Source organism: Narcine bancroftii, unplaced genomic scaffold (genome assembly GCF_036971445.1).
Source record: "Narcine bancroftii isolate sNarBan1 unplaced genomic scaffold, sNarBan1.hap1 Scaffold_290, whole genome shotgun sequence".
NCBI lineage: Eukaryota > Metazoa > Chordata > Chondrichthyes > Torpediniformes > Narcinidae > Narcine > Narcine bancroftii.
Window position 1 is genome coordinate 76,844 of NW_027212026.1, and position 72,089 is coordinate 148,932.

A 72,089-nucleotide genomic window follows, 5' to 3' on the forward strand; every position below is an offset into this window, starting at 1 on the left:
TCACCATGTTCCTCGCATTGAAATATATACACTTTTTTTTTGTAATTATTTATCGCACTATGAACCATATCAACCAATATATTTACAGATGCATCTCTTTAAATATTCACAGTGACATTCTCTTTTTTTCCTCATCCCTCCCTTCCCCCTTCCAACCCCCTCCAAAAACAGTAAATATTGAACATATAAAATACAATAAAACAATATCTTTATACAAAAGGAATACAAACAAAAAAAAACATATAATCTACTTATTCGCATTAAATCTGATCGTGTTTATCTTCTTATCATTTTAGGTGGTGGTGGTCTGAGGCCTTCTCTTTCTGTTATGTTCCATATTTGGTTCCCAGGTTTTTTCAAACATTGTAATTTTGTCTTTTAAATTATATGTGATTTTTTTTCTTCAATGGGATACACTTAAACTTGGTTATATATTCCGTTAATGTTTATAGTCATATAGTCCAACGTGGCCATCTTATATCTTTATTTTCACTTCTTTTCTGCCTCTTCACCACCTCCATCCCGTTTTTTCTATTACTGTTTTTTAAGTTTTCCTTTTTAATCTCAATATATGACAACGCACAACAATCCCCACAACCAATAACCCTTTAACCCCAAATGAACCTCCCCTCCTTGGATTGCCCCTTGTCCCTTGACGACAACCACAACTCCCCTTTCCATTCAGTTTGCGAACTTACTCGCAAGCGTCAACTGATTTTGCAGAGACCATTATTCTCCCTCCCCAAGCCCCTCCAGAGAACACTATTTTCCTATACTTATAACAAAGCTCTCTCTTTTTTTTCCTTCTTCCCCTTCCCTTATCTATCTTTAAATCTTTATATATACATTATCTTTACTTTATATTTTTACATGTTTTTGTATATTTTCTTGTCATCCTTCTTGTCACTCCTCCTCCTCTCTTCTCCAGTCCTGCAAATATTCAGCAAATTCTTGGGCTTTCTTTGGGTTCTAGAACAGTCTATTCCATTCACCAGGAATAAATACTTTGAGTACTGCTGGATGTCTTAATATAAAGTTATACTCGTTCTTCCATAAGATTGTTTTCGCCATGTTGAATTCCTTCTTATTCTTTAAAAGTTTGAAGCTTATGTCCGGGTAAAAAAAATATTTTTTGTCCCTTGTATTCCATATAACCATATAACAACTTACAGCACAGAACAGGCCAGTTTGGCCCTACTCGTCCATGCCGTAACAAATCCCCACCCTCCTAGTCCCACTGACCAGCACCCGGTCCATACCCCTCCAGTCCTCTCCTATCCATGTAACTATCCAGTCTTTCCTAAAATGTAACCAATGATCCCGCCTTGACCATGTCTGTCGGAAGCTCATTCCACATCCCTACTACCCTTTGCGTAAAGAAATTTCCCCTCATGTTCCTCTTATAATTTTCCGCCTTCAATCTTAAACCATGCCCTCTAGTTTGAATCTCCCCCACTCTTAATTGAAAAGCCTATCCACGTTTACTCTGTCTGTCCCTTTTAAAATCTTAAACATCTCTATCAATTCCCCTCTCAATCTTCTACGCTCCAGAGAAAAAAGCCACAGTCTGCACAACCTTTCCCTGTAACTCAAACCTTGAAATTCTGTCAACATTCTCGTGAACCTTCCCTGCACTCTCTCTATTTTGTTTATATCTTTCCTATAATTTGGTGACCAACAGCTTATTGTCTTCTCTAACCTTCTTTCTTGCCTGCTCCAGTATGTTTTCTCTTGTCGTATATCTTAGAAATTTTACCAATATGGATCTTGGTTTTTGATGTGGTGGCAGTTTCGGTACTAGCGCTCTATGCACCCTTTCGATTTCTATTTCTTCATGTGAATCTATCATTCCCAACACCTTTGGGATCCATCCTTTTATAAATTCTTTCATATCGGACCCTTCTTTGCCTTCTTTCAGGCCCACTATTTTTATGTTGTTTCACCTACTGTAGTTTTCCAATAAGTCAATTTTTTGTGACAATAAATCTGGTGTCTCTTTAATTTTTTTTTTCCACTCTCTTCCAACTTCCCTCTTAAATCATTTATCTCCATTTCTACAGCAGCTCTCGTTCCTCCACATTTTCTACTCTTTTCCCTATTTCAGTCATGACCAGCTGTAAGCTTTGCATTCTGTCTTCAGCTCTTTTCATTTTTCTTTTGATTGAACTAAATTCTAATGATAGCCATTCTTTTAGTGACCTCATTTGTTCTTCGAATAAGGCTTTATCTAGACTTTGTCCTTCCATTTTACCTTCTTCTTTCCTTTGAAATTCTTGGTCTTCTTCCTCCTCTTCTTCTGTATCTGTATCTATGTCCGTGTCATCTTCTTCTCTTCTCTGTATCTGTGTATCTTTATCCTTTTCTGGTGAGCTGCTTCTGTATCCTTGCTGGGCCTCTAGCCACTGCATCTCCTGTTGTTGGGCCTTCTGCTGCAGGTCAACCCGTTGTTGGGCCTCCCACTGCAGGTCGACCCGCCGCTGTGCCCCCTGCTGCAGGCCGCCCCACTGCTGGCCCTCCTGCTCCAGGTCGTTGCCCTGCCAGTCGCCCCATTGCTGCTCACCCTCTTCTAGCCCTTCATTCTCTTTCTCACCACTCTTCTTTTCTTCTTTCTTGCTTACTTCCCCCAGCCGAACACCCTGATACTGGGCGTCTCTCAGGTGGCCGCTCCCCAGCTGAGTCCCCCTCCCACCGGCGTTAACCTTTTCTTTTACTTGCGCACTACGCACCTCTTCTTGGCTCTGAGAGCCATTTTTGAAGTCCGCCGGTCGGGAGGACACCGCTCCTCTGGGGAATCACCAACACCAGAGATCAGCTGCTCCTCTCCACGGTGGCTCTCTGCTCCAATGTGCAGGTAAGGCCTTTTTCTTTCTTCTCCAGTGATTTTCCTTCTTCCCTTTTCTCTGTTATTCTTACTTTTTCTCTTTTGGATGCCATCTTCTGTAATTTTATCTTTCTCTTCCTGTATTTATCTTTATTAAGCTCTGTTTTTTCACACTTTTTTTTCTTTTCTCTGGAGAGGGCTGGTTCCACTCGACCAGCCACTGCTCCATCACATGGCTTCCCTGAAATATATAAACTTGACAGAATATCCCCACTTCACTCCTTTAATTACCATCTACTTTTACTACTCCCTCTCCATCATTAATTTTAACACTCAGATTCCACTCACCCTTCAAATCTAGTTGTCCTTCTACCTTAATCTCTGCACTCAGTAATTCTCACTAGTTTAAACCCTCCCCAACAAATCTGGCAATCCTGCCTACCAAGATATCCAGTCCCCCTCCAGTTCAGATGCAGCCTGTCATTTTTGTACAAGTCAGACCTTCCCCAGAAGAGGTCATAAATCTGAACCCCTGCACCAACTCTTTATCCACACATTCATCTGCCACAACTTTGCGTTCCTACCACCTCTAGTGCGTGGCACAGGCAGCAATCCCAAGATTACCACCCTTGAAGTCCTGCTTTTTAACTTCTTCCCTAACTCCCTATATTCTGCCTTCAGGACCTCATCCCCACTTCTATCTCTGTCATTGTTCCCCACGTGGACCACGACATCTGGCTGCTTGCCCTCCCCCTCCAGAATGCTGTGTACTTGATCAGAGAAGTCCCTGATCCTGACACCAGGGAGGCAACATACCATTCTGAAGCCTCAAACTCATCCAGCAAACCTCCTATCCACTCGTCTAACTAATGAGTCTCCAATCACTATCACTCTCCTCCCCCACCTTCCTTTCTGAGCCGGGGGTCAACCTCTGCACTGGAGACATAACCACCTTGACTTGTCCCTTCAAGGCCTCCACTAACAGTATCCTGTTGTTGATGGGGATGGCCACAGATGTACCCTGCATTGACTATCTTCTTCCCACTCCTGACAGTGACAATGACTGTCTCCCTGAAGCTCCTCTCAGTGCCTCTACCTCCCGAATGATCCAGCTTCAGTTCCCTAACCCAGTCTCCAAAAGCTGCAGCTGGATGCACCTTATAATCATAATTTCTCATAATTTAGACATACAGCCGGACACAAGCCATTTTGGTCCAAGTCCATGTCGCCCAATTTACACCCCATTAATCTACAACTCTGGCACATTTTTGAATGGTGGGAGGAAAATGGAGACCCCAGAAAAAACCACGCAGAGACAGGAGAACGTACAACTTTCTTGCAGACAGCTTGGGATTGGAACAATGGACTGGTCCTGATCACTGGTGCTTTAAAGGTGCTGCGCTAACTGCTACACCAACCCAGGGACAATTGTGCTGTCCCAGATTTCCCACCTGCTGCATTTGGAGTATTCCACTGCCCCAGCTGCTGCCCCAGGTCTTACCTGGCCTAACCTCACTGGAAACAAGCTCATCCTCAGCCTCTGCTCACCAAAGCTTTGTGCCTCTCAACCCTGAACCGCTCTACACTTGCCGCCTTGCTTGAGCTTCCCCTCTTTTTATTTGTCACTGCCCCTTTCTTACTCCTCCCACCAATCACCATTCTGTTTAACCCTTATCTTGCCCTCTGCACTCTTTTTTTTATACTGTGCTCATCTGCTCTCTTTTTTATACGGCGCTCACCTCCAGCTGGTTCCTGACACTCACAGCTCACCTAAGTCTCTCAGTCCTCCTCTAACAGTGACAGTTCCCTGCTATGCTCCCTTTATAAACACACTCACCAAAAGCTGGTTCCCAACACTCACAGCTCTCCTAAGTCTGAAGCTCCTCCTCTCCCACGACGGACCTGAAATTACCATGACCTGAGTCCCTGCTTTTTAAATAGACTCACCAAAGCTGGTTCCTGACACTCACATAAAGGACTCAAGACCAGTCCTGAAACAATTACCCTCAATAGCTGGGGAGCTGATGACTGCAGGAACCATTAGTAAACCACATGGCAGCATGGTTGGCATAGAGGGGGTGCGGTTAGTGTAGAGGGGGACACAGTTAGCATGGTTGATGTAACGGTTAGCACAACACCTTCACAGCACCTGCGATGAGGACTGCAGTTCTGTAAGTAGTTTGTACATTCTCCCCGTGGTTTATCGCCCAGGGGCTCTGATTTCCTCCCAAGGTTCAAACCATACTGGGGGTGTGGGCCGATGGATGTAAATTGGGTCTTGTGGCCTGTTATCACACTGTATGTCTAAATTAAAGATTAAAAGGAATCACTCCAAATAGGTTGGGTCCCAGGATCACTATAGCTGACCAGGGACTAGCCATGGAGCCTGTAAATTACTGGGAGGAATGAAATCTCAGCAGATGCTGAGATCACAGTAAAGACACATCAAAATGCTCGACACAGACTGGGAGATTGCTTTGTTCAGCACTTCGGCTCTGTCCACCGCAATAGCGTGGATCTTCCAGTGACACACATTTCAAATCCTCGACCCATTCCCTTCTTGATATGCCTGTCCTTGGTCTACCCGCAAATTGGAGGAACAACACCTCATCTTCTTTCTGGACACTGTCAAACCGGATGGCATTAGCATCAACTTCTCTGGTGTCCGTTAAAATCCTCATCTTCTCCCTCCTCCCACCCTGTTTCTTATCTTCTTGCTCTCTCTCCCTTTTTCCCTTGTCTCTTTTCACAGAGTCAAAATCAATTCTCTTATCATTCCCAATTAACACCTTTTATGTCTTGGTCTGAATTCCACCCCCTCCCATTCTTCCGCATTATATCCAGTCTCTAATTAAGATGCTTGCCTGATATTTGCTTCTACCTTGAGGAAGAGCTCAGACCCAAGTGTTACGAGCCCAGAGGACCCCAAAACCCAGCAGCAATAGATATTCACCAAGACAAATGGTTACTTAAACAAAAGTTGCCTTTAATTATCTTGAAACATGAAAATAGAATCACACTTTAACTTATCACTATTATCTTAGTTTACCTAACTTAACTCCCTTCTAATTCTAAGCACACATGTATGTAATGCACGTGTAAGTTCAGAAAAATTCTTTGATTCACTGTCTAATCTCACTTCTCACTCATTCAAGTTCACTGGTTGCAGGCAATTCTTATACTGTGCATAGAATTTAACATTTATCAAGTTCACCAGGCTTTGGTGCCTGAAAGGTAAATGGTTACCGCTCAGGAAGGTTCTTGTCAGTTTTCAGAGAGAGACTTGTTGTACGATGACATCCACAATGGATTTCTTTTTAATCAGCCACTCCAGTGTCTTGCTGACAAAACCTACCCCTTCAGGGTTCTCCAGATGATAACCTCTTTCTTTCAGATCATCACAGAGTTCCTTTCTGTTTCACTTATTCCAAGTGAAACATTAGACAGCCAGTCCTCTCCTCTTGCATGAACCACAAGGGCTTTGACCAGGCCATCTTCCAAAATGGGGCTTTCCATAAGCTTGCCACCTTGTCCTGTTCCAGTCCCAGCTACTTCTGCTTGCTGTAACACTGTAGAAGTGATATCCATCTCTCTTTCTCTCTCTCTCTCTGAGAGAAAGCCTGTTTGACTCTCTCTGCTTGCAAAACCACATCACCCTCTTAGAACAACAAGTTCTCTTCCAGACAATCTACAGCTCCAACAAGATCCTTCATCTGTTGCCTTTTGTAAACAACAATCCATTAGAGAAGTCACTTGAGCACTCTTCAAAGCTCTTGCAAAAGCTGTGGAGCTGATATGTCTATCATGGAGTAGAGCTCCAGTATTTCAAATAAGATGTGTTTGATTGTGATCTACTCTACTCCCTGTTTATCTCCTCAAAACACATCTATATACTCTGTCATACAAGACATCGGTGATACATTTTTACCTCCTATGGATGCTGCGAGACCGGCTGAGTTCCTCCAGCATTTCTGAGTGTTTTTACTCTAAGGTACTGAGCCAAGGGTCTTAATACATCTCATACATGGGTCCTCAACTTTACACCACTCTAGCATGGTATGAAATGAGGTCACCAAACTTCCGCAAAAATGAATGTTGAGCCAAGGTTTTTGTTTCTTTGTTTAAATTCACTGAATATTGTATTTACATTTTCAATTCATTAACAACAGTTCAATGTGGATTTAACTATATTTTTATAGTTTTAAAACATTTGCTGCCACAAATCTTCCATTCATTCAATTTTCTTTAGGTTTATCTGTTTCCATGAACAGATTCACTGCCGCCCTTCCTGTAGTGACAACCTTCAGAAGGATTTTATGAGCTGCAAAGTGTATTGGATGTCATAAGGTTGTAAAATTATCTTCAGAAAGACAAAACCTTCATGGTTTCCAACAGTGAGGATCACCACCACCGTGTCACTCCGAGGATCTGTCCTGGAGCCTCCCTGTTGATGCAATTATGAAGAAGGCTTGCCAGCAGCTACACTTAGTGAGAAATTTGAGGAGATTTGGTACATTACCAAATACTCTCGAAAATTTCTACAGATGTATCGTGGTGGCATTCTGGCTGGTTGCATCACTGGTATGGAGGTGCCAACACTCAGGAAAAGAGAGAACTCCAGAGGGTTGTTAACTTGGCCTATGACATCACGGGCACCAGACTTCATTCCATCAAGGACATCTACAAATGATGGTGTCTTAAGAAATCAGCCTCTAACCTCAAGGACTCCCACCACCCAGGCCACACCCTCTTCACTCTGCTACCATTGGGAAAAAGGTACAGGAGTCTGAAGACAAGAACTCAGCAGCACAAGAACAGATTCTTCCCCATGGCCATCACATTCAATCAATGAACCAAAGACACTGCCTCACTTTGACTTTTCATGCACTATTTTTATTTATTGTTGTCAGGTGATTTATATGAATGTTTGCTCTGTGATTCTGCCACAAAACAATGAATTTCATGACTTCATGACAATAAATTGTGATGCTGATTCTGATGAGGTACTCCGTCTATTCTCAGACCACATCCTCTGATTAGAGTCCTACAGCAATAAAACAGACCCTTTGGCCCAACTTGCTCACACTGTTCAAAATCCTCTTGCACCAGTCTCACCTGCACCAGTCTCACCTGCCTGCACAGGGCCCAGTCCCCTCTAAACCTGTGCGATCCATCAATCCAACCAATCCTTTTTTGAATCATTGCAATAGTGCTTGCCTCAACCCCCTCCTCCAGCACCCGTTCCATACACCCACCACCCTCTGTTACATCTCTCTTCCTCCCATCCATCTTAATCCTATGTCCCCTGGCTACTGATTCCCCTACTTTGGGCAAATTACACCACATTAAAGGCCCTTCAGCCCACAATGTTGTTCTGACCTATAAATATTCACGCAAAGAAATGAAACCTTTCTGACCTCATAACCCTCTATTTATTCCATCCATGTGGTTGCTAAAAGTTCCTTAACTGCCCCTATTGTTCCAGCCTACACCACTATCCTTGGCAACATTATGTTTAAAAAAATGTACCCCTGATGTCTCCCCTAAACTTCCCTCCCTTCACTCTGTACACACGTCCTGAGGTCATTCCGGTCTTTTCCTCCCATGATTTGTCGACCTCCATGAGAGGTCCTGCCATCTCCAGTTAGAGCAGGGGAGGCCAAACTGTGGCTCACAATCCACACACGGCCCTTTTAAGTATAATGTGCAGTTTGTGGAAATATCATATATGCTGTACAGGACAATCTGAAATGTAAAATTTTCACCTTAAAGCCATAGTCATCCTGACATTGACAACAAAATCCCAACACCGTCCCCAGCTTCCTGCCGGCTCTGACGCAATCTCTTGCATATCCCGTTAGTTAGTTATTTGCAAAGTCTCAGTGCTTCCCTGTGGGGTCCATCCACCCGGTCCATCCACCCGGTCGCACCACTGTATAGGCTTAAATAGCTTATTTTAAAATATCCAAATTTAAGCTTTTAAATCAATGGTTTTCAAATGTTTACTTTCCACTCACATCCCACCTTAAGAAATTCCTATACCATAGGTGATCTGTAATTTGTAAGAGATTACTTAAGGTGATATGTGAGTGGGGGAAAAAAAGGTTGCAAACCACAGTTCTAGACCCAATTACTGAAATATTTTGCTTGAGAAAAATTGTCATTGGCCCATTCCACTTGGAGTTATGAAACCATGCACATAAGTCGATGAGGTACGATTCAAACAGTGGTATTCAAACATTTACTTTCCACTCACATCCCACCTTGTAATCCATTACTAATCACAGAGCACGCATGGAATCAATCTTGTACGGATTTTGCTCTGTATGTTTTGACCGGTGGTGAGCCTAAAAAAGGAATAAACAATGACTAACAGATTGAGAGAATTGATATTAATAGAGGAAATTAAAAGGTGTTTCCTAAAGGAGATTAAATTATACCTGGATGAGAGAGACGTGGGGACATGGCAACAGGCAGCTAGATAAGCGGACGAATTTGCTCTAATTCACAAAAATACATTCCAGAATAGTAGTCATTTTCAGAGAGTTAATGTGGAACAGATTAATAAACTTTTTCATGAGGTAAATGTGGAGCAGGATAGTAAGACTGAAATTAAGTCTGGAAAAATGTTAAGAGAAAAGATGAAGGTAAGGTGGGAAAGGACAGAACCTTTGCATTTGTATGCCATTTGTGTAAGAAACCTGGTCAAATGATTGCAAATCGTCTAATGTTGAAAAAGAAATGAGAAAAGGAGGTTTTACCAGAAGCATGTATTCAAACAATGGAATTTAAGGAGAGCAAATGTTCCAAACCTGCTAAGGAGGTCATGAATATTTTCAAACCTTTTGTGTCAGAGGGTTTTGTTTCAGTAAAGGAGGGAGAACCACAGGTTCCAGTTAAAATTCTTAGAGATACTAGGGCTGCTCAGTCATTGTTGTTGGAAAGTATTTTAACTCTGGATCAAATGACTGACACGGATATTTGATTAAAGGTGTTGGAGGTGAGGTAGAGTCAATATCACTTCACACCATTGTGCTAAATTCAGAATTAGTAAAAACACCTGTTATAGAAGGAGTGATTTCAAAGTTACCCATGCAGGGGGTCTTGTTTGTATTAGGGAATGATTTGGCAGAGGATAAAGTTGGGTCAGTTTTTAGATTAACAAATCAGCCTATGAGGTTAGAGGTTAGAGAGGATTATGAGATATATCCTGCATGTGCTGTAACGAGGTCTATGATGAAAAAAATAATGAGAGCTGAAGAAGATCCAGTTGATAAAGACTTTCCCAGTATTTCTGAAGTGCTTTTGAAAGAGCAGGGTCATTGTGAGAGTACAGATTTCTCCTTGTCAAGGAAAGAGTTAATTCATATAACCATATAACAATTTACAGTACGGAAACAGGCCATATCGGCCTTTCTTGTCCGCACTGATTTATGTGAAACTCCACTAGTTCCACCTACCCACTCCCATGCCTATAACCCTCCAACCCCCTATCATCCATGTACTCATCTAGCCTCCTCTTAAATGACAGAATTGACCCTGCCGCAACCACTTCTTCCGGTAAATCATTCCGCTCAGCCACCACTCTCTCAGTGAAGAAGCATCCTCTGAAATTACTCCTAAAATGTTGCCCCCTAACCCTTGACTTATGACTCCTTGTTCCAATCTCCCCTACCCTCAGGGGAAAGGGCCTATTCACATCTACTCTATCTATTCCCTTTATAATTTTAAATACCTCTATCAAATCCCCTTTCAACCTTCTACGCTCCAATTAATAAAGTCACAGTCTACTCAATCTTTCTTGTATTCAAGATACTGCAATCCAGGCAACATTTTTGTAAACCTTCTTTGCACCCTCTCTACTTTATTTATATCCTTCCTATAATTTGGAGACCAGAATGTGAGAAATGAGTAAAACTGATATAAAAATATGGAGATGAGGAAACTAGTATGGATATATGTGTAATGAATAAAGCCAGTATGAATAGGATAAGGATAGATAATAGAATGTAGGAATTAAAGATAGTTTGAATAAGATAAGGGTCTTCTAGCCTTATTAGCAAGTTCTGCATACAAGAAGGTTGTAGCCCTGAGAGTCGGGAAGGTGTGAATTAGAACAAAGCAGGTTTGTCAATAAGGACAATAACATGATGGGACACCAACAGGATACCCCCTGGTCCTCCAAGTTCACTGTTCAACAGAAACAGCACGTAGGCAGACAGGATTGCCTAATGCCAAACTCATCCAGGAGGCAGAAGAATGTAAGGGGGAGGGTACTTCTATACTGAAATAAACTGTATAAAAGTTGGGTGAGCCGCAGTGTATGTGTGTATTCCCAGGGTAAGGGGAGCAACCTAACTTTGCATTGTTGTATAATAAATGTTCTTTGTTCTCAATTTTTGTCTCGAGCAAATTCTGTGAAGGTACTTCTGTTTCTCACAAATTGGGGCTCGTCCGGGATCCCACTCCCTCCACTGACAGAGTGCCCGACGACGGGGGTAGGTGCACCCTAGCTGATTCAGCTGGACTCACGGACGGCGGGTGACTGGTCAGTGGATGAAGCGAGTGATATCCAAGAAGAGGCATTGAGAACAAATGATGGGAGGTCGTTAAGGAAGCGCGTTAGGAATAGCTACTGGATCCCGGTGTTAGAAATTAAAGTACCTTTAAAGAAATTTCTTTAAAAAGAGACAAAAATTGAGAACAAAGAACATTTATTACTACAACAATGCAAAGTTGGGTGCTTCCCCTTACCCTGGGAATACACACACATACTGGGGCTCACCCAACTTTTATACAGTCAATTTCAGTATCAGAGTGCCCTCCCCCTTACATTCTTCTGCCCCCTGGATGGGTTTGGCATAGGTAATCCTTCCTGCCTACGTGCAGTTTCAGTACACTTGGAGGACCAGGGGGTATCCTGTGGGTGTCCCATCATGTCATTGTCCTTATTCACACCTTCCTGATTCTCGGGGTATGCGGAGTTGACTCATTCTATCTAGGGTTGGCTAATTTCATATGTATAAATCTGTGTATGGATAGCTAATTAGATATGTAGGACTTGGTACTTCTATCCAGGGCTAGGAGACCTTTATCTGATCCAGACTACCTCAACTTCCTACATTCTATTGTACCTTACCATTCCTTTTCTTAGTCTTATGGTGGCTCTTGTCACACAGAAGATTCTTATGTTAATCGTGCTGACTCTGCTTTCCTGCATCCTATTCCCCAAGCTTATCCTGTTTGTACTGGTTACAGCCATTAACTGATGAATTTTAGTTTCTTCCATGTTCATAATTTTAGATCAATTTTCCCATCTCTCACAATCCTCACTTTTCTTTTAGATCAGTAATACTGATCTTTCACCATGATCAGTGTTACTGATCTTTGGTTACTAGTGTCAGTGTGACTGATCCCCCCCCACCCCCCCTTCCTCACTTTTCTTTTAGATCAGTAATACTGATCTTTCAAGTGTAAGGTGTTGTTTTACCCAGCTGGTCAATAACCGAATTGTAATACCTGTGTAAAGTCTTTAGGTAGGGGAGCACCATGAAGGTCAGAGTAGCGAGTCCAGCTGCTTATTAGGGTTGCGAGTATCAGGCTCCAGTTCTCAGTAAAGAGTCTAGTCCATCCCACATCAGTCCGAAGTTGCCACGTCTCAACATGGGCATGGGCAGATTCACGTTGAAACATTGAAGCAGTGTCTTTTAACCACCCGACTTTTGTAAGCATTGTCCTGACGAAGTCTGTGAGAGACGCTGCCTTCAGCAGCGAACAAGTAGCAGTAGTCAGGCGGTTCCGTTGAATTGTGGCTAGTATCTGATGTCCTCTTCAGCCCCGAACCCTAGGGCCACCGATCTCCGAAGGCTGTCTGGAGTCTGATATTAAAGTGTCAAGCAGCTCACGTTGTTGGTAACTGGTGCTCCCCTTCACAGGGTGATGAAAAGAGACCAAGCTGGGGGGGGGGGTTGTTTCTCGTGAATTTCAGGTTGCCTGTGAGTTTCTCCCTGTGTGTGGAATGTAAATTGATTAATCACTATGTAGGCTGTTAACTGACTATCGCAACTGTGTTCCCCTGGTCCGTATTAAAATTGTCCTAAATCTATGCCCTGTCTACACTGTAAAGTATCACAATTGTAACCTCTGCTGCCCCTATTCCAGGAGGACTTAAAACATAGCGAGTACTGAAGTGACATATCCATTTAACGAACAATATTCCAATAAATGAATAAACAGTTAAAATACAACAATAAATGTAAAAACCATTAAAATACGGCAATAAAAAATACAACAATAAATGTATAAACCGTTAAAATACGACAATAAATGTAACATTACGGCACTCTGTCACGGCGCAGTGTAAGTTTCAGGTCTGAAGGATAAGGAACTGCATGCCAGGTTGAGGGTTGAATCTGTGTGTCGTGATGTTGTGGTTCAGAAGCTGGTTTAATTCTTTGAATGTGGGTCCAGCCTTTCTCTCTTGTTCTTACTGAGGTGTCTGTAATTAAAAGTACACAGAAGGGACCATCCCAGGCAGGTTTTAGTTGATCCTCTTGCCATGCTTTTACATAAACCCAATCACCAGGTTTAATAGAATGTATAGGAAAGTCTAAGGGTGGTGTTTGGGCTAATAGTCCCTTTTGTTTCAAATCTTGGATGGAAGTAGAAAGCCCTCGTAAAAATTTGGAAATGTATTGGTCATTAGCCTCAGGAATGGGAGAATCAGTGTGGAACCCCATAAATGGGAGCCCAAACATCATCTCATACGGTGAGACTGCAAGATCTTTATGCTGTCCGAATTCTAATCAAGGCTTATGGTAACGATTTAATCCAGGAAAGACCAGTCTCTTCATTAAGTCGAGTGAGTTGGAGTTTCAATGTTTGATTCATACGTTCGACTCGACCCGAACTTTGGGGATGCCATGGGGTATGTAGTTGCCATTCTATTCCTAGGTTCTTGCAGACACCCTGTAGAATCTGAGAGGTGAAATGCGTACCTCTATCTGAATCAATGGTCTGCATCATACCGTATCGTGGAATGACACATTCAATGAGTATTCTGATGACAGTGCTGGCACGATCATTCGGGGTAGGAAAAGCTTCAACCCATCTTGTAAAATGATCGACCATGACAAGGAGAAATTTGTAAATACCAATCTTAGGAAGTTCAGTAAAGTCTATTTGTATGCGCTGGAACGGGCGAACGGCAATGTCGCGACCGCCAGGTATTACTTGGCGCATCGATTTCTTATTAACCCTTTGACAAATGGGACAAGATCTAGTAGCAAGTTTAGTAATATTGTATATGCCAGGGCAGTGAAGGAAACGTCCAAAGGTATCAACAAGGGACTGGGTTCCCCAATGCGTTTGTTGATGTAACTGATCTATGACTTGGCGGGCTATGGCTTTGTTAAGGACTTGCCGTCCGTCTACTGTCCACCACAACCCGTCGCCAGTCTGGCAAAATCCCTTATCTCTCATTGAGACCTCCTCTTCCCATGAAAAGATGGGGTTCTTTTTAATCTCTATCGGCGTGGGCAGTAGCTGATACATGTGAATCTTTTCTGCTAATGCTGCTTGTTTGGCAGCTGCATCAGCCTGCCTGTTTCCTCTAGCTTCAGGACTGTTACCAGTCTGGTGTCCCCGCACATGTACAATGGCAATTTCGGACGGGAGTGTTAAAGCCTCTAGGGATTGGGTAATTAACTGTTCATGGGCTAACTTTTGTCCTTTGCCAGTTATCATCCCTCTTTCTTTCCATATCTTACCGAACGTATGGACTACACCAAAAGCATATTTAGAATCAGTGTAGATCGTTCCTACCTTGTTCTCTAGTTCGTGGAGTGCTCTACAGAGGGCATATAGCTCACAGGATTGTGCTGACCAATGACCAGGGAGGCGACCAGCTTCGATCACCAGTTCCTGTTTACCGTCCACTATACTATACCCACTATAGCGGGTTCCTGCAATACAACGTGAAGAACCGTCAATAAACAATCTTTCTCCTTCAGTTAAAGGGACATCGGTTAGGTCTTCCCTAATTTTTGTTTGTAAGTCGATAACCTCTGAGCACACATGTTCTAAATTGTTTGAGGGCTGGTCATTAGTTGGAGAGATGAGGAAGGCTGCTGGGTTGAGAGTTTTGGTCGTGAGTAAGGTCAAATCATTGCTGTCCATTAGTATCGTTTCATATTTTAAGATTCTCGAATCCGTGAGCCACCTTCCAGCCCGCTGCAATAGAATATTGCGGACTGTATGAGGGGTATGAACTATCATAGGGGCGCCGAAAGTAATCTTTCGTCCTTCTTCAACCAAAATTGCAGTGGCTGCTATGGCTTGTATACACTCTGGCCAGCCGCGACAAACGGGGTCTAAAAGCTTTGACAGGAAAGCCACTGGTTGTCTATAGCCAGCCCTGCTTTGGGTGAGCACTCCGGTGGCTGCCCCAGCTTTGGTATTAGTGTATAAATCAAAAGGTTTGTTTAGGTCGGATAGCGCTAAAACTGGGGCACGCGTAAGGCACTGTTTAACAAAGTTAAAATTTTCAATCTCTTCATCCGTCCAGTCAAGGGTTTCGGTTCCTATACTGGGAATCTTATCATAAAGGAATTTGACCAGGTTCGAATAATTTTCTATCCATATTCTACAGAATCTCACTAACCCAAGGAATTTCCTGAGTTCCTGAATTTTTGGGAGGGGGGATCTGTATAATACCAGTTATTCTCTCAGGGCTAATTTTCCTGGTTCCTTGACTAACTAGATGTCCTAAGTATTTGACCTCGGATTGCACAAATTGTAGTTTGGACTCACTGACTCTCAGACCTTTCTTCTCCAAAAAATTTAAAAGTGCTACCGTAAAATCTTTAGCTAATTCATAAGTTCTTGCTGTAATTAGCAAGTCATCCACGTACTGTATGAGTTGGCAATTTTCTCTCCGAGGAGCTTCATCTAATACCCGCTCTAGGACTTGACCAAATAAATTGGGCGATTCTGTAAAGCCTTGTGGAAGGACAGTCCACCGGTATTGGTTTATACGGCCAGTAAAGGGGTTCTCCCATTCAAAGGCGAACATGTCTCTGCTCTCTGTGGCTAATGGACAAGTCCAAAATGCATCCTTGAGATCAATGACACTAAACCATTGATTATGGGGGTCACTTTTACTCATGATGGTATAGGGGTTGGGTACAACTGGGTGACGGGCAAGAATGAATTTGTTAAGCTCCCTCAAGTCCTGTACTAGGCGGTAGGTGCCGTCTGGTTTTTGAACAGGTAAAATCGGGGTATTAAAGGGAGACATACAGGGTTCGAGTATACCGTCCTGAATCAACTGGTCAATTACGGGCTGTAAACCTTTCCGGCCAGCCATCGGAATCGGGTACTGTTTCTGTCTAACAATTCGTTGAGTATCTTTTAAAGTGACTTGTAGCGGAGGAATATCGAGGATTCCTCTATTTCCCTTTCCTGCCCATACTCTTGGATTTATTAGTTTGCGATCTTCCTCGTTTAAAACATAGAATTGTACTCCAATGCCTGATTGTAGAGGTCGAGTACCGATAGCCAATTGGTCCTGTAAATACCTTCCTAGCAAGCATACTCCGGCTTGGGGAAGTAATAGAAGATCCTCAATTATGATCTTATCTCCCATTTGAATTCTGACTTCTCGCAATACCGGGACTGGAAAGTCTCGTCCTCCTACCCCAGAAACTGTAACTGTCCCTTCTATTTTCACCCCCTGGGGTTGGTGTAGAACGCTAGATCGGGCGGCTCCAGAATCGACCAAAAATGTCATCTTATCCCTGTGGGGTCCTATGCATAAATTAACTAACGGTTCTCCTTGCAGCCCCACGGTATGTATTAATTGAGAACCGTGACCCCCCTATTCGTGATCAGCTTCCATCAGGGCATAGGAACGTGTGTCCATTGCTCGCAGTGGGCATTCCTTTTTAAAGTGCCCTTCCTTTTTACAATGAAAACAAATAAGGGGTCCTGTTTCCAAATCTTTCCCAAAATTTCTAGGGGGCATACGTCGTCCCCAGAATCCTCCTCTACTCATCCACCTGCTGGGGTCTCCACCTCCCCACCCGTGGCTCCCCTCACCTCGTACAGAAGTTGGCCAGTAATCTTTATCTTTTTCGTGATGGTCAGCTACTATTCCTTTGACTGTTTGTAATAGAATTTTAGCTTTCCCTTTTTGTTTATCCTCTGCCCTCTGGACAAATGCTCTCTGAGCAATCTGCAGTAACTGGGTAATTCCTTGCTCGTGCCAATTTTCTGTCTTTTGTAGCTTTCTTCTGATGTCTGGGGCTGAGTTGGTAACAAAACCCGTTAGAACCAATTGTTCCCCTGCTGGGGATTCTATGTCGAGACCCCCATATTGTTGAATTGCCGTGCGCAATCTATTGAGAAATGCAGAGGGGGTCTCCTCGGGACCTTGGGGAACCTCAAAGGCTTTTTTGAAGTTCTGTCCTTTGGGGACAGATTCCTTGATTCCTTTGATCAAATTAATCCTGTATTCCTCCATCAGTGTGCGGCCACCACTGGTATTTTTGTCCCAATTAGGTTTTGTGAGGGGGAATTTGACTTCTCCAGGGGTCGCCTCGTGTCCCCCTTGGTGTTCCTTATCCCATACTCTAATGCCTGCCTGTCGGATCATTCCCCGCTCATCTAAGGTAAACAGAGTCTTAAAGATGGATGTTAATTCCTCCCAAGTATACAGACTTGGTCCCAAAAATTGGTCTAACTGTTCGGCACATCCCTGGGGATCTTCTATCAGGGAGAATAATTCTTTCTTAAAATTACGTACTTCAGTGCTGGTCAGGGGCACATTTACGAACCCAAGACCTTCTCCCACGGGAACCTCCCGCAGGGGTCGCATCCAGCTGATTTCTGGTTTCTTAGATTTGTGTTCCTGTTCCCTGAGAAGTGAATCGCAGGGTTCTGCCACTTCTTCCTGAGGGATCTCACGCTGTTCTGAATTACAATGTTCTACCTCTACTGTCAACGGAGGTGGTAATCGAGCACTTTGTGAGCGAGTCACCATACCACTCCGGTTCTCTTCTTTCTTCTCTAGTGGTGGGGGAGGAGGGGGAGGTGCAGAAGGGTAGGTCATAGGAGGGGAAGGAAAGATAGGAGCCGGCATAGGAGGAACATGTGGAGGGAGGGAATATAACACATCCCACCCCTGTGATTCAGGGACAAAAGGTTCCTCCTCTCTCTTATCCCTGAATTCTTTCTCATTCAAAACCAGTTGTTCAATGGGTCCCTTGAGCCAGCAGGCTGCATATTCCCTGCTCTCAACATTGTCTCTCTGGTTTTGATAGAGCCAGATGTTCAAAGCTTGACACATCCATTCATCCTCGGATCCGAACTTTGGCCAGTACACGGAGCTCCCTTTAACCGGGTATTTAACCCATTCAATACAACAATACCTGACCATTGTCAGTTTGTCTTTCCCACGGGTCTTTCCCGTGCCCCACTCAGATAACATCAACCCAAGCGGGCTGTACGTAGCTATCTGGTGTTCACATCCTGAACCAGGACTCTCTTCCTTGCTGCTCATTATTCCCATACTTATAAACAAGTAAAATTACTCTTACCGAGTTCCAGTAGCAATGCTCTAGCGCGCTTCCTTCCGTCGTTTGTTCTCAATGCCTCTTCTCGGATATCACTCGCTTCTTCCACTGACCAGCCACCCGTCGCCCGTGAGTCCAGCTGAATCAGCCAGGGTGCACCTACTCTCGTCGTCGGGGCACTCTGTCAGTGGAGGGAGTGTGATCCCGGACGAGCCCCCATTTGATAGAAATTAAAGTACCTTTAAAGAAATTGCTCGAGACAAAAATTGAGAACAAAGAACATTTATTACTACAACAATGCAAAGTTGGGTGCTTCCCCTTACCCTGGGAATACACACACATACTGGGGCTCACCCAACTTTTATACAGTCAATTTCAGTATCAGAGTGCCCTCCCCCTTACATTCTTCTGCCCCCTGGATGGGTTTGGCATAGGCAATCCTTCCTGCCTACGTGCAGTTTCAGTACACTTGGAGGACCAGGGGGTATCCTGTGGGTGTCCCATCATGTCATTGTCCTTATTCACACCTTCCTGATTCTCGGGGCTACAATCTCTTGGTATGCGGAGTTGACTCATTCTATCTAGGGTTGGCTAATTTCATATGTATAAATCTGTGTATGGATAGCTAATTAGATATGTAGGACTTGGTACTTCTATCCAGGGCTAGGAGACCTTTATCTGATCCAGACTACCTCAACTTCCTACATTCTATTGTACCTTACCATTCCTTTTCTTAGTCTTATGGTGGCTCTTGTCACACAGAAGATTCTTATGTTAATCATGCTGACTCTGCTTTCCTGCATCCTATTCCCCAAGCTTATCCTGTTTGTACTGGTTACAGCCATTAACTGATGAATTTTAGTTTCTTCCATGTTCATAATTTTAGATCAATTTTCCCATCTCTCACACCGGTAAGAGGAATTTTACTTACCTGTTAGTATGGGAGATGTGAGTAGCAAGGGAAATAGTCCTAAGGAAGGACAGGACAATCAGGGGTCTGTGGCCTGTGCACTGGCCAATTCAGAAATATTGATTCCACCCTGAATATGATATACAGTCGGTCTGGACAGTATATCTGTGATGGGATTGTCTTTTCCTAAAACATGGCATACGCCCATTGTGAATTTTGAAATGTACGATAAGTGACGCTGCTGTCTTGCTGACCACGGATCCGTTATTTTGCTGAAGTCAAAAATGAGTGGCTTATGATCTGTAAATACAGTGAAATGGCAACCTTCCAAAATACATCAGAAGTGACGTGTGGCTAGGTACAATGCCAACAGTTCCCGATCAAATGTATTATATTTAATTTCCACTGGCCTTAAATGCTTGTTGAAGAAAGCGAGGGGTTAATAATGGCCATTGATGTACTGCTCAAGAAACACACCCATGGCCATACTCGAGACATCAGTGCTAAGTCCCAAGGTAGCCTCAGGGTTGGGATGGGTGAGCATTGCTGCTTTGGCTAATGCTTCTTTGGCAGTCGTAAATGCAACCTCTGCCTCTGATGTCCAGGTAGTGTCTCTGTGCTTGGTGGAGACCATCTGAAACAGTGATCGAAGAATGTCAGCAGCTGCAGGAATAAACCAGCAGGAATAAACGTGTTTGGGAGATAAATTGGGAAAGGTTTGTTAGAGCAGGTCACACACACACACTTTAAAACAGAATGTTTGCAGGAGTTTTTGCAAGAGAGCTCAGACTCAATGGACTGTTTGAAAAGGCAACAAATGTAACAACAAGCTGTAGCAGCTTTGTCTGGAATAGAACTTACTGTTTGGAAGGTCATGTGATCTTTGCAGGCAGAGAACAGAAAAAAAGGCTTTGTTCTCAGGGAGGAGTGAAAGAGAGAGGAGAGACAAGCTGGCAAGCTTTGAAAGGAGAGGACTGGCTGTCCGGTGTTTCCCTTGGAATAGGAGAAACAGAAAGGAACTGTGGTGACCTGAAACAAGAAAAACTCTCTCTAAAGACCAACAAGAACCCTACTGAGTGGTAACCATTTGCCAGCTAAGCACCAAAGCCTGGTTAACTTTATTAATGTTAACTTCTGTGCACAGTACAAGAATTGCCTGCAACCAGTTAGATTGGACTGTGAACCAAATAATTTTGCTGAACTTACACACATGTGCGCTTTGAATTAGAAGGGGGTCAAGTGAGTCAATAGAGATAAGTTAAAGTTTGATTCTATTTTCATGTTCAAAGATAATTAAAAGCAACTTTTCTTCAAGTAACCCTTTGTCGTGGTGCATTTCTAGTGCTGCTGGGGATTTGGGGTCCTTTGGGCTCGTAACAACATTTAGCACAAAAAAGGAAAGTTTGAGTGCTGCAGAAAAAGCATTTGATAGACTGGAGTGGGACTTCTTGTTTAAGGTGTTAGATAAATTTGGGTTTGGTCAAACTTTTATAAACTGGATCAAGGCACAATAAAACAACCCTAAAGCAAAATGGGCAAATGTCCGGTTCATTTCAATTTGTGAGGTCTAGCAGACAAGGCTGTCCCTTATCCCCAGCTCTCTTCATTTTAGCTTTCGAGCCACTGGTGGAGGTCATTCGGAGTAATTTAGAAATTAAGGTTGTTCAGGAAGCTTACAAAATTAGTTTATTTGCCGATGACATTTTAATATATCTGACAGAACCTAAGACTTCTTTACGGAAACTACATCTAAATTTGGAAGAATATGGTAAGATTCCAGGTTATAAAATATATTAGGATAAAAGTGAAGTTATGCCCCTTAGATTATAGCCTTTGTCAAATAAATACCCAAATTTAAATTTCCAAAAGCGGCGATTAAATATTTAGGGATCTGGCTAGATAATAATTTAAACAAATTATATAAACTGATTTACCATTACTTAAAAAACCTGGAGGATTTTTTTAAAAATGGATGAAGCTGCTAATAACGATAGTAGGAGGGTTAATTGTATTAAGATTAATATTTTTCCACGAATACAATAGCATTTTCAAACTAACACATTTTTTGAAAAATTTTAAATAAACAAATAAGGAAATAAACAAATAAGGAAATTTCTTTAGAAAGGTAAAATGTCAAGAATTTCTACAGAAAGATTAATGTGGAAATATGAATCAGGAGGTTTATAGCTTCCTAACTTTAAGAATTATTATCAAGCAGCTCAAATGAGATTTCTTACTTCTTTATTTGAGGGATCGGGAAAATCGGTGTGGGTTAGAGATTGATAAAATAGGAGAGAAATTAGCAGAGGAATTTATACACAAATGGGATTCAAAATTAAGAACTGGTATGAAAGAACCACCATTGTTGAAAAATTTGATCACTATTTGGAATAAGATAACTAACTACATTGGAACAAAAATAAGTCTATCACCTAAGACACCTTTGATTCCAAATAATCTTATACCTTTTACTAAATGATTGGATATAATCATTTTTAAATATATAGATTGCTTTGAACAAGATCAATTGATGCCATTTCAACAAATAGGGAATAATCCAGAATACATTTTTTTTACTTTTCTTTAATTGAGAGGATATTTGTGGGAAAAGTTAGGTTCAACAATGTTTTTACCAGCTTGTAATGAGTTGGAAATTCTTATCAGGAGAGGTAACTCTAAGAAATTTATCTCTGTAATGTACCTTTTATTAAGTAGGCACGATTAAACAGGGAGTTCATAAATCTAGACAGAAATGGGAGGCAGATCTAAATATCACAACTGATGAGAAAAGATGGTCAGATCTTTATCGAGACTGCATGACAAAAACTATAAATGTAAGGTATAGATTAATTCAATATAATCAACTGCGTCAATTATATTTAACACAGTAAAAAATTTAATAGACTGAAATTGGATTTTACAGATAAATGTTTAAGATGTGGTGAAGAGATAGGAACCTTTTTACAGAAATTTTTAGAACAAATTACTGGCACTGTATTTCCACAAAACCCAGACCTTTTTTTAGAAATTGTACTTCCTGCCTCTTAAGACCCATGTTAATCTTCTTCCCTAAGGTGGTACAAACACTCTCGGACCCCTGTGTGTGAACCAATCTTTTGTGCAATCCAGGAAACTATTTCTCTCTCTTCTATATTTTAAAGAACTATATATCAGACATGTATTTTTTCTTTTTGTACAATTTCTGAGTGGGAGGGGGGTATAAGGAAGGAGGGAGGGAGGCGGAGGGTGAGGATGGGTTAACCAGCATGTAATCATTGTAATATTACATTTAATCTATTTGTCTGTTTGCAGTTTACTAATTACATGTATGGAAAATTTTTAAATAAAATATTCCAAAAAGAGTTAAATTCCATTAGCCAGTTTTGGCCCATCTTCCCAAATGATCTTCATCCTGCTGTAAACTGAGATAGCTTCTTCTCTTCTGTGACTGCTTTAACACTTCAATCTGGTAAATGCATTTTTATCTTCACCTTAATTAGACCTAATGATCTGGCCTCCACTACCCAATGGAGCAGGAAATTACAGGTTTCAATTTTTAAAAATGTTTTAATTTTAAAGATACAGCATGGTAACAGGCCCTTTCGGCCCATAAGTCCGTGTCGCCTAAATACACCCAATTAACCTACAATCCATGTACGTTATTGGATAGTGGGAGGAAACCAAAGCCCCCAGAGGAAAGCCAAACATGTCACCGGGAGAACATATAAGCTCCTTACAGGCAGCAGTGGGTTCGAACCCACGTCACCAAATTTAATTTTTAAAAAATATAAACACTTAAATGCTGAACATATGACAGATTTAAACATTGCCCCCGGCATCAACCCACTGGTGGGTCATCAAGTTAGATTACCGAGCGAATCCTTTCCCATGCACTGTACGCTGGTGTGGCTCCATCAGTACATATTCAGTCTAAAGGACAGTGTGAACCTGCTGGTGGATCAGCAAGTCTGATGATCGACTGAATCCCTTGCCTCACTCGGTGGATGTGAAGGGCCTCTCACTGTTGTGGATCTGCTGGTGGGACTTCAGGCCAGAAGAGCGGGCGAAGCCCTTGCTGCACTCAGGGCAGGTGAAGGGCCTCTCCCCGGTGTGGATCCGCCTGTGGATCTTCAGGCTGGAGGAGCGGGTGAAGCCCTTACCACACGCAAGGCAGGTGAAGGGCCTCTCACCAGTGTGGATCCGCCGATGGGACTTCAAGTGAGAGGAATGGATGAAACACTTGCCACACACAGGGCAGGTGAAGGGCCTCTCCCTAGTGTGGATCCTCAGGTGAGAATTCAGGTTAGAGGAGTGGGTGAAGCACTTGCCGCACTCGGGGCAGGTGAAGGCCCACTCGCCAGTGTGAACCTGCCAGTGGGTCAGCAAGTCTGGAGATCGACTGAACCCCTTTCCACACTCAAAGCAGGTGAAGGGCTTCTCCCCAGAGTGGACACTCTGGTGGGTTAGGTGGTGGGAGGACTTAGTAAACCCCTTTCTGGACTCCACGCAGGTGAACTGCCGCTTCACCCTGTTGGCCTGCTGGTGGGCACTCATTTCAGAAGGCAGAGTGGACGCCTTCGCTCAAGCAACTGAGTGACCAGGCCTTAGTTAGATTTGCTCCCAATGCCCAAAATCATTAGTGGAAAGAACATGGTGTTTGCTCCAGATTCACCCGACTACTTCCAGGTGAAGTCCAGCTAATCCTGAAGCACAAATTTTAGTCTGGGACTGAAAATTGTTTTTCAAGCATCAACAGCGATCGATCTCTTTTAACAGAAAATATTTGCTCACTCCTTCAGTGATGTGGAAAATAAATATTTGGCTTCACTCCTGTTTAGTTCATCAAAGCCTCTCAGAGTATGTGCTTGTGTTTTCCTCGGTGACTCTTTGTGTGAAACTGGCCAAAATTCCTTACAGAGTCAGTGGTCCTTAAGACTCTTATTCAGGGGTGTGAATCTCACTGCCTTTCTGGTTACATTGTGGCTTGTAATCTCTTCTCAGAAATAAAACATGCATCTCCTCTTCGCTGGTGTGACTGGTGCTTAATGTTGCCTTTGATTCCCATCCACAAATCCTCTGCTTTTATCACCCTGCAAAACAAGTGTATTCAGAGAAAGGCAGCAAGGTAGAAAAGGTCACTTTGGTTTCTGTGGTCAGTGATTGGCCATATTCCCACCTCAGTCAGAAAGTTGGGACTTTATAGGCATTAAATTAGTCAAGAAGTTCATGTAATGAGAGTTTTGTAAAGGGTCCCAACCTGAAACGTTGGCCTTGGATGCAACCTGACCCACTAACTCCCTGCAGCTTCCCATTGTTCACTCAAAATTCCAGCATCTGCAGTTTTTGTGCTCTTCTAGAGTTTTATTTACTGGGAATTAAATTTAGTTCATTGACTATTTTTAACTCTTCCAACTGAAGCTGTTTCCTCAACAATGTGGATGTCAACAAGGTCTGGAAAGCCAATCAGCTCCAATTCCACCCACATGTATTTTTCAATTTGCTCGGCTGACTGACAGGGAGAGTGCAACAGGCGAGTAGAACCAATGGAGTTAAATGAGGAAGTCTGCAGACACTGAGGTTGAATGTTACATACAATCCTGCTGGAGAAACTCAGCAGGTCACGCAGCATCCATGGGAAAGAAAGGGGAACTTACTCTTTACCTCCTATGGACACTGCAAGACCAGCTGAGTTCCTCCAGCATTTCTGTGTGTTTTCATCACCAACATTTCCAGCCTGGGCCCTTTCTCTGGTATAAGCAAAAACAGAATAAAAAGGTGATGGTGGGTGAAGATGCCAAACTGAAGCTGATTATTCTCTTCTACCCTCCCACCTGTGTCCACCTCCGCCATTTCTGCCACCTACTGTGATCCCACCACTAGACACAAACTGTATTCCCCTCACTTCCTTCCACAGGGACCGCTCCACTCCTCTCTCCCACCAATCGTCCACTTGGTCCACACCCTGTGACTGCAGGATATGCTTCACTGGTGCCCAAAACTCCTCCTTCACCACCATTCAGGGCCCCAAACTGTCCAAGTGAAATAATATTTCACGTGAATCTGCAGGGGTCATCCACTGCACCCAGTGCTCCAACTGTGGTCTCCTCTACATCAGTGAGAATGGACGCAGATTGGAGATCACTTTGTTGAGCATCACAGCTCTGTCTGCTGCAATAGTGTGGATCTCCCATTTCAATTCCCAGTCCCATTCCCTTGCTGACTTGTCTGTCAATGGTCTCATGTACTGCCAGACTGAGACCACCCGCAAATTGAAGGAACACCACCTCATCTTCCATCTGAGCACTCTCTAACCAGATGGTATTAACAATGACTTTTCCAGTTTCCATTAACCACACTCCCCTTCATTCCTCTGTTGCTCTGTCTCACTCTTCCCCTTTCCCCATCTCCTTCCACAGAGCCAAAACCAATGATCATCTCTCCTTTTATCATACGCAATTAAGACCTCTCCTTGATGGTCTCCACCCCCTGCCATTCTTCAGCCTTTATTCTGACACCTTCCTGTTCTTTGCTTATTCCTTAAAGAAGGAATAAGTTAATGAGGGGCATTGATCATGTAGATGTCAAGAGGCTTTTTCCCCAGGGCTGAAATGGTTGCCACAAAGGGGCACTGGTTTAAGGTGCTGGGAAGTAGGTAGAGAGATGTCAGGGGTACGTTTTTTTCCGAAGAGAATGGTGGGCGTGTGAAATGGGTTGCTGGCAACGGTAGTGGAGGCAGATACAATAGGGTCTTTTCAGAGACTTTTGTAAATGTACATGCAGCTTAGAAAAATAGAGGACTATGTGTAACCCTAGTAATTTCTAGGTCGGGACAAGGTTTGACAAACTTTGTGGGCCGAAGGGCCTGTATTGTGCTGTAGGGTTTCTATGTTTCTCAGGGCTCAGGCCCGAAATGTCGGTTCCTCCTTTGGACGCTGCGACACCGGCTGAGTTCTCCAGTATATTTTTCCACTTGTGATCTGTTACCCTGAGCTCGATCTTCCACCCCACCCGACACCCTTTTTTTAATTAATTTCCTCGTCCCTTGACGAGGAGCCCAGGCCCAAAACGTTGCTCGCCCTTTGACTGACAGCACGTTTGTGCAGTGCGAAGGAAACTCATGTTCGCCTCTTTACCCAGAATGCCACGCGTTCCTGAATCCGCTCCATCGGGCCCAGACGAGGCGCCCGGGGCTTTGCAGAGCAGCCCCGCCCGCCTGAGCGAGCACTTCCTACCAGGGCCGAGCCGTTCATCCGGCTGGGTCTCCAGCCTCCTGGCACAGCGGCCAATTCCCACAGGGAAGCGGGGCCCGAAGTGGCCGCGGCCTCCACTTGCCGCCAACCGGAGAGCAAAGCGTCAGCGTCAGATGGAGGCGGCCCCCCATGTGACGTCACTCCAGGCGTGTGGCGCCTGCGTCCTTCGCTCTTCGCAGAGAGGATTCTGGGAACGTTGAGCGGCCATTGAGAGGAAATGGTCACCATGAACCCGTTAAAGGCAGTCTGAGATCGTCAACATGATCTTCCCCGTTGGGCGGAACCGGATTCACCGAGCAGCGAAAGAAGCATCTGCTCCGGGCCCCACGCTGAATTCGACCCTGACCGCGTCAATGACGCCTCCCCTAACCTTGCGCGTGGCCGGTTCGCCGGGAAGCCACTGCGCACCTTCGCAGTGAATCTCTGGGCGTTGACACTCCTCTGATTGACAGCCCCCTCCGTCCCGCGACGTGACGGTCTCCCAGGCGTGTGCGTGCTGACGTCACAGGGACCAGGACCGTACGTCTCAGGTATCTCAGGTACCCGCCGGTATCAGGAGGAGAGGATGTATCCTGGTTCTGGGCGTGGACGTGAGAATACTTAATCTGTTCAGGGTGGTGATGTACAGTTGTTTCACTCTCTTTTGATGGGGAAGGGAAAGGCCGGGAAGGGGGTGAGGGCAGGGACCGCTCCTCCTTTCACCCTGGGGGCATCAGGGAGTGCTGCAACCCCTGTCCCTCCCGGCCGTACTGGCTTTCCTTCCCCTGTTCCGTTACATCCCTCTCTGATCTGTGCTTGGCCAAAACCCTTGGGACCCTATTCGCAGCGCCGAATGTTGTTCGGGTTCGTGTGGGTCCCACAGGTTAAGAAACAGACCAAAGTTGAGGGACATGGCACATGTTTATTACGAGGATGCAAACGGGACAACAGAGTCAATATGCCAGACAAACCTTTGCACACAATACGGAAGGGGTAAATAAAAACCTTGGCTAACGAGGGAAGAAACGACAAAAGACGGGGGGAAATTACATGAACATACAAGCCACTTTCAGGTGGCCAGAATACCCAACTGTAAAGCCATCTAAAATACCCAAATGCAGCTGTCGGGAGGCCACCTGAAAGTGGAGAACCCGGCCCTGAGGAGTGCTTACCTAACCCTCTGGCTCGGAGGATTCCCTGTGGCATCTGAACGCAGCAGTGATTGTGGCCACAGCACACATAGCATCGCTTCCTGATAACGATCGTGTTATGTAAAGAATAATGTAACTGCAGATACCCACAAGTCATTAATTGAACTGGGAGAAGGATCAAATTTTCACAATTACAAAATTGAATACTTTTTGAAAATAAGTGTTAGGAATTAAAGTACCTTTAAAGACATTGCTCGAGACAAAAATTGAGAACAAAGAACATTTATTACTACAACAATGCAAAGTTGGGTGCTTCCCCTTACCCTGGGAATACACACACACACTGGGGCTCACCCAACTTTTATACAGTTGATTTCAGTGTAGGAATACCCTCCCCCTTACATTCTTCTGCCTCCTGCTGGAGAGGTTTGGCATTAGGCAATCCTGCCTGCCTACGTGCAATTTCAGTATACTTGGAGAACCAGGGGGGGGGTATCCTGTCGGTGTCCCTTCATGTCATTGTCCTTATTCACACCTTCCTGATTCTCGGGGCTACAGTCTCTTGATATGCAGAGTTGACTAATTCTATCTAGGGTTGGCTAATTTCATATGTATAAATCTGTGTATGGTTAGCTAATTAGAAATGTATGACTTGGTACCTGTCCAGGGCTAGGAGACCCTTATCTGATCCAGACTACCTCAACTTCCTACATTCTATTGTACCTTACCATTCCTTATCTTAGTCCTATGGTCTTGTCACAAAGACTAGAAGATTCTTATGTTAATCGTGCTGACTCTGCTTTCCTGCATCCTAAGCCCCAAGCTTATCCTGTTTGAACTGGTTACAGCCATTTTACTGATGAACTTCAGTTTCTTCCATGTTCATAATTTTAGATCAATTTTCCCATCTCTCACAATCCTCACTTTTCTTTTAGATCAGTAACACTGATCTTTCAAGTGTAAGGTGTAGTTTTACCCAGCTGGTCAATAACCGAATTGTAACACCTGTGTAAAGTCTTTAGGTAGGGGAGCACCATGAAGGTCAGGGGAGTGAGTCCAGCTGCTTATTAGGGTTTGGAGTATCAGGCTCCAGTTCTCAGTAAAGAGTCTAGTCCATCCCATACGTTGAAATATTGAAGCAGTGTCTTTGAAGCACACGACCTTTGTAAGTGTTGTCCCGACGAAGTCTGTGAGAGGCGCTGCCTTCAGCAGCGAACAAGTAGCAGTCTATGAGAAGCGCTGCCTTCAGCAGCGAACGAGTAGCAGTAGTCAGGCGGTTCCGTTTGATTGTGGCTCGTATCTGATGTCCTCTTCAGCCCCGAACCCTAGGGCCACCGATCTCCGAAGGCTGTTTGGAGCCTGATATTAAAGTGTCAAGCAGCTAACGTTGTTGGAAACTGGTGCTCGCTTTCATGGGGTGATGAAAAGTGACCAAGCAGGGGGGATTGTTTCTTGTGATTTAACTGTGTGTTGCAGCTTGTCTGCTAACATTAGCATATATATCATTGAACTTGTGAGTTGCAGCCTGTCTGTGTACATTAGCATATGTATTAACTCTCTCTCTCTCTGTTACATGTACAATCCTGACTACCATTCTGTCTGTCTTTGTCCCACCATGTCCTTTGTGCTATCGCTTCAAAACTCCTGTCTTTAATACCTGTGTAGGCTATGATACAAATTAGATGTACTCCACTAAAGCTGTTTAATTCCCCTGGTCCGTATTGGGATCCCTTATATCCCATTATGACTATACATTAAATCTATGCCCTGTCTACATTCTAAAGGAGCTGAATTGTAACCTCTGCTGCCCCTATTCCAGGGGGCTTAAAACATTAACGAACAATATTCCAAAGAAATTAGTAAACAACAATGAACAATACATGTAAAGCTCATTAAAAACAGCATTAAAATACAATAAGAACTGAATAAAGCACAATAAATGTAAAGCTCATTGAAAACTGCAATAAAATACAATAAGAACTGAATAATCAAAAGACAAGTAAAATACAACAATAACTGAATAAACCATTAAAGAAACGAAAAAAATGTTAAATTACGGCACTTTGTAACAATCTGACTTTCCTTTGTGTTAGTGTAAAAATTGTAAAATGAAACACAAACCATATTTGCATGGGTTTTGAATATGTTAGACCTTATTAAAATGCAGTTGGAGCTGCTTGTCTGTATGGGGCACAACCCTCCAATTTGTTAGAGTGAGTACATAACAGACATTGCAGCACAAGAGCCCCTGCAAGAGAACTTGAAACATATTCAACCTTTAGTTCTGCCTTAAGTAAAATGCCTTGTGCCACAGCTCACAGGAGCTGGCCTTATTTAAAACAGTCTGTAAAACAGGCACCAAAAAAAAGTTAAAAGATGTTCTTATGAAGATTGCACACACAATAATTTAAGTACAGGCTAGTTTCTATTATATTCCACTTAAAAGTTCTGCTGCATGAATCCTGGAGCTTGTGGAGTCATTATTGAATCAAGAAATATTGGTACCATGCCAATCTCATTCTAACATGCCAATTTCTCCAGTCCTTAAGTCAAGATGTACTGAATAGCATCCGGTACAAGATCTGTGAGTTCTTAATGATATTATTATTCTTATGCACCCAATTGTTCTGAACTATGCCACCAATTTAAATCATATTCCACCTATTGCAGTACTCACACAGCACCATAGACCAGTTCGCAGGTTTATTTCTCCATTAAGCTGAATCCAGTTGCGCAGGGTTTACCTCCGTGATTATTTACAATGTAACTTCTGCACTACCGGATTTAAATATAAACCTGATGAATGGGGAAAGTTATCATGAATTAAATAACAGCGGCAATACAGAGAAATTGTGCTGAGGCATTAATTTCACTCCAGAGGAAAATGCACCAGAGAAATGAATGATTAAACTTATAGGAATCCCCATAGGAATCCCCAGAGGTATCTTTATTCTCCAGAGGTGGGTGATCTTTAAACTCACGGACCTTGACTGCTGAATGTGTAGAAGAAATGTATTAAATGTGTTGATAGGGCTCCATACCTCTAACTGCAAGACAAGAGCCTGAAGCCTCAATTTCAAGTGCCACAGTGCACTTAAAGGGTCATGCACACTCCCCCTTCAACTGGCTGATCCAGCCACTTTACACATCAGATCCTTTCTTTATCTCACATACACTTAAAGTTAAGATGTATAGAACTCACCCTATTTGCGCAAACATTTCTCCCTGCAAATGTTATAACATCACTCAACTCTCAGGTACTCCCTGTGCAAAATCACATTTAAATACAATTTATTTCATAAATTGGAATTAACTGGTAGTTAAATTCGCTAATTCTACAGTATTGAAAAATGATCCTTTATGACATTTAAATTTTAGCATGAATTTTAATCAATATTGGTCAGTGACTGAAGTGGGAAGTCGTGATTTATGAAATTATCTCTGGTCTCTACTCTCCCACTCCCTGCACTTCTCCCAACATTCAGGAGCTGGCACACAGTCCCTGCCTTTTTTCATGTTACTCATCTACTATTCCTTTAACTGCTTGCATCAAAATGTTAGCCTTTGCTTTCTGCTTATCCTCAGATGTCTGGACAAATGCTTTTTGTGTGATCTGTAGAAGCTGGGTTATTCCCTGCTCATGCCAATTTTCTGTCTTTTGTAATTTTCTCTTAATGTCTGGGGCTGAGTTGGTAACAAAACCTGTTAGTACCAATTGTTCCCCTGCTGGGGATTCTATGTCGAGACCCCCATATTGTATATATATTTGGTCCCAAAAATTGGTCTAACTGTTCGGCACATCCCTGGGGATCTTCTATCAGGGAGGTCAGTTCTTTCTTAAAGTTACACACTTCAGTACTGGTCAGGGGCACATTTACGAAACCGAGACCCTCTCTCATGGGAACTTCCCGCAGTGGTCTCATCCAATTGGTTTCTGGCTTATTAGGTCTGGGTTCCTGCTCCCTGGGAAATGAATCAAAGGGTTCTGCCCTTTCTTCCTGAAGAGTCTCACGCTGTTCTGAATTAAAGTTACCTCTCTCTCCTGCCAACAGAGGTGGTAATCGAGTGCTTTGTGAGCAAGTTATCATACCACTCCTGCTCTCTTCTCTCTTCTCTAGTGGTGGGGGAGGTGGGGAAGGTGCAGAAGGGTAGGTCATAGGAGGGGAAGGAAAGATAGGAGCTGGCATAGGAGGAACATAGGGTGGAGGGAGGGAATGTAACACATCCCAACCCTGTGATTCAGGGACAAGAGGTTCCTCCTCTCTCTTATCCCTGGATTCTTTCTCATTCAAAACCAGCTGTTCAATGGATCCCTTGAGCCAGCAGGCTGCATATTCCCTGCTCTCAACATTGTCTGGCTGGTTTTGATAGAGCCATAAGTTCAAAGCTTCACACATCCATTCATCCTCGGATCCGAATTTTGGCCAGTACACGGAGCTCCCTTTAACCGGGTATCCCACCCATTCATTACAACAATACCTGACCGTCGTCAGTTTGTCTTTACCGCGGGTCTTTCCTGTGCCCCACTCAGATAACATCATCCCAAGCGGGCTGTACGTAGCTATCTGGTGGTCACGTCCTGTGTCAGGACTCTCATCTCTACTGCCCGCTATTCCCATACTTAGGAACAAGTAAAATACTCTTACCGAGTTCTGGCAGTACTGCTCTAGCGCGCGTCCTTCCGCCGTTTGTTCTCAATGCCTCTTCTCGGATATCACTCGCTTCTTCCACTGACCAGCCACCCGTCGCCCGTGAGTCCAGCTGAATCAGCCGGGGTGCACCTACTCTCGTCGTCGGGGTACTCTGTCAGTGGAGGGAGTGTGATCCCGGACGAGCCCCCATTTGTTAGGAATTAAAGTACCTTTAAAGAAATTGCTCGAGACAAAAATTGAGAACAAAGAACATTTATTACGACAACAATGCAAAGTTGGGTGCTTCCCCTTACCCTGGGAATACACACACACACTGGGGCTCACCCAACTTTTATACAGTTGATTTCAGTGTAGGAATACCCTCCCCCTTACATTCTTCTGCCTCCTGCTGGAGAGGTTTGGCATTAGGCAATCCTGCCTGCCTACGTGCAATTTCAGTATACTTGGAGAACCAGGGGGGGGGGTATCCTGTCGGTGTCCCTTCATGTCATTGTCCTTATTCACACCTTCCTGATTCTCGGGGCTACAGTCTCTTGATATGCAGAGTTGACTCATTCTATCTAGGGTTGGCTAATTTCATATGTATAAATCTGTGTATGGTTAGCTAATTAGAAATGTATGACTTGGTACCTGTCCAGGGCTAGGAGACCCTTATCTGATCCAGACTACCTCAACTTCCTACATTCTATTGTACCTTACCATTCCTTATCTTAGTCCTATGGTCTTGTCACAAAGACTAGAAGATTCTTATGTTAATCGTGCTGACTCTGCTTTCCTGCATCCTAAGCCCCAAGCTTATCCTGTTTGAACTGGTTACAGCCATTTTACTGATGAACTTCAGTTTCTTCCATGTTCATAATTTTAGATCAATTTTCCCATCTCTCACATAAGTATCTTTATGTTACTGTATATCCGGGTGCATGATAGCGCATGGATGTATAAAATCACTAACATGCGAAGGAAACTTGAACTGAACTTCAAAAAGTCAAACTGAGATTGTAGTCAAGTTCTTCTTTTATGTTGGCAATTGGGAAAAACATTCCCTAGTGTTTGAATCCAGTTGCACCTTTGTCCCTTTTTGATTGGTTTACTAGAAACACTACCCCCACTCCCTGAAACAGATCACAGGGCTGTCCAGAATAAAGTGCTTAAAACATTTTTAAATGTATTTATTACTTGATCTTCTTTGATTTGCTCAGCGAGCTTTTGTGAAACTCCACTTGCTGTTGGAACATTGCTATTTCCACTACACTTCGGTTAAACGGGCCTGAAGCATTAAAGAACTTCCACTATCAATGTATATCCACTACAGTCAACCTTACTATCTAGGTAAGGTTTTCCGCAGCATTTTGGCCAACCCGGTGTTTGCTTGGACGCGGCTCTCCTTCAGCCCGCACGTTCAGGTGTCAGAAAGGTGTCTTCTTTGCGGTCACTTGAATATCCCAGCTGCATTCTCCCAGCTGCATCTGCCAGCGCATTATCTGCGTCCGAGCACCTGAAAGCGGCTACACCTTCAACAGTCAGGATCAAGGTGATTTTAGGAATTAAAGTACCTTTAAAGAAATTGCTTGAGACAAAAATTGAGAACAAAGAACATTTATTACTACAACAATGCAAAGTTGGGTGCTTCCCCTTACCCTGGGAATACACACACATACTGGGGCTCACCCAACTTTTATACAGTCAATTTCAGTATCAGAATGCCCTCCCCCTTACATTCTTCTGCCCCCTGGATGGGTTTGGCATAGGTAATCCTTCCTGCCTACGTGCAGTTTCAGTACACTTGGAGGTCCAGGGGGTATCCTGTGGGTGCCCCATCATGTCATTGTCCTTATTCACACCTTCCTGATTCTCTGGGCTACAGTCTCTTGATATGCAGAGTTGACTCATTCTATCTAGGGTTGGCTAATTTCATATGTATAAATCTGTGTATGGTTAGCTAATTAGAAATGTATGACTTGGTACCTGTCCAGGGCTAGGAGACCCTTATCTGATCCAGACTACCTCAACTTCCTACATTCTATTGTACCTTACCATTCCTTATCTTAGTCCTATGGTCTTGTCACAAAGACTAGAAGATTCTTATGTTAATCGTGCTGACTCTGCTTTCCTGCATCCTAAGCCCCAAGCTTATCCTGTTTGAACTGGTTACAGCCATTTTACTGATGAACTTTAGTTTCTTCCATGTTCATAATTTTAGATCAATTTTCCCATCTCTCACAATCCTCACTTTTCTTTTAGATCAGTAATACTGATCTTTCACCATGATCAGTGTTACTGATCTTTGGTTACTAGTGTCAGTGTGACTGATCCCCCCCCCCCCCCACTCCTCACTTTTCTTTTAGATCAGTAATACTGATCTTTCAAGTGTAAGGTGTAGTTTTACCCAGCTGGTCAATAACCGAAATGTAACACCTGTGTAAAGTCTTTAGGTAGGGGAGCACCATGAAGGTCAGAGTAGCGAGTCCAGCTGCTTATTAGGGTTGTGAGTATCAGGCTCCAGTTCTCAGTAAAGAGTCTAGTCCATCCCACATCAGTCCGAAGTTGCCACGTCTGAACATGGGCATGGGCAGATTCACGTTGAAACATTGAAGCAGTGTCTTTGAACCACCCGACTTTTGTAAGCATTGTCCTGACGAAGTCTGTGAGAGACGCTGCCTTCAGCAGCAACAAGTAGCAGTCTCTGAGAAACGCTGCCTTCAGCAGCGAACGAGTAGCAGTCTGTGAGAAGCGCTGCCTTCAGCAGCGAACGAGTAGTCAGGCGGTTCCGTTGAATTGCGGCTAGTATCTGATGTCCTCTTCAGCCCCGAACCCTAGGGCCACCGATCTCCGAAGGCTGTTTGGAGCCTGATATTAAAGTGTCAAGCAGCTCACGTTGTTGGAAACTGGTGCTCCCCTTCACGGGGTGATGAAAAGTGACCAAGCTGGGGGGGGGATTGTTTCTTGTGATTTAACTGTGTGTTGCAGCTTGTCTGTGTACATTAGCATATGTATCAACTCTCTCTCTCTCTGCTACATGTACAATCCTGACTACCATTCTGTCTGTCTTTGTCCCACCATGTCCTTTGTGTTATTGCCTCAAAACTCTTGTCTCTAATACCTGTGTAGGCTAAGATACAAATTAGATGTACTCCACTAAAGCTGTTCAGTTCCCCTGGTCCGTATTGGAATCCCTTGTATCCCACTATGACTATACATTAAATCTATGCCCTGTCTACATTCTAAAGGAGCACAATTGTAACCTCTGCTGCCCCTATTCCAGGGGGACTTAAAATATTAACGAACAATATTCCAAAAAAATGAGTAAACAACAATGAAAGTAAAACCCATTGTAAGCAGCAAAAAAACAACAATAACTGAATAAACCACAATAAATGTAAAGCTCATTGAAAACAGCAATAAAATACAACAATAACTGAATAAACCACCATAACTGTCTTTCTTTCTTTGGCTTGGCTTCGCGGACGAAGATTTATGGAGGGGGTAAAAAGTCCACGTCAGCTGCAGGCTCGTTTGTGGCTGACCAGTCCGATGCGGGACAGGCAGACACGATTGCAGCGGTTGCAAGGGAAAATTGGTTGGTTGGGGTTGGGTGTTGGGTTTTTCCTCCTTTGCCTTTTGTCAGTGAGGTGGGCTCTGCGGTCTTCTTCAAAGGAGGCTGCTGCCCGCCAAACTGTGAGGCGCCATGATGCACGGTTTGAGGCGTTATCAGCCCACTGGCGGTGGTCAATGTGGCAGGCACCAAGAGATTTCTTTAGGCAGTCCTTGTACCTTTTCTTTGGTGCACCTCTGTCACGGTGGCCAGTGGAGAGCTCGCCATATAATACGATCTTGGGAAGGCGATGGTCCTCCATTCTGGAGACGTGACCCATCCAGCGCAGCTGGATCTTCAGCAGCGTGGACTCGATGCTGTCGACCTCTGCCATCTCGAGTACCTCGACGTTATGGGTGTGAGCGCTCCAATGGATGTTGAGGATGGAGCGGAGACAACGCTGGTGGAAGCGTTCTAGGAGCCGTAGGTGGTGCCGGTAGAGGACCCATGATACCATAACTGTAAAGCTCATTGAAAACAGCAATAAAATACAACAATAACTGAATAAACCACCATAACTGTAAAGCTCATTGAAAACAGCAATAAAATACAACAATAACTGAATAAACCACCATAACTGTAAAGCTCATTGAAAACAGCAATAAAATACAATAACTGAATAAACCACCATAACTGTAAAGCTCATTGAAAACAGCATTAAAATACAACAATAACTGAATAAACCACCATAACTGTAAAGCTCATTGAAAACAGCAATAAAATACAACAATAACTGAATAAACCACCATAACTGTAAAGCTCATTGAAAACAGCAATAAAATACAACAATAACTGAATAAACCACCATAACTGTAAAGCTCATTGAAAACAGCAATAAAATACAACAATAACTGAATAAACCATCATAACTGTAAAGCTCATTGAAAACAGCAATAAAATACAACAATAACTGAATAAACCATTAAAAAAAAAACGAGTAACATTACGGCACTTTGTCACGGCGCAGTGTAAGTTTCAGGTCTGATGGATGAGGAACTGCACGCCAGGTTGGGGTTTGAATCTGTGTGTCGTGATGTTGTGGTTCAGAAGCTGGTTTAATTCTTTGAATGTGGGTCCAGCCTTTCTCTCTTGTTCTTACTGCGGTGTCTGTAATTAAAAGTACACAGAAGGGACCATCCCAGGCAGGTTTTAGTTGATCTTCTTGCCATGCTTTTACATAAACCCAATCACCAGGTTTAATAGAATGTATAGGAAAGTCTAAGGGTGGTGTTTGGGCTAAGAGTCCTTTTTGCTTTAAATCTTGGATGGAAGTAGAAAGTCCTCGTAAAAATTTAGAAATGTATTGGTCATTTGCTTCAGGAATGGGAGAATCAGTGTGGAACCCCATAAATGGGAGTCCAAACATCATCTCATACGGTGAGACTGCAAGGTCTTTACGAGGTGCTGTCCGAATTCTAATCAGGGCTAACGGTAATGATTTAATCCAGGACAGACCAGTCTCTTCATGAAGTCGAGTGAGTTGGAGTTTCAATGTTTGATTCATACATTCGACTCGCCCCGAACTTTGGGGATGCCATGGGGTATGTAGTTGCCATTCTATTCCTAAGTTCTTGCAGACACCCTGTAGAATCTTAGAGGTGAAATGCGTACCTCTATCTGAATCAATGGTCTGCATCATACCGTATCGTGGAATGACACATTCAATAAGTATTCGGATGACAGTGTTGGCACGATCATTCGGGGTAGGAAAAGCTTCAACCCATCTTGTGAAATGATCGACCATGACAAGGAGAAATTTGTAAATGCCAATCTTAGGAAGTTCAGTAAAGTCTATTTGTATGCGCTGGAACGGGCGAACGGCAATGTCGCGACCGCCAGGTATTACTTGGCGCATCGATTTCTTATTAACCCTTTGACAAATGGGACAAGATCGAGTAGCAGATTTAGTAATATTGTATATGCCAGGGCAGTGAAGGGAACGTGCAAAAGCATCAATAAGGGACTGGGTTCCCCAATGTGTTTGTTGATGTAACTGATCTATGACTTGGCGGGCTATGGCTTTGTTAACAACTTGCCGTCCGTCTACTGTCCACCACAACCCGTCGGCAGTCTGGCAAAATCCCTTATCTCTCATTGCGACCTCTTCTTCCCGTGAAAAGATGGGATTCTTTTTAATCTCTATTGGCGTGGGTAGTAGCTGGTATAAATGAAACTTTTCTGCTAATGCCGCCTGTTTGGCAGCTGCATCAGCCTGCCTGTTTCCTCTAGCTTCAGGACTGTTACCAGTCTGATGTCCCCGCACATGTACAATGGCAATATCGGACGGGAGTGTTAAAGCCTCCAAGGATTGGGTAATTAACTGTTCATGAGCTAACTTTTGTCCTTTGCCAGTTATCATCCCTCTTTCCTTCCATATCTTACCGAAGGTATGGACTACCCCAAAAGCATATTTAGAATCAGTGTAGATCGTTCCTACCTTGTTCTCTAATTCGTGGAGTGCTCTACAGAGGGCATATAACTCACAGGATTGTGCTGACCAATGGCCAGGGAGGCGACCAGCTTCGATCACCAGTTCCTGTTTACCGTCCACTACACTATACCCGCTATAGCGGGTTCCTGCAATACAACGTGAAGAACCATCAATAAACAATTTTTCCCCTTCAGTTAAAGGGACATCGGTTAGGTCTTCCCTAATTTTTGTTTGTAAGTCGATAACCTCTGAGCACGAATGTTCTAAATTGTCCAAAGGCTGGTCATTAGCTGGGGAGATGAGGAAGGCTGCTGGGTTGAGAGTTTTGGTTGTAATTAAGGTCAAATCATTGCTGTCCATTAGTATCGTTTCGTATTTTAAGATTCTCGAATCCGTGAGCCACCTTCCAGCCCGCTGTAATAGAATATTGCGGACTGTATGAGGGGTATGCACTGTCATAGGGGCACCGAAAGTAATCTTTCGACCTTCTTCCACCAAAATTGCAGTGGCTGCGACGGCTTGTATACATTCTGGCCAGCCGCGACAAACGGGGTCTAAAAGCTTTGACAGGAAAGCCACTGGTTGTCTATAGCCAGCCTTGCTCTGTGTGAGCACGCCGGTGGCTGTTCCAGCTTTGGTATTAGTGTACAAATCAAAGGTTTTGTTTAGGTTGGGCAGCGCTAAAGCTGGGGCACTCGTTAGGCACCGTTTAACAAAGTTGAATTTTTCAATCTCTTCATCCGTCCAGTCAAGGGTTTCGGGTCTTATACTGGAAATCTTATCATAAAGAAATTTGACCATAATCGAATAATTTTCTATCCATATTCTACAGAATCCCACTAACCCGAGGAATTTCCTGAGTTCTTGAGCATTTTTGGGAGGGGGGATCTGTATAATACCAGTTATTCTTTCTGGGCTAATTTTCCTGGTTCCTTGACTAACTAGATGACCTAAGTATTTGACCTCGGTTTGCACAAATTGTAATTTAGACTCACTAACTCTCAGACCTTTCTTCTCCAGAAAGTTTAAAAGTGCTACTGTAAAATCTTTTGCTAATTCCTGTGTTCTTGCAGTAATTAGCAAGTCATCCACATACTGTATGAGTTGGCAATTTTCTATCTTAGGAGCTTCATCTAATACCCGCTCTAAGACTTGACCAAATAAATTGGGCGATTCGGTAAAGCCTTGGGGAAGGACAGTCCACCGGTATTGGTTTTTACGGCCAGTAAAGGGGTTCTCCCATTCAAAGGCGAACATGTCTCTGCTTTCTGTGGCCAATGAACAAGTCCAGAATGCATCCTTTAAATCAATGACACTAAACCATTGATTATGGGGGTCAATTTTACTCATGATGGTATACGGGTTGGGTACAACCGGGTGACGGGCAAGAATGAATTTGTTAAGCTCCCTCATGTCCTGTACTAGACGGTAGGTGCCGTCTGGCTTTTGAACAGGTAAAATCGGGGTATTAAAGGGAGACATACAGGGTTCGAGTATACCGTCTTGAATCAACTGGTCAATTACGGGCTGTAAGCCTTTCCGGCCAGCCATCGGAATTGGGTACTGTTTCTGTCTAACAATTCGTTGAGGATCTTTTAGCGTGACTTGTAGCGGAGGAATATCAAGGATTCTTCTATTTCCATTCCCTGCCCATACTCTTGGATTTATTAGTTTGCGATCTTCTTCGTTTAAAACATAGAATTGTACTCCAATGCCTGATTGTAGAGGTCGAGTACCGATAGCCAATTGGTCCTGTAAATCCCTTCCTAGCAAGCATACTCCGGCTTGGGGAAGTAATAGAAGATCCTCAATTATGATCTTATCTCCCATTTGAATACTGACTTCTCGCAATACCGGGACTGGAAAGTCTCGACCTCCTACCCCAGAAACTGTAACTGTCCCTTCTATTTTCACCCCCTTATGTTGGTATAGAACGCTAGATCGGGCAGCTCCAGAATCGACCAGAAATGTCATCTTATCCCTGTGGGGTCCTATGCATAAATTAACTAACGGTTCTCCTTGCAGCCCCACGGTATGTATTAATTGAGAACCGTGACCCCCCTATTCGTGATCAGCTTCCATCAAGGCATAGGAACGTGTGTCCATTGCTCGCAGTGGGCATTCCTTTTTAAAATGCCCTTCCTTTTTACAATGAAAACAAATGAGGGGTCCCGTTTCCCAATCTTTCCCAAAATTTCTAGGGGGCATACGTCGTCCCCGGAATCCTCCTCTACTCCTCCACCTGCTGGGGTCTCCACCTCCCCACCCGTGGCTCCCCTCTTTTTCGTGATGGTCAGCTACTATTCCTTTAACTGTCTGTAATAGAATTTTAGCTTTCCCTTTTTGTTTATCCTCTACCCTCTGTACAAATGCTCTCTGAGCAATCTGCAGTAACTGGGTAATTCCTTGCTCGTGCCAATTTTCTGTCTTTTGTAACTTTCTTCGGATGTCTGGGGCTGAGTTGGTAACGAAACCCGTTAGAACCAATTGCTCCCCTGCTGGGGATTCTATGTCGAGACCCCCGTATTGTTGAATTGCCGTGCGCAATCTATTGAGAAATGCAGAGGGGGTCTCCTCAGGACCTTGGGGAACCTCAAAGGCTTTTTTGAAGTTCTGTCCTTTGGGGACAGAATCCTTGATTCCTCTGATCAAATTTATCCTATATTCCTCCATCAGTGTGCAGCCAGCACTGGTATTTTTGTCCCAATTAGGTTTTGTGAGAGGGAATTTGGCTTCTCCAGGGATCGCCTCGTGTCCCCCTTGGTGTTCCTTATCCCATGCTTTAATGCCTGCCTGTCGGATCATTCCCCGCTCATCTAAGGTAAACAAAGTCTTAAAAATGGCTGTTAATTCCTCCCAAGTATACAAATTTGGTCCCAAAAATTGGTCTAACTGTTCGGCACATCCCTGGGGATCTTCTATCAGGGAGATTAATTCTTTCTTAAAATTACGTACTTCAGTGCTGGTCAGGGGCACATTTACGAACCCAAGAACCTCCCGTAGGGGTCGCATCCAGCTAATTTCTGGTTTCTTAGATTTGTGTTCCTGTTCCCTGAGGAATACATCGCAGGGTTCTGCCACTTCTTCCTGAGGGGTCTCACGCTGCTCTGAGTTACAATGTTCTACCTCTACTGTTAACGGAGGTGGTAATCGAGCGCTTTGTGAGCGAGTCACCATACCACTCCGGTTCTCCTCTCTCTTTTCTAGTGGTAGGGGAGGAGGAGGGGGAGGTGCAGAAGGGTAGGTAATAGGAGGGGAAGGAAAGATAGGAGCTGGCATAGGAGGAACATAGGGTGGAGGGAGGGAATGTAACACATCCCAACCCTGTGGTTCAGGGACAAGAGGTTCCTCCTCTCTCTTATTCCTGAATTCTTTCTCATTCAAAACCAGCTGTTCAATGGATCCCTTGAGCCAGCAGGCTGCATATTCCCTGCTCTCAACATTGTCTCTCTGATAGAGCCATAGGTTCAAAGCTTCACACATCCATTCATCCTCGGATCCGAATTTTGGCCAGTACACGGAGCTCCCTTTAACCGGGTATTTAACCCATTCCTTACAACAATACCTGACCATCGTCAGTTTGTCTTTACCGCGGGTCTTTCCTGTGCCCCACTCAGATAACATCAACCCAAGCGGGCTGTACGTAGCTATCTGGTGGTCACGTCCTGTGTCAGGACTCTCATCTCTACTGCCCGCTATTCCCATGCTTAGGAACAAGTAAAATACTCTTACCGAGTTCTGGCAGTACTGCTCTAGCGCGCGTCCTTCCGCCGTTTGTTCTCAATGCTTCTTCTCGGATATCACTCGCTTCTTCCACTGACCAGCCACCCGTCGCCCGTGAGTCCAGCTGAATCAGCCGGGGTGCACCTACTCTCGTCGTCGGGGCACTCTGTCAGTGGAGGGAGTGTGATCCCGGACGAGCCCCCATTTGTTAGGAATTAAAGTACCTTTAAAGAAATTGCTTGAGACAAAAATTGAGAACAAAGAACATTTATTACTACAACAATGCAAAGTTGGGTGCTTCCCCTTACCCTGGGAATACACACACATACTGGGGCTCACCCAACTTTTATACAGTCAATTTCAGTATCAGAATGCCCTCCCCCTTACATTCTTCTGCCCCCTGGATGGGTTTGGCATAGGTAATCCTTCCTGCCTACGTGCAGTTTCAGTACACTTGGAGGACCAGGGGGTATCCTGTGGGTGCCTCATCATGTCATTGTCCTTATTCACACCTTCCTGATTCTCTGGGCTACAGTCTCTTGATATGCAGAGTTGACTCATTCTATCTAGGGTTGGCTAATTTCATATGTATAAATCTGTGTATGGTTAGCTAATTAGAAATGTATGACTTGGTACTTCTGTCCAGGGCTAGGAGACCCTTATCTGATCCAGACTACCTCAACTTCCTACATTCTATTGTACCTTACCATTCCTTATCTTAGTCCTATGGTCTTGTCACAAAGACTAGAAGATTCTTATGTTAATCGTGCTGACTCTGCTTTCCTGCATCCTAAGCCCCAAGCTTATCCTGTTTGAACTGGTTACAGCCATTTTACTGATGAACTTTAGTTTCTTCCATGTTCATAATTTTAGATCAATTTTCCCATCTCTCACAGTGATAATATGAGCCCCCATCCCTTGACCAGTACAGATACGCTCTTGCTACCTGGCCTCGAGACTCACCCCAACCTAGTGTGAAAGGTGCTGCCTTTGTAGTTCTGCAGGCAGTATTGTGGTGGGGGTGGGGGGGGGGGGAAATCTCTCAGGGCAGCCGTTGGCTGCTGTGGCCAATGGCTTAAAGCCAAGTGCAAGGGTCAGCTGAGGTGATTCACCTGGGCCAAGGGCCAATTGGGTGAAGGTTAGGGCTGAGTTTGGGCAGGCTGCCTGGACTGCAGCACCTGGTGATTTAGGTGGGCCAATCGCAAGGGACACCCTGATGGCTATGATTTGCAGGTAGTGTGTCCTCTGAACAGGAGTCCAGCAGCGCCGCCAGGTGGTGGAAGCCGTCTGTCCATTACATGCTACATCGATGACAACTTTGGTGCTGCATCATGTACTCTTGATGAGCTCATTAACTTCACCTGACCTCAGATTCATTTGGACCATCTCTAGCAACACTCTCCCTTTCCTCTCTCAAGCCGCTTTCAGATGGCCACAATACCCGACTGTAAAGCGGGTAGCCATCTGAAACCGGAAAAGTCGGCCAGGAGGTATAATATCCTGCTCGGAGTCTCGACTGTTGCCGCTGAAAGCGGACGGGCCGCCAGGCTGACGTCGTCAGCCATCAACTCTTGAGAGTGTTGAGGGAGAGAGATCGGGGGAGATAGAACTGCTTTGCATCTGTAAACTCATGCTTTTTTAAAAAATATTGAACGTGTGCGTATGTTTTAAAAGTATTTGGCACCTGGATATTTATTTAAGGTGGTTAAAAATAATTTCCTTCAACGACCCCTCCCCCCATCCTCCTCCCTTCTCCTCACCTCAATTTAAAACAGTCGAAGTGATACTCAGCTCAGAACAGATTTCAAATCAATTGACGTAATATCTCTTTACTATCTCACGCTGCGATTAATTATTCTGCGACAATTTCTGAATATTTAGCAGAAATTAGCTTCGGCTACGGTTCTGGGACCGGGGTTCCAGATTAAATTGCACCGAGACGTTGAAATGGTGTGAATTTTTCAGGGAATAATGTGCGTACATCTTCAAATTTTAATGAGAGGAGGGCTGGGATAATACGGGATGGATGAAACATTAGAAGTTTAAATATGTTTGGGCAAATAGTGAGACTGGCAGCGGGAGTGACTTTGAAAACGGAATTACCCAGCCAGTTTCACTCCTCGCTGCGCTTCAATGACATATCTCTTCTTGGATCAAGAGGGTCCCCCCCCCCCACCCCCAAAGAACTGTAGTTTGCCACTCAGATCAAACCCTGTCTGGGGGGAAAAAAGACTCATCCACATTTTAATTTTCTTTTGAAAAGCTTCATCCCCACCCCCAGTGCCTGGTTGCTGAGACATTTATAAATGCATTTGTGGATTCATTCTTGATTAAAATTCAGAAGTAAAACCCGAACGTGTACAGATACTGTAATTGAAGTAGAAACACAATGCTGGAGAAATTCAGCGTACCCTGTAGAGGTAAAAATGAACACTTTGGGTTCAGAATTTCTAGTCACGTTACGAAATGCATTATTTAGCTTGAGCCCTTCAAGATTAAAATTAAATCTGTTTAAATGTGTCTTGAACCGTCATTGGGAATATTGTGGTGTCAAGTTGCCGCAGCAGGCATTAGGAGCTGGCGTTGTTTTGCGAAGGTTCAATGTAGTTGCAGAGTTGTCCGAACGATCGCTGGGATCCGAGAACCTATCGATACAAGGATCGACAATACAGGTTGCTCTATTGTCAATCTCTCGGGCTCCTCAAACGGGGGAGCAGTGTAAGGCCATCAGATCTAACCATGTGCAGTAATAGAAATACATTTATACAAAACGATGAGACTTTGAACCAGGTTTCCTTTTGCAAATTGATTGTGAATAGTCTTTTTTTCAATCTGGTGAGAGGTAAGGTGGAGCCTGTCAATGATTCATTACAAACCGGAAGGCTTGCAGCCCACAGCAGGTGTTCCATGCTGCTGTTTTTTAATAACTGGGAGCATTTTGAGTTAAGGAGGAGGGGATTTAGTGACCCCCCAGTTTTCCCTCTTTAGAATTTTGCTTTGATTGTGTAGATAACTTGGAAATATTTCCCCCCCCCCCCCCCCCCCCCAGTCATTTCCGGAAAGGCTGCAGCTTTTCTCCCTGGTAAGAGCCCAGGCTTTCTCATCCTTTCCAGTCGCCTCACTCGCGAATGCGAGTCGGACAGCACATGGGCGATGTGCTACTGGGACGTGACTCAGATGGTGTGGGCTCCTGCAGCGCCAGTCTCAAGAGCCAGACTACATTGTTTACCCATTCACTTTTTTAAACCGGTTGGTTGAAATAAAAACAACACTCTCCCAAAGTTCTGAAATTAACACGCCCGGGGATCAAACAATGATGGCTTAAAAGCCGGAATTGCATTTGAACAGCATGACCCTCAGAGGTATCTTCTGTCCTCCATGCTCCCGATTCTGCATTAGGCCGACACGCTGCTATGACGTGAGGGCAGCGCGGGCGGGACTAGGCAATTAGACGGCTAGCAGTCAGCCTGCAAGGTTAGGTGTCAGAAAGCCGTCCATTCCGTTGACATTTAAACGTACCAGCTGAACTCCACTAGCCGTGCCTGCAGGCGGGTAATCTTCATCGGAACACCTAAAAGCAGCTTCTATCTCGAGAGACAATCCCTTTTCAGACATTTATAAACCCGCCAACTCCCACAACTCCTCGACTACACCTCTTCGTACCCTGTAAGGATTCCATTCTCAATTCCTCCATCTCTGTCGCATCTGCACCCAGGATGAGGACTGACATGCTAGATCATCAGAGATGTACTCCTCTTTCAAACAAAGTGACCTTGGGACTTAACCCTGTTACTGCAGGAGATGCTGCACTTGTTTCCATTCCTCGTCTCTCAGCACCTTTCGGGGCCCTAAACTGTCCTTCCAGATCAAGCAACATTTCACTTCTGAATCTGCAGGTGTTCTCTACTGAAACCGGTGCTCCTGCTGTGGTCATCTCTCTATCAGAGGGACTGAACGCAGACTGGGTGATCGCTTTGTTGAGCATCTCGGCTCTGTCTGCCGCAATAGCGTGGATCTCCCAGTAGCCACTGTTAGAGTTCTGTGTTGTATGGTTTTATGTAAAAAGTGACCGTTTGCCTTTAAGAGTGGACTGCTGAGTGGGAGACGGACTGGGCATGTGCAGAAAATGATGTAAAAATTTCTGGACAGACAATAAAGCACCACTGGGTGGTGCTGTGGAGTGGAAGAAGGCCCAAAACATGAGTCATTGTCTGGAAGACAGATTAGAATGTTGGGATTCCAAAAGGGGATGAACATTCCGAAGGCAACCAGAAGGATCCGGACCAAGCCCATGGTTCCTCTCTCTGCAAACAACACAAGACAACTTCGAATTTTTCGCTCTCTCTCTCTCTCTCTCTCTCTCTCTCTCTCTCTCTCTCTCTCTCTCTCAAAGATCTTTTGGCTTCATTTTACCAAACAAACCAAATTTTGTTTATGATCTTTGATTCGGTTGAGATTGAAGTTTTGTGACCTTGTGTGTTTTATGCCTAAGTTTTTCTGTGGGCTGGTTGGAAATATAATTTAGACTTTAATTACATATGTTATATTTAGGCTGGGGAATTTATTAGTTTTACGATGTTATGGAAATTTGCATAGTAACCAGTGGGCATTGTTATAAAAGGGGGGGGGGGATTTTTGAATTAAAGTTTGAAGGTGAATTTTGTTAATAAAGTAATTGTTCATCTTTACCCCTGTGTGGTTGCTGGTTTGATCTTGTAACATAATTTGGGGGAATCATCCGGGATCAAACCAATCTGGAAGCTTTAGGGGCTTAGTTATCAGTCATCTGAGTTTGACTCAACCTCCAGCTTGAAATTGAAAAAAAAAACAGTGATTGTATAAATCACCAGCAGAAAAACCAACAACTATGAATATTGACTAGTTCATAGCTAACCCTTCAGTGGTTAATTTAAAAATGGCTAAAAAGTCAGAACTCAAGGTTATAGTTGGCAAGTTAAAACTTCTTATAGTAAGAACTGGGATGAAAAAAAAGGAAATTACCTGAAAGATTGTTAAGCACTATGTAGGAAAGGGGGTATTTGAAGAAGGTGCATTAGAACAGTTTCCAAAGGAGAAAACTTCAGAGGAAGTAAAGTTGGCTTTGAGAAAACTAGAGTTAGAGGATAAAGGAAAGCCGAACGGGAAACAGTAAGGCAGGCAGAAATGGAGGAGAGAGAGAAAGAATGGAAGCATGAGCTAGAATTAGCTAAATTAAAGCTGACCCTAACACAAAGAGAGGAAGAAGCTCAAAACCCATGTGCTGGTCAGGAGGAGAGGTTTCTGGTCAGTAGACAAGTGAAGTTAGTTCCTTTATTTCAGGAAGCTGAAATAGACCAGTATTTTCAGCATTATGAGAAAATAGCTGTAAATTTAAAATGGCCACCAGACCAGTGGTCACTCCTGCTACAAAGTATTCTTAAAGGGAAAGCCCAACACATGTATTCGTGTCTCACAGTACAACAAGCAGCTGATTACAAATTTGTAAAGCAGGCTATACTCCGATCTTATGAACTAGTCCCAAAGGCTTATAGACAAAAGTTAAGGAGTTTTTAAAAAGCAGCCATCCAATCTTACCTGGATTTTGTTTATAGGAAGGTTGTGTATTTTGATCGGTGGTGTGTTGCAATGAAAGTAGAAAATAACTTTGATTTATTAAGGGAAAACATTCTGATTGAGGAGATTAAAAATTGTGTTCCTGACGATATTCAAGTGTACTTGGCAGAGGAAAAATATAAAAACTTTGTAAGAATTGGCTAAATTCGCAGAGGAATATGCTTTAACCCACAAGCCTAAGTGGACACCAGGGAAAATCTTTCAAAGGAATACTGCTGATAATCCAAGTAGAGTAGAAAGAAAATCTAGGAGTGAGGTTAAAGGAAGAGAGGAAGAGAAATGTGTGAAGGAAAATTTTTTGAGTGTTATTTGCCACTATTGTAAGAAGCCAGGGTACATAATAGCAAATTGTCCTGTACTGAAAAGGAAGAAAGAGAAAGGGGTGGTACCAACCGCTGTGTTCAGAGTGAGAAAGTTAGGGATACTTAAACCATTCATGACTGAAGGTTTCATTTTCATTAAAGAAGGATCCAATCAAGTGCCAGTTAAAATCCTGCAGGATTTTAAGCAACATTTTGAATTTTGGTGAGGAGACCGATACTGGAGATGTGAATTTAAGTTAATTAAAGGTGAAGCAGAGCCTATACCTTTGCATAGTATAGTGATGAAATCAGACTTAGTTAATGGCCCGGTTACGATCTTATGATCAAGTCTGCTGGTGGATGGAGTTTCTCTTTTGTTAGGAAATGATTCACCTGCGGTGAAACTCACAAGTAAGCCATTGGTTTATGAGTCCGAAAAGGATTTGGAAATCTATCCTGCATGTGTCATTACTAGAGCCATGTCTAGACAAAAGGTAGAGGTAGAGAAAATCTGTGATGATCCTGTAGTGGAGGCAAGCATTAAGGACAAACCAAAGGATCCAGCTTTGCTGTTGTCAAGAGAAGAATTAATAGCTAGACAAAAGCATGATCCTGATCTTGCTGGGATAAGAGATAAGATTCTGTCCAACCAGGAAATTGAAACTGTGCCAGTAGGTTACTTTGTTCAAGATGGAATATTGATGAGAAAATGGAGACCACAAGTGATACCTGCCAGTGAAAATTGGGCAGTAATAAGGCAAGTTGTAATTCCCAAAACTTACAGAAATTAAATATTAAAGTTGGTTCATTGTACACCTTTTGGATGGTAGAAAAGATGAGGAAACAGCTTTATTGGCCGAAATTAAGAAAGGATGTTGTGAATTTTTGTAGAACTTGTCACACTTGTCAACTGGTGGGCAAGCCTAATCAAGGACACCAGTGGCACCTTTACAACCCATCCCTGCTTTTGGGGAGCCCTTCTCAAAAGTGATAGTGGATTGTGTTGGCCCATTTCCAAAACCCAAAGCAGGAAATGAATATTTGTTAACACTCATGTGCACAGCTTCAAGGTTTCCAAAGATAAACATTAAAGCAAAGACGATTGTGAAGGCTATGCTAACATTTTTCACATTGTTTGGCCTATCAAGGGAAATTCAATTGGACCAAAGGAGTAATTTTATGTCTGGAATATTTCAACAGGTGGTGTATGAATTGGGAGCCCATCAAATTGTATCGTTTGCCTATCATCCTGAAAGTCAAGGGGCCTTGGAAAGGTTCCATATGATGAGGGCTTATTGCATGGAAAATAATAAGGATTGGGATGAAGGAATCCATTTGTTATTGTTTGCTGTTAGGCAACTCAGGCTTTAGTCCATTTAAGTAGGTGTTTGGTCATGAAGTCAGGGGTCCATTACTATTGTTGAAGGAACAGTGGATACATAATGATATACAATCAAATCTATTGGATTATGTTTTCAAATTTAAAAACAGTACATCAGGCTTGCGAGATGGCAAGGAAAAATTTAAAAAGTGCTCAGGGAAAAATGAAAATTTGGTATGATCAAAAACCAAAAATTGGGTACATTAAACCTGGCGACAAAGTATTGGTATTGTTTCCAATGCAGTCAAACCCTTTGAGAGCTCAGTTTTCAGGAACATATAAGGTGAAATCAAAAATTAACCAGGTCACCTATGTCATTGAGATGCCTGATCATTGAAGAGAGACACAGGTCTGTCACGTGAACATGCTTAAACCTTACTTTGAGAAAATGACTGAAGGGTAGTCTAGGATTCCAACCATGGTGTTAGTTATAGAGGAAAATAAGGAGGAGATAAGTTTCATGGAAAAGTTTTGCAAAAGTTAGTCACCAAGTTAATGCATTTGATTAAATCAGAAAGGGAAGAAATGAAGACATTACTTATGAAATTTAAGGATATATTCCCAGATGTTCCAAGAAGAACTACTATGGCTTGTCATGATGTGGTCAGTGATGCTAAGCCTATTAAGCAACATCCTTACCGAGTTAAAAGAGCAAATTGTTGGATCAAGAGGTGGTTTATATGCTCAAAAATGACATAATCCGAAAATCAAGTTCAAATTGGAGTTCACCCTGTGTTCTGGTGCCTAAACCAGAAGGCTCAATTAGGTTTTGTACAGATTATCAAAAGGTAAACATGTTGACAAAGGCTGATGCATTCCCTATTCCCAGAATAGATGATTGTATGGATAAGGTGGGGAAGGCTAAGTTTCTTACAAAGATTGATCTCTTAAAAATATACTGATGTGTTCCTTTGACAGAGAAAGGCAGGGAGACTTCTTCATTTATTACACCTTCGGGATTGTATGAGTATAATGTTATGCCTTTTGGGATGAAAAATGCACCTGGCACATTTCAGAGAATGATTAATGCAGTAATTCAGGGGTCAGAGCACACAGGAGCCTATATCAATGATTTAGTAATCAGTACGGATACATGGGAAGAACACATGCTTGAATTAGAGCAGTCATTTCAGAGACTGGTGGAAGCACACCTCACAGTGAATTTGCACAAGAGTGAGTTTGGACATGCCACTGTAATTTATCTGGGTTATGTGGTAGGACAGGGACAGATAGCACTGGTGGCACTGGTTGAAGCGAAAGTATTGGCTATTACTGTGTTCCCTATCCCCAGTAGTAAGAAAGCTCTTCAGAGATTTCTAGGTATGATTGGCTACTATTGTAGATTTTGTAAAAACTTTGCAGAAATTGTACTCCCATTAACAAAACTACTTGGAAAGAAAGAAAAATGTATCTGGTCAGATGCATGCCAGGAAGCATTTCTGAAGTTAAAGGCCATTTTACGCCATCAGCCTGTATTTGTGTCCCCTAACTTTTAAAAGCCATTCTCTTTAGCCATGGACGCCAGTGATGTACTGTTACAGAAGAAGGATGGTGATGAGTAGAACATCCTATTTCGTTCTTCTCGAAAAAGTTTAACGACCATTGAGAAGGAGTTATTAGTGCTTGTTTTAGCATTACAACATTTTGATGAGTATATTTGTACTGCTCAAAAACCATTAATAATATATACTGATCATAATCCATTAGTTTTTCTGTCTAAAATGAAAAATAAGAACAGACGGTTATTGAATCGGAGCTTACTATTACAAGAGTATGATTTAATTATTACACACATAAAAGGGATGGTTAATGTAATAGCAGATTGTCAAGATGTTAATCTGGGTAGATATGAATCTAATCACATACTTACTGTAAAAAAAAGGAGTGTTTATTTTATTTATGTAATACTTCCATTAATTGTTAAAAATTTGTTCTTATGGACCAAATTATTTTTTAGTAGGGGAGGTGTTGCAGAGTTCTGTGTTGTGTATTGACCTATGTGTTGTGTGGTTTTATGTTAAAAAGTGACAGTTTATCTTTAAGAGCCAAGGTGAAGGTGAACTGCTGAGAGAGTGGGAGACAGACTGGGCATGTGCAGAAAATGATCTACAAATTTCTGGACTTGGATGATAAACCACCACTGGGTGGTGCGGTGGAGTGGAAGCAGGTTCAAAACATGAGTCATTGTATGGAAGACAGTTTAGAATGTTGGGATTTCAAAAAGGGATGAACATTCTGAAGGCAGCCAGAAGGATCCGGACCAAGCCATTGTTTTTCTCTCTCTGCAAGCAACACAAGAAGATAACTGTGGGCTGGTTGGAAATATAACTTAGACTTTAATTACCTATTTAGGCTGGAGAATTTATTAGTTTTACACTGTTATAGAAATATGCATAGTAACCAGTGGGCATTGTTATAAAAGGGGGGATTTTTTGAATTAAAGTTTGAAGGTGAATTTTGTTAATAAAGTAATTGTTCATCCTGTTTGATATCACACCCTGTGTGATATGCCTTCTTTGTGGTTACTGGTTTGATCTTGTAACACCACCCATTTCAATTCCCCATCACATTCACTTGCAGACATGACTGTCCGTAGTCTCCTACACTACCTGACTGAGATCACCCGCAAATAGGAGAAACAACACCTCATCTTCCGACTGGCCACCCTCCAACCAGATACCATTAATATTGACTGTTCTGCCTTTCGTTCAACCCACCCCCACTACTTTCCTGTCTACTTCCCTCTAGTTCTCTATCTTTTCCCTTTTCCCTCTGTCTTCAATTATATTTTTTCTCTTTAATACAGCATGGTAACAGGCGATTGCGGCCCATGAGCTGGTGCCACCCAAATGACACTTAACCCCCAGTACATTTTGAAGGGTGGGTGGACACTGAAGACCCTGGGGAAAACCAACACACATACGGAGAGAACAGACAAGCCCCTTACAAACAGCTTAGGATTTGAAGCCAATTTTGGCTCTCGTTGTAAAGAGTTCTTCTGGTACATTACCCTTCATAAATCAAATTATTGAGTATAGGAGTTGGGATGTTATGGTAAAATTTTACAAGCTGAGGCCAAATTTGGAGTATTATGTGTAGTTTTGGTCACCAAACTAAATTTATATTTGATTTTGGACATAGATAACAGAAACAGGCTATTTTGGTCCATGACTCTGTCCCACCCAATTAACCTACACCCCAGTTACGTTTTTGAACAGTGGGAGGAATCCAGAGCCCCTGTGGAATACTCACATAGACACAGGGAGAACATACAAACTCCTTACAGACAGTGTGGGATTCGAACCCTGGTCCTGATTGTTGGCACTGTAACAGTGCTGCACTGACTGCTACTCTCACCATACCACCCTTTCACAGAGAGCCAGAATGAATTCTCACCTTTCCCCTGATCATATCCAATGAGCGCCTTTTGGCTGTTAGTCAGGACACCTTTCTCCTTTCTTTCTCATCTTTAATTAAGATGCCTGCTGCTTTTTGCTTCTACCTTGAAGAGCTCAGGCATGAGACAGTGGTAATATATCTTCACCTCCTTTGGACGCTGTGAGACCGGCTGAGTTCCTCCAGCATTTCTGTGTTTTCTCTACAATCTCAGCATCTGCAGACTTTCATATTTCACACCATCTTCCTGTGGAGCCATAGGAAGATGGGTGAGATTTTGAATGAATGTTTATCAGGCTTTACTGTGAAAGATATAGTGGAAGGCAAGGAGCTGAAGACAATGAGTGGTAATAGCCTGGATCATGCAAATAGTAGCAGGGAGGTGGTGTTGGCAGCCCTGGGATAGGTTAGAGCGGACAGATCCCCAGGGCCTGATGAAGCACATCCTCAGGCCTTGTGGGAAGCCGGGAAGAAACTGCAGAGGGCCTTGCTGGGATATGTACATCGTCTTTGGGCAAAGTGCTGGAGCACTTGGGGTGTGGGGGGGGGGGGGGGGGTGGCAAATGTGCTTTTATTTGAAAATGGCTGGAGGGATGAGTCCGTGACCTTGAGTTTGACATCAGTGGGTGAAAATTGTTGGAAGGGATTCTAAGGAACAGGATGTACTAACAGATGGATTGTCAGGAACCAACTGAAGGTCGTCAGCATGGATTCATGTGTGACAGTTCATGTCTCATGAATCTGAGGATTGATGAAGGCAGGATGGTGGATGTGGACTTTAGCAAGGCCTTTGACAAAGACCAAAAGCCTGGTTAGTGTGGGAGGTGAAATCATATGGGATCCAAGGTGAACTGGCCAATTGGATTCAAAACTGACTGATTGGAAGGAGACAGAGTGTCATAGTGGAAGGATATTTTCTTGATGTCCAGTGGTGTACTGCAGAGGTCAGTGCTGGGTCCACTGCTGTTTGCTATCCAGATTGTTAATATTGATGACAATGTAGTGATCCATTTTTTTTGGGAAAGTTTTATTTATCATTGTATCAATGCAAAAAAAATTCAATAACATCAACCATTTAGTCATGCATAATGATACAATAGAAGGACTTTTACACTTTTTCTCCCTAACCCCTTCCCTCCCAAAAGAAAGAAAAAAAGGAAAGAACACCTGTTGCTACATAAATAATGTTGTTAATGTATACAAATTCATTGATGATTATTATTATAATAATCAAGGTAAGGTGGAAGAGATGGATGGAAATTTATTCATAAAATCCATGTATACAATTTTGCATTTCACTGTGCCATCTACTTAACGATACTACATTTTCAGTTTTCCATGTTATTGCTACACATTTCTTCGCAGTCACTATTGCTATATACTTAAACATTTTTCTTGACAGTTATTCAATTTCAACTATACGTCCTTTTCATATATATTCCCAAATAAAAATATTTTTGTATCCTTTAATACCTTTAGGTTCATAATTTGTCCTAGTAAAACACTCAAATCATTCCAAAACCTTTCCATTTTTTCACAAGACCATATAACTTGGGAGGTCTCCAATTACCACATTTTCAAAATTATTATCAGGCAGCACAATTGAAGTGCTGATATCGACCAACCTGCAATTTGGGCATATGTGGAGATGGATCAGATACATGAAGAGTCATTGCATAATTTTATATATGTGAGTGGAATTTATTGCTTTTGCAAACACATAAAGTACCAGTCTTAATCATTTATTTAAAATATGAAATAAGTGGAATCAGTCTATAGGTTCAAAAGAATTATGTTCAATTAAAACTCCGTTATATCAAAATCAATTCATCCCCTTCTCAATGCATAATCTTTATTTGAGGGAGTGGGACTCAAAAAGTTTGGTATTAATTGAAGATTGTTTTGAGGCAGGTTTATTTCTTTCATTTGATAGACTTAGGGAGAAGTTTGGAATTTCACGAAACATGTTATTTGCTTATTATCAAATATGGGATTTTTTAATTAATAAGCTTGGTCAAAATCAAGGCAATTGAAGTTTGAAATATTGTTTATGGATAAGGGAAAGGATGGGTTTGTTTCAGAGATGTATTTGTTATTACAATCAAAATTGAAGAAGTAAGAGATAAATGGGAACAGGATTTAGCTATGGTTATCCTTGAAGTATGGTCTGATTTATGTCTACATAGTGTTACAAAATTAATTAATGTATGTTATAGTTTAGTTAATTATAACTTTTTACATCAGTTATATTTAACTCCAGAAAACTTAAAGAGCTATGGTTTTAGGGATTCTGATTTGTGTTTTAGATGTGGAGATCAGGTAGGTACTTTTATACATGCTGTGTGGGAATGCTCAAAAGTTAAACCTTTTTGGGAAAAGATTATTAAATTTTTGCAAGATTTATTTCATATAGATTTGTTTATGGATCCATGGCTGTGCCTGTTAGGATATATGAATCCATTAACACCAAGCTTAGATAAATTTTGAGTTGCCTTTTAAGTTTGGCAGTAGCTAGGAAATGTATGGCAGAAACTTGGAAAAATGATGTAGACCTAAGTGTACAGAGGTGGCATAACGAAAACCAATCATGTGTGTATTTAGAGAAAATTACATGTAACTTGAGGAATAATTATTTTTTGTTTGTAAAGATGTGGACTTCATATTTGAAATGTATGAAGTTTTAATGTTAAGTAATTAGTATTTTTATTTTTGCATTGTAATTCAACTCATTTAAATACTTGTATTTTGTAATAACCTTCATTTGGTATGTTAAGCTCTGGGGGGAGGGAGGGATAAAAAGGAGTTGGCGGGGGGATAGGGGGAGCAGGGTAAGGGAATAAGGGTTTTTTAATGTATGTTAATTTTTTGTATTATTTTGTAAAATTTAAAATACATTTCTAAAAAAAAGAAAACTCATCAGAATAATTAGAATTAAGTCCATTTCATTTTTGTGGAGTATAGTATAATTGATGGAGAAAATTATATTGAACCATTTAGTATCTGGCATTAACTGTATTCATAACACTTTCTTGACAGTTTTGATCACATTCCTCTTGAATTTGTATATTTAAATATTTCTCCCATAACATTTTTTATTTATATAAAGTTTTTTCCTTGTAGTTTTGTGTAATTTTATATACATATTAGTAATAAATTTCTTGACCATAAATGTATTTGTTATTTTATCTTTAAATTGTCTTTGTTTTGAAAGCCTCAAATCTGTTCCCAATTTCTTTTCTAAATACAATTTTAACTGATAATATACAAAGATTATATTATTTTGTATATTATATTTATCTTTTAATTGTTCAGAAGTTAAAAAGAATGATCCTAAGAAACAATCTTTTATACTTTTGTGGCGGCGAACATCTTCGTTGTGAACCGGCACTGTCGGGGGACCTGCGTGCTGTGTGGGTTAGAGCAAGGCGCGCGCCTTGGGTGAGCATGATGATGTCGCTGCCGACGCGGGGCTGGAGCTCATGCCGCCCTTAAAGAGACGCGCGTGAAGTTTGAATAAACAGTTCGTTGAAACGTCCAACATGGTCGTGATGTGTTTCAATCTGTGTAGTTTGACAGAGTATTTAGAGGTGGTTTGGGAGGAATTGTTAGAGCAGCTTGCACACACATTTTAAAGCATAGAATATTTGCAGGTCTTTTGTAGAATGCTTTTTGCATGTGGCAACAAAGCATGGACAGCAGCTGGCCTGGGAGAGCATGTGATCTTTGCAGGCAGAGGAGAAGAGTTTTGCTCTCAGAGAGGGTGGGTGTGAAACAGAGGAGAGACACAGAAATCAGTTTCAGAAGGACAAGCTGGCAAACTTTGGAAGGCTGCCTGGTCAAAGGAGAAGACTAGCGGTCTGAAAGGTGACCTAAAAGAAAGAGGATCATCTAGAGAACCCTGAAGGTGGCAAGTTTCGTCAGCAAGACTGATTTAGAAGGAATCAGTTGAGAATGTCCTGGAAAAGAAATCTCTCTCTGAAAACCAGCAAGAACCCTTCTGAGTGGTAACTGTTTGCCTGATATACACCAAAGCCAGGTGAACTATAAGGTGAACTTTGTTAATGCTAACTTCTGTGCACAGTACAAGAATTGCCTGCAACCAGTGAGATTGGACTGTGATCCAAATAACTTTTCTAATCTTAAATATACATTACACACATCCATGCTTCATATTACAGAGGGGATTAAGTAGTAAGGTATGTTAAGTAATAAGTTAAAGTTCAATTCTGTTTTCTTGTTCAAATATAACTCTCCAAAGTTTTTGCAAAGGCTCTGCGGCCCCAATATGTCTAGCATTAGCAGTGCTCCAGTATTTTAAGATCTATTTAAAGTGTTTGTATGTGAACTACACCAACAAACCTTCCCCAATTTATCTCCCAAAAACATATCTATATACTGTCACTATGTTTCTTGCATCTTTTTTTTGGTTAGTTATTTGGGTCTTTGTCCTCACTTAGTTATTTTCACAGCTCAGATGGAGCAGAGCAAAGGGCGGATGTAAGAGATTGGGGGTGCAAGGGGGGTGGTGGCGGGGGAAGCATTTAATGGGGGTGCGAGGGGGGTGGTGGCAGGGGAAGCATTTAAAGGGGGTGTGAGGGGGTGGTGGCGGGGGAAGCATTTAAAGGGGGTGTGAGGGGATGGTGGTGGGGGGAAGCATTTAAAGGAGGAACTCAGGGTTAATGGCTAAGAATGTAAAGTTTGCTACTTTTAAAGGTGTTAGAAATTGAAGTACCTTTAAAGAAATTGCTCGAGACAAAAATTGAGAACAAAGAACATTTATTACTACAAACAATGCAAAGTTGGGTGCTTCCCCTTACCCTAGGAATACACACACATACTGGGGCTCACCCAACTTTTATACAGTCAATTTCAGTATCAGAGTGCCCTCCCCCTTACATTCTTCTGCCCCCTGGATGGGTTTGGCATAGGCAATCCTTCCTGCCTACGTGCAGTTTCAGTACACTTGGAGGACCAGGGGGTATCCTGTGGGTGTCCCATCATGTCATTGTCCTTATTCACACCTTCCTGATTCTCGGGGCTACAGTCTCTTGGTATGCAGAGTTGACTCATCCTATCTAGGGTTGGCTAATTTAATATGTATAAATCTGTGTAAGGTTAGCTAATTAGATATGTAGGACTTGGTACTTCTATCTAGGGCTAGGAGACCCTTATCTGATCCAGACTACCTCAACTTCCTACATTCTATTGTACCTTACCATTCCTTTTCTTAGTCTTATGGTGGCTCTTGTCACAAAGAAGATTCTTATGTTAATTGTGCTGACTCTGCTTTCCTGCATCCTAATCCCCAAGCTCATCCTGTTTGTACTGGTTACAGCCATTAACTGATGAATTTTAGTTTCTTCCATGTCATAATTTTAGATCAATTTTCCCATCTCTCACAAAGGCAACAGCTTGAACAGTCCGGAAAAGGGTCTTGGCACACATTAAAAAAAAATTGGGATAGATCTAGCCTTTTTTCAAGAGATGCATTTAGCCGAATGGGAACATCGAAGCTAAAAAGCGGTTGGATGGGTCAAGATATATCCTCCTTGTTCGGCTCAAAGGCAAGGGGAGTGGGGGCGTGGCAAGATGGCGTAGGGAGCGGATGTGCATTCCCGGTCTCCCCCAGGCAGTTATATAAATACCCGTTTTAAGAATATTTCTTTTCTGTTAAAAGTCTTTGTTTTGTTTATCAATTGTTTTTAGTTTAAAATGGCAACAAAGATTGAGGAAATTAGAGTTCAAATACAGAACAAAACTACACTCTCCGACTTTGGAAGAAACTCGGCCTACTTGCCTAGACAGAACCACAGAGTCAAGGCTGGAATTTTCTTAAGAACGGAGCTCATTAATTGGACTGTCGGATAAGCTGGCCTTGGACACCCCTCTGAAAGATGTTTAAAATGGCAACAAAGATTAAGGAAACTAGAGTTCAAATACAGAACAAAACTACACTCTCCGACTTTGGAAGAAATTCGGCCTACTTGCTCAGACAGAACCACGGAGTTAAGGCTGGAATTTTCTTAAGAACGGAGCTCATTAATTGGACTGTTGGATAAGCTGGCCTTGGACACCCCTCTGAAAGATGTTTAAAATGGCAACAAAGATTAAGGAAAATAGAGTTCAAATACAGAACAAAACTACACTCTCCGACTTTGGAAGAAACCTGGCCTACTTGCCCAGACAGAACCACGGAGTCAAGGCTGGAATTTTCTTAAGAACGGAGCTCATTAATTGGACTGTCGGATAAGCTGGTCTTGGACACCCCTCTGAAAGATGGTGATGAATATTGATTTGAAATGTTTTATGAAGATCAATTGCAGTAATTGGCATTGGTTGCCCGTGAGTTTTAAAAATTGTAAGGTAAAACATCATGAGATGGGAATGTGTAAGGAGTTACCCTGTACAGGGCTGTAACAAGATGTGAATGCATCCTTGTACTTACAAGATAAGAGAGACATTGATGGATTGAGAGGCAGGAAGCTAGCAGGGATAGGATAGCAACAGTTTTAGTCATTGGACAAGTAATGATATGATGATGTTCTAAGCACGTATCCAAGGGTATAAAAAATCACCATTTTGCTGATAACGGCAGAATGCATTCTCCGACTAACATGGTTAGTTGCAAGTGTTACAATCCGGTAATAAAGAACAAAGAACCCTGATTTCGACTCAGTCTGGTGTTTGTCTCACTCATTCATGAACAAAGCAGACCTAACAAAATCCAGATAACATTAAAGTTTATTAGTGATTTTTTTTGGATGGAATATCGGAAGAATTAATTTATTATCTATAAATACGGAACAAAATTACATTCTTTAACAATGGAAGAAATTTGACCTATTTGCCCAGACAGAGCCGGAGTTGGTGCTGGAATTTTCTCAAGAACAGAACTTATTAAAGTTGATTTCGAACTCCTTTTTGAAAGATGGCGACGAATGTTGATTTGAAATATTTGAAATATTTTCTGAAGATAAACATATATATGGAACTCCTTGACCTGCAATAAGGTTTATCAGTGATTTTTTTTTGGATGGAATATTGGAAGAATGAATTTATTATCTGTGAGTATGCATACATTGTAAACAGATTTTAATAGTTTTGAAAAGGTTTTTTTTAAACTAAACAACAAGATCAGTTTAATATTGAGAAAATTGGAAAAATCGGAAACTTTATTATTAAATTTGGAAATTCAGTAGAAAGAAACTATGAACAAGATTGATGATTTATAAAATTAAAGTCGAAGGAGCAATGTCCAAGAAGAATTAAAAATTTTGAATAAGTTTTTCTTGAAAATAAACAATAATTTCAACTTAACATTGAGAAGATTGACAAAGTGGAAAATTTGGTATTAAATTGGGAAACACAGAAGAAAGAACTTATGAATAACATTGATGCTTTAGAAGATCAAGACCAAAGGAATTATGTTCAAGAAAATTTTAAAAGATTTGAAAAAAACTTTTTTTGAAAGTAAGCTAGAAATTCAACTTGAGACTGAGAAGAATGGAAGATTCGGTGTTGAACTGGGATGTTCAGAGGTGTTTTAATTCAGTGGATGAAATTCAGGAAGACTTGAAAAAAAAAATTTAAAAAAAAACTTTTATTGATTGTAAACAATGTTTAACTCAGTGTTGGGAGGGTGGAAAGGGTGCAAAATTTAATATCAAGTTTGGATTTTCAAAAAAAAGAGTTTATGAATAAGGTTGGTTAAATTGATGGATCGGGGTTTTATGGATATAAGAAATGATGATTTTTCGGTTTATACGTGTATTTTGTCTGCCTGGGGGGGGGGAGGGGGTGGTACTTCTGCTCCCGAAAGTCATATGCCACTTGTGGTTTATACCACACCCATTTGGGTTTTTGGGAATTAACCACCACAAGGTGGTTTCCTAAGGGGTTAGGGGAGGTGGGGGGGGGGGGGTGAAAATTTGAAAATTATTTAGTATCTATTATGTAATATTATACTAAGTCAATTTGAAATGAATGTATGGAGATACTATAAATAAATTTTGGAAAAAAAAAGGCAAGGGGAGTGGCACTTTGAGTGGGGAAGCATGCTCCAGTGCAGGTGCAGATGGACGTTACAGACAAAATGGGAAGATTTGTAATGGTGCACTGTCAGATATATTCAGAATCCTGGACCCTAATGAATGTGTATGCTTCCAAATATGAAGATGAAAAATTTATACAGGACATTTCCCTAAGATTGGCAGAGGTGAATAAAAATATTCTAATAGGGGTTGATTTTAATCTATGTCTGGATCCTGTGCAGGATAAATCCACAAAACGGATAACTAGGACCAGGGTGTCAAAAGCCACCAGTGACTGCATGAGGGAGCTGAATTTGATAGATGCATGGCAGAGAAAGCATCCAAGAGAGAGGGATTACTCGTTTTACTTTAAACAGCATGACTCCTACTCTAGAATAGATTTTTTTCTGCCTTCAGCTCATTTGGAAGGTAGGATAATGGAAGCTTGGGCAAGGCTTTTCTCAGACCCTTTGGTTTTGACTAAATATATGCCAGATAAGCAAGGCACAGCATACAGATGGCACCTTAACACTTTGCTTTTGAAAAAGCCAGAGTTTAAGTACAAGTACTTAAATAGCCCTGTTCTATTAGGACAACTGTTGTGAGTGAGGAAACAGGTTTGGTAGTTCTCAAAGGGAAAGACTCTGAACACAGTTTTGATGTAGGGATTTTATTTACAGAAGGCAACTGATGCAACACACACACTCTTTCACTCACCTAAACTGGTACATACAACGATCAGGGAAAAATCACTACGATGACCCCACCACCCCTCAACTCAGTGCAGACACAGGGCTATGCTACAAGGGACACCAATTAAATGCTCCCAACCCTTTTTACAGTGCACATCTTATCAACAGTTTCTCCAGCACCCTTCCACATTTCTAGGCTTGGAGTGAAGCAGGGTGGTCCCAAGCTGACAAAAGAGAGAGAACAAAGATCACATGGCACCTTTATAGTGCTGGAGGGTTAATCTAATTACAACAGCCAATGGCCCATGGCCAAGTACAGACAAGCTGGAGAGTGGCCAACAGCAAGGTGTGCGCTAATGGGTGGGGCGGAACCAAACCTTGATTGACAGCTGACAGTGTGTCCTCTGACTAGTAGGGGATAGTGCTGTCACATGACAGTCACAACCCTTCCCAATACAATCCACCCCTCGGAGGTCACACCACTCGCCAATCATGAGACAATAACTATGTACATTACAAGTCAAAATATTAAAAAAAAAAATACTGATCAAGTGCGTCAATATATTCACTAAGGCCATCCGAATGGTGGACAAGGCACATAGTCAAATTCAATGGCAACACCTCACCAGTCCCCGCATCCCTGACTAAACAGTGTTGTTGTGTTATCAATGGGACAGGTTGTTATAGGAGCTGCAAATGTGAGCACCCTTACCACCTGGGGTCATCCATGAGGTGCCAAAGCCCTCTTTTGGCTTGCACATCCTGCCCCTTGGCCTCATGCGTGGGCACTCCTCAGGCACAAAGCCCAGATGCCTGTCACCGTGCTACCCCATGGTGAGGCAGGGACCAGGCCAGCAGGTTTACATCCAGTATGTACCTGGGGCACCTGCTTTTCTGGGCTGACGTTTGACACCAGGATGCCGTTTCTGCTCACGTTCTCCTTCAACAGGTGCCCCAAGTGCCTGTGTTGGATCCCTGTAATGATAGCCAGGAGGAGTCAGGACAGAAAGTTAGCCAATTTAGTGTTTTTAAATAAAGACTCCCACAGGCCCTACCCCATGAGATGTTTTTCTGTTAATGGGAGTTTCTGGGGTGATGCTGTCATTTCAAAACAAAATATATACAATGCTTCCTACCATGGTCAGCTCCCAAACTGTTACTTTATATCCACACTGCGATTATGTATCTAGAAATTTCAGTTTCTCTGAGTGTGCTTACAAACATTATGCATTGTAAAATCCACAGCTGAACATGCAATTTTAAAACAGTTATAAAACAGTTAAAGGCTTGATACGATAGAATGTCCACTGATAGTTTCCAGAGCAACAGTTGTTCTGCTGACTTTATTTGCATAATACATGACAAACTGTCTTGTTGGTCAGTAGTCAGTTCGGTGTCACTGTACAGGTGCTGTGGAGTCCAGGTAATTTACATGTGCCCAACACCCACTAATAGGTGGGCAGAACCAATCCTTGATTGGCAGCTGGTGTGTCCTCCGACTAGGTAGGGGGCAGTGCTGTCATATGACAACCACAACCCTTCCCAATACAACTGCCCCTCTACTCCAGATGAATTTTTTTGATGGGACACCCTCAAGGGGCCAGATAACTGGGTATACAAAGACAGTCAAGAAAAATTATATGAGGGAAGTGGAGGAATTGGAAAAATACATTACCCAATTCGAGAAGGATTTTCAGGAATCAGGCTTGGAGGAGCATTATACAGCTCTCACAAACAAGAAATTGGAATATAGTATGGGGTCAAGACAAAAGTATTATGATTTGGGGGAGATAGCTCACAAGGTCCTTGCTTGGCAGTTGAGGGCAGAACAAGCCTCTAGGCCAATTAATGTAATACAAACCAAAGAAAATTAATGAGCCTTCAGGGAATTCTATGAAGGATGGTATAAATCTGAATTGACTGGGGATCCCAATCAAATGGACAGGTTCCTGGCCTGATTAGATCTCCAACACCTAAATCCAGAGGAACATCTTCCTTTTACAGAGGAAGAGCTGGGTAAAGCATTGAGTGTGCTGCAAGCAGTCAAGTCTCCGGGGGAGGATGGATTCCCGCCTGAGTTCTATCAAGAATTAATGACTTATTAATGCCTCTGTATATGGAGATGATAGACCAGGCCAGGGAAACGCGGTCCCTCCTGGAATCTTCCACAATGGCAATTGAAACAATCATTTTGAAGAAGGGTAAAGATCCACTCATGCCCTCTTCTTATAGGCCTGCTGAATACTGATTACAAGATCCTAGCTGAAGCCCTGCAAACAGATTGACATTGCATTTGCTGAAATTGATGAACAAAGACCAGGCAGGCTTTGTGCAGGAGAGGCAAGCAGTGAACAATATTGGCAGACAGTGTAATGCATCTGGCACAATCTAGATATGAGAGGGGATTTGCTGTTTCCTTGGTTGCAGATAAGGCTTTTGACAGACTGGAGTGGGAATTTTTATTTAAGGTGCTGGAGAAGGCAGGGTTAGATCCAACTTTTCAAACTTGGATCAGGATGGTATATTTTGCACCCAAGGCAAAAGTTGTAGCCAATGGGCAGGTCTCTTCAGCCTTCCCACTTAACAAATCTAGTAGACAAGGGTTCCCACTCTCACCAGCTCTCTTTGTGCTGTCAATGGAACCTCTTGTGGAGGACGTTCATCAGGATCCAGACATTAAAGGTTATAAAGTGTGTCAGGAGGAGCATAAAATTAACTTATTTGCTGATGACGTATTGATATATCTGACAGACCCTGTGACTTCAACTGCACATGGTACTGGAGGACTGTGGGAAATTTTCTGGGTACAAAATAAATTGGGAAAAGAGCGATGTGATGCCATTCACTGAGGGTAATTATAGTCAATTTAAAGAAAATAGTAATTTAAAGTGGCCACAGGAGGGGATCAAATACCTAGGAGTTAATATTGATGGTAACTTGAATAATCTATACAAGTTAAACTACACCCCCTTGCTAGAGAGAGTCGAGGAGGACCTAAAGAGGTGGATGTCCCTGCCCATAACATTAGTGGGCAGGGTTAACTGCATCAAAAAAGAATGTGTTGCCAAAATTCCAGTATCTTTTTTTGAATGTTGCATGTGCTGTTGCCCCAGGGTTTCTTTAAGTAGCTGCTACATAAGGTTAGAAGATTTCTCTGAAGGGGTAAGGTGGCAAGGGTCTAGATGGAAAAATTAGCATGGGACTAGAGTCTAGGCAGATTGAGAATGCCAGACTTCAAAAAATATTATTAGGCAGCTCAGTCGAGATACATCACCTCTTTCTTTAAGGGAGGAAATGTACCATCCTGGGCACAAATTGAGCTGCACTTGGTGGGCGAGAAGATGGCAGAGGATTTTATCTACAAATGGGATGCCAAATTGCTGTCAGGAAGAAGGGCAGCCCATTCTAAAATAAGTGATTAGTATCTGGACCATAATTAACCAGTATCTGAATGCTAACGTCGAGCTGTCACCAAAAACACCCCTGAATCTGAATAAATTAATGCCATTAATGGTAGGTAACAAGAGCCTGGACTTCTAGCACTGTAATGGCATCAGATGCAATTAATGTTGTTTGAGCAACTAAAAAATAAATATGCTTTGCCAAATAAGGCATACCACTGCTAGCTTCAAATAAGGTATTTTCTACGGGACGTATTGGGTCCAAGTATGGCCCAATCTTGATGCAGTAACATAGAGGCCTTGATTCGAAGGAGGAGCAGTAAGAAATTTATTTCGGCAGTGTATTGCCTGTTCCAGTCAGAGGGACCCAAACCGGAGCTTCATAGGTTGAGAGAAAGATGGGAGTCGGACTTGGGCATTACAATTGATGAGAGATGCTGGTTCGACATGTGCCAAGAAAGCATGACCATGGTCATCAATGCAAGGTACAGGCTGGACCAGTATAACTTTTTGCACCATTTGTATATAATGCTGCAGAAAATAAATAGATCAAAACCAGAACTCTCGGTCCAATGCTTCAGATATGGCATTGCACCTGGGACATTCATGCACCCAACCTGGTCATGTACCATGGTGAGGCCCTTTTAGGTAGATCTGGATCAAGTCCTGGAGAAAATTATAGGCAAACAATTCCCACAAGACCCAGAGTTGTTCCTGCTAGGAAATATAATAGACATAAGGCTTACAATGAAGCTGTCCAAATTTCAAATCCAATTTGTGTTAATCACATTGGCAGTGGCCAGGAAGTGCATTGCAGCGACTTGGAAGTCTGACTCTATTCTTAGTATCGAACGATGTAACAAGGAAATGAAAAGCTGCATTCCCCTGGATAAAATAACTTACAACTTGAGAAAAAAATACAGTACCTTTCATAAGATCTGGCAGGCATACATGCACTACATAGGTGATGGCAGTGATTGGTTTCCTTGTTTCTTGCTGTGGCTTCCTCTCCCTCACAATGATCCCCATCAAGGAAAGTCAGGAATGACTATCGGCCCTGAGGCTGCCCACTGAGCTGCGACAATCCCTGCCCCATGTCATTTATTTTTCTGGTGTTAAAGTTTTGTTGTTGGTCAAAGTTTGAGTGAGAGGGGTTGGAAATGTAATGGAATATATTTGGGAGATAAATTGGTAAAATTAGAGTAGGTTACATACATACACACACTTTAAAACATTTTATTTGAAATACTGAAGAATTCATATTCAGTAACTTTACAGAAGCTATGGAGAATGCTATGCACAATTCACAAGTAGGTGCTAATTGAAATGACGTCATTAAAGCAACAAGCAGGAGACACTCTGGCTGTTGAAAGCTTTTTGCAAGGATTTTGGCAGAGTGCACAGTAAGGTCACTCCTAGGTTTTTGTTTACCTAAAAACAATAGCTTGACCAAGAAGACTAACTCCTATTGTTTGCTGCAGAAGGAGGGTTTTTTTGCAAGTGAGAGAAAGAAGGACATGTGGCTAGCAGTTTTGGATCTCAGATGAGAGAGAGAGACAGCTGTACAGTGCAAGCCAGGAAGCTTCTTGGAACTGAAGTAGAAAACTCCAGAGTGGTGGATGGCTGGAAGTGCTATCTATCTGATATTTCTCTTGGAATAAGAAGAACAGAAAGGAACTCTGTGTTTGTCTAAAAGAAAGAGGAAATCATCTGGAGAACCTTGATGGGGCGTTTTATCAGTGAGACATTGAGGTGACTAATGGAGGTACCTCAGTTGTAGAAATCCTGGAACAACAAATCTCTCTCTGCAAACCTACAAAGAACCTTCCTGAGTGGTAAACTTTTACCTTTTGAGCACCAAAGCCTGGTGAACTTTATACATGTTAAATTCTGTGCACAGTATAAGAATTGACTGCAACCAGTGAACTTGGAAGAATGTGAAGTGAGATTGAACTGTGAACTAAAGAACTTTTCTTAAATGACATATGCATACGTTTAGAATTAAAAGGGGGTTAAGTTGGGTTACTTAATAGAGATAAGTTAAAGTTTGATTCTGTTTTCATGTTTAAAGATAATTAAAAACAACTTTTGTTTAAGTAACTATTTATCTTGGTGAATTTCTATTTTTAGGGGTTTGGGGTCCTTTGGAGGAATTTTATCTCTGTATCAAAGAACTGACTCAGTGGAGACAACTTTGATTAAAGGTGTTGGAGGTGAGGTGAAGTCAATATCTCTTCACAATATAATGCTAAATTCAGAGTTAGTTAAAGGACCTGTTGTGATAGGAGTAATTTCAAAGGTACCCATGCAGGGGGTCTCATTTTTATTAGGGAATCATTTGGCAGAGGATAAAGTTGGGTCATTTTTGAGATTAACAAGTAAGCCTAGGAAAGATGAGGTGGAAGAGAATTGCGAGATACATCGTGCTTGCGCAGTAACAAGGTCGGTGTCTAAGAAATTATTGAGAGATGAAGAAGATTCAGTTGACAGAGATCTGGCAAGTGCTTCTGAAATGGTTTTGAAAGAGCAGGGTAATTGTGAGAGTAAGGATTTCTCTTTGTCAAGGAAAGAGTTAATTCGACAACAAAGAACAGATGCAAGTCTTTTTTTTTAAACTTTATTTAAGATTTTATAACATGTATAAAATAGAAAGTTACAGTAAAAAAGATTAAACATAAGATAATAAAAATTACAATACTACATCGGCAGACTAAATAAACTAACCCCCCCCCCCCCAAATTAGTACACAACATTAATGACCTAGCTTAAAGTTAGTCTAACCCCACCCCCCCAAATAAAGAGTGAAAGAGTGAAGAGTTAATAAAATTAACAATAATTATATAAAAAACCCCTTACACAAAAAAAGATAAAACATAACAAATAAAGATACTAACATCAAAAAAAAATCAATCCTAAAATATCAAATTTAAAAACATTTTTAAATCAAACTTAAATGCATATATTTAGCAAACGGAGTCCACTTCAACCTATAAAAAGACATCCTATCCCGAATTGAAAAAGATATCCTTTCCATAGTCAAACAGAACTTCATCTCCAAATACCACCTATCTAAAGTAAATATCTTTCTATCTTTCCAAGTAAGAGCTATACATTTCTTGGCCACAGCTAAAGCTAAATAGATAAAAGAAATCTGATAAACTTGTAGGCCAAATCAATTAATGATTGCATATTCCCTAATAAAAATATCTAATACAAGACAAATATTATATAAACTATTAAATATAGATTGAATACCCTTCCAAAACTGTTGCAATCGATCACAAAGCCAAACAGTATGCAAAAAAGTATTAGCCATCTGGTCACAACGAAAACAGCAATCCAACTTACTAAGACCAAACTTTTTTAGTTTCTCCGGTGTTAAATATAACTGATGTATAAAATTGTAATTAATCATCGCTAATCTAGCATTAAACAATTTCCTAATACTATTCTGACAAATTTCCATCCAAGCTTCTTCAGCTATTATAAAGCCTAAATCTTTTTCCCATTTCAACTTATCCTTATCCCAATCTTTTTTACTATCAATTTCCTGTAAAATACAATACAAATCAGATATATATCCCTTTTGTGGTATTGAAAGTACATATTCCTCAAAATTAGAATCAGGCAATAAAATCATATGTCGACCACATATCTGTTTTACAAAAGATCTTAATTGATAATACACAAATACAGAGTTTCCACTAATACCGAATTTCCTTTGTAATTCATCAAAAGAACAAAAACATCCCTCAGAAAAACAATCGGATAAATTTTTTATTCCCTTCCTTTCCCACTGTTTCAAAGTAATATTGGAGACTGTAAATGGAACGTTGATTGTTATATAATGGCAATCGTCCAGACCATTTATTTTTGAGCCCCAATTTATTAAGTTTACCTGTCCATAAATTTAATAAATGCTTCAAATATTGGGACATCATAAGTTCGTAATAAATTTTTATTCCATCGAAACAAAAACTCATGAGAAACTTTTTCTGAAATAACCGCTATTTCTATCTTTGCCCAACTGGGCGGATCATCCATATTCATTAATGCACTAAGAAATTTAAATTGAGCTGCTTCATAATAATGTTGAAAATTCGGTAATCTTAAACCTCCAAATTGAAAATCCCACATCAGCTTTCTCATCGCTACCCTCAGAAAATTTCCCTTCCATAAAAAGTCTCTAATTGCTTTATATAGATCCTTAAAAAAACTTTTATTAAAAAAAATAAGGAATTGATTGAAACAAATATTGTATTCGGGGAAAAATATTTATTTTTATAGTATTAATCCTCCCTAATAGACCCAAAGGCAAATCCTTCCACTTAATCAAATCTAATTTATCCTTTTTATTAAAGGAAGATAATTAATTGAATATAAATCTTGAAATTCCGTATTAACATTAATTCCTAAATATTTAATTTGTGTGGTCCACTTCAAATTTGTAATACTTTTATACATTGAATAATCATTTTTACAAATTGTTAAAATTTCACTTTTGGTCCAATTTATAACCAGATAATTGACCATAAATTTCTAAACATTCTTGAATTGCTGGTAAAGAAATACCCGGATCCACCAAATATAATAAAACATCATCAGCAAATAGATTAATCTTATATTCCTCATTCAAAACTCTCATGCCTTTAACATTTTCATTTTGACGTATTAATTGTGCCAAAGGCTCAATAACTATAGCAAATAAAGCAGGTGACAATGGGCATCCTTGTCTAGTAGACCTTGTTAAATTAAAAGATTCTGAAATCTGCCCATTGACAGCAATTCTGGCCTTCGGACTATTATATAACGCCTTTATCAATCCAATAAATGAAGAACCGAGATACCTATCTCGGCTGCACCATTTCATCAGATGCAAGGATCGACAATGAGATAGACAACAGACTCACCAAGGCAAATAGCGCCTTTGGAAGACTACACAAAAGAGTCTGGAAAAACAACCAATTGAAAAACCTCACAAAGATAAGCGTATACAGAGCCGTTGTCATACCCACACTCCTGTTCGGCTCCGAATCATGGGTCCTCTACCGGCATCACCTACGGCTCCTAGAACGCTTCCACCAGCGTTGTCTCCGCTCCATCCTCAACATCCATTGGAGCGCTTTCATCCCTAACGTCGAAGTACTCGAGATGGCAGAGGTCGACAGCATCGAGTCCACGCTGCTGAAGATCCAGCTGCGCTGGGTGGGTCACGTCTCCAGAATGGAGGACCATTGCCTTCCCAAGATCGTGTTATATGGCGAGCTCTCCACTGGCCACCGTGACAGAGGTGCACCAAAGAAAAGGTACAAGGACTGCCTAAAGAAATCTCTTGGTGCCTGCCACATTGACCACTGCCAGTGGGCTGATATCGCCTCAAACCGTGCATCTTGGCGCCTCACAGTTTGGCGGGCAGCAACCTCCTTTGAAGAAGACTGCAGAGCCCACCTCACTGACAAAAGGCAAAGGAGGAAAAACCCAACACCCAACCCCAACCAACCAATTTTCCCCTGCAGCCGCTGCAACCGTGTCTGCCTGTCCCGCATCGGACTTGTCAGCCACAAACGAGCCTGCAGCTGACGTGGACTTTTACCCCCTCCATAAATCTTCGTCCGCGAAGCCAAGCCAAAGAAATGAAGAACCAAAACAAAATTTCTCAAGTACTTTAAACAAAAACTTCCATTCGACTCTATCAAAAGCCTTTTCTGCATCCAGTGAAACCACTATTGGATAATTCATCTGAGATTTAGATTTATTTATCAAAGTTATTAAACGCAAAATATTATCTATTTTTTATAAATCCCGTTTGATCACTATGTATTATTTTAAGCAAATATTGAGCTAATTGATTAGCCATAGCTTTTGCTACAATTTTATAATCTACATTTAACAGCGATATTGGTCTATAAGAAGAAATCTGTGAAGGATCTTTATCTTTTTTTGGTATAACTGTAATTATTGCATTGGAACAAGACTTGGGTAATCGAAAAGTGTCATAAATTTGTTGTAAAACATCCTTATATATAGGAAATATATTAGCATAAAAAGTTTTATAAAACTCTATAGAAAACCCATCTTCACCAGGTGCCTTTCCATTTGGCATATCTCTTATCGCCATTTCTAGTTCCTTTTCTGTAAAGGATTTATCTAACTCCTGTCTATCTTCTCAATTCAATTGTGGAATTTAATATTTTTCAAAAAAGAATCTATAGCATCCTCAGTTACATCTTTACATTCCGAAATATATATTTTAAAAATTACAAAATTCCTCATTAATTTCCTTTTGACTAAAAGTAATACCCAATTTCTTTCTAATTACTGGTATAATTCTAGATAATTGTTCCTTTTTTAACTGCCATGACAGAACTTTGTGAGCTTTCTCACCCCATTCATAAAATTTATATTTAGTTCGATTCATTAAACATTCAAACCGATAAGTTTTTAATTCATTATATTAAAATTTTAAATTAGTTAACTGATTCTTTTGCGTTTCAGTAGCATTTTTTTGAAATTCTTTTTCAGTAACAGTTATCTTTTTCTCTAAATCTTCAATCTCTTTAATTCTCTCTTTCTTTACTTTAGAAGCATAACTAATAATTTGACCTCGTAAAAAAGCTTTCATTGCATCCCATAAAACAAAATGACTAGAAACAGAATTACTATTATTACTAATAAAAACCTCAATTTGTTGTTTTAAATAACTAATAAATTCCGGTTTTTGCAGTAACATAGTATTGAATCTCCATCTTGGAGCTCTCTGAACATCCTGTGAACTCTGATATTCTAATAATAATAATGAATGGTCCGAAACCAATCTTGCCTTATAATCCACAGATGTAACCCTATTCTGCAAATGTGTTGAAATTTAAAAATAATCAATTCTAGAAAAAGAATTATGTCGTGATGAATAAAAAGAAAAATCTTTCTCTGTAGGATTAAATTTTCGCCAAATATCAACTAAATTCAAATCTGACATCATATTAGTTACTTGAACTGCCATCTTCGATTTCTTAATTACTCTTGGATACTTGTCCAATAAAGGGTCCAATACCACATTCAAATCTCCCCCAATCATCACATTAGAATTTGATTGTCCAAGTAATAAAGACATATCGACAACAAAAGCTGTATCCTCAACATTCGGAGCATAAACATCAAGCAAAGTCCAAGCTTCATTAAAAATTGTACAGTTC

The 72,089-nt window shown here is 41.8% G+C and overlaps 2 protein-coding genes across 8 annotated transcripts; both read right to left on the reverse strand.

The window, feature by feature from the left end:
* Positions 1 to 5,786: 5,786 nt before the first annotated feature.
* LOC138750884 (uncharacterized) lies at positions 5,787 to 18,389 on the reverse strand. The gene is made up of 2 exons (XM_069912996.1): positions 12,341 to 18,389; positions 5,787 to 9,168 (listed from the first exon to the last, which is right to left on the reverse strand). Exon 1 carries the CDS (start codon positions 18,387 to 18,389, stop codon positions 16,698 to 16,700), a length of 1,692 nt encoding a protein of 563 aa, XP_069769097.1. The 3' UTR covers positions 5,787 to 9,168; positions 12,341 to 16,697.
* A 3,787-nt stretch (positions 18,390 to 22,176) lies between these two features.
* Positions 22,177 to 27,026, reverse strand: LOC138750885 (zinc finger protein 664-like). 7 transcript variants are annotated; one of them, XM_069913000.1, is made up of 3 exons: positions 26,924 to 27,026; positions 24,958 to 25,050; positions 22,177 to 24,393 (listed from the first exon to the last, which is right to left on the reverse strand). In XM_069913000.1, exon 3 carries the CDS (start codon positions 23,855 to 23,857, stop codon positions 23,297 to 23,299), a length of 561 nt encoding a protein of 186 aa, XP_069769101.1. In that variant the 5' UTR covers positions 23,858 to 24,393; positions 24,958 to 25,050; positions 26,924 to 27,026; the 3' UTR covers positions 22,177 to 23,296. The 7 variants fall into 7 exon arrangements, with proteins under 7 accessions (XP_069769101.1, XP_069769102.1, XP_069769100.1 ...); XM_069913001.1 differs by lacking the exon at positions 26,924 to 27,026 and adding an exon at positions 26,536 to 26,617; XM_069912999.1 differs by lacking the exon at positions 26,924 to 27,026 and adding an exon at positions 26,437 to 26,527 and having other exon boundaries at positions 24,965 to 25,050.
* Positions 27,027 to 72,089: the final 45,063 nt, after the last annotated feature.

What these genes read in the sequence shown, in the direction of transcription:
- LOC138750884 (XM_069912996.1), bottom strand. Translation starts at nt 18,389, where the DNA reads ATGGGAATAATGAGCAGCAAGGAAGAGAGTCCTGGTTCAGGATGTGAA.
- LOC138750885 (XM_069913003.1), bottom strand. Translation starts at nt 23,857, where the DNA reads ATGAGTGCCCACCAGCAGGCCAACAGGGTGAAGCGGCAGTTCACCTGC.